This window comes from Medicago truncatula, chromosome 7 (assembly GCF_003473485.1).
Source record: "Medicago truncatula cultivar Jemalong A17 chromosome 7, MtrunA17r5.0-ANR, whole genome shotgun sequence".
In the NCBI taxonomy this organism is placed as follows: Eukaryota; Viridiplantae; Streptophyta; class Magnoliopsida; order Fabales; family Fabaceae; genus Medicago; species Medicago truncatula.
In genome coordinates, this window is record NC_053048.1 from 37,094,913 (window position 1) to 37,156,876 (window position 61,964).

Genomic DNA, 61,964 nt, shown 5'->3' on the forward strand with positions numbered 1-61,964 from the left:
AGATCTTATACAATGAAGAATTAAGCGATGATCGGTGATGATAGGGATGAAAAGAGAGAACCTTGAGGGATAGCATCGTATTCCATTGATGCGATGCGGCATATAGAAGTATCAGATTGGAATTGGAATTAGAATCATCACCGCCCTGTCTGTCACACTCACAAACTCACAGCCCCACGTTTCGTTAACTCACTCACTCTATGAAATGAAATGTAACTCCCCGAGATCAACCTCCACCCTCAACAAGAGAAAGAGAGAAAAACAATTATAATAATAATTATAATTATATTATTGAATTTATTATATTGTGATAATAAAAAGGAAAATGAGTGAGAGTGAGAGAGAAAAAGAAAGAAAAAGAAGAGAGAGAGGTGTGTGTTTTGCACTCCACAAATGAGAACAAAGAATAAAAGCCAACCAACCAACCTCATCTCATCTATCTATCCATAACTGTTTCTTTACTGTTCCTAGTGATCCCCTCGCTCGCTCGCTCGCTCGCTTTTTTCACCCGCCTTTTCCACAACACACGTTTCTTTTTTTCTTTTTCCTTTTTCCTTTTTCTTTAATCCACATATTTTGACTTTCCTTTCCTTTCCTTTGTCCCTATATATGTCAACTTGTTATAAATGCTCTTAAATCAAGTTTTACAACCAAAAATAAAATTATATATGTATCCTTCATTTTGCGATAAGACAATTGTTTTTTAATGAAATGTGCTCCAGGACACTAATGAAGAAAAACTAATATAGAAATTGTACATTGATAAATGGTAAAAAGTAAAATATTTAACTTTATAGAAGTCAACAACTTGTTGTTTTTTATGAAAAAAACTATAATTTTACTTCCTTAATTAGTGTCATGATGGCACAAGTTAACATGACATTTTTTTTATACTCACATTATATTCTTATTTTTTTCTATATTGCTTTAATTTTTGTGTCAAACATATGTCTCAAAAAATGGTTGTTCGAATAACAGTATTCTTTATAAAATAGTATACGATAAACTTTTTGAACATTACAATAAAATACTCCTTCCATATTTTATTATAAATTATTTTGTCATTTTCACATATGAAAAATTGGAGATTATTTCTAGAGTGAATAGGTTTTTTCGTCCTTCAATTTGCACGCATCGTTCAATTTCATAACTAATTTTTTTAAAATAGTCAATACGTCTATGAATTTGATGAATTTTAATCCATTTAGTTTCTCCGTCAAGTTGAATCGTTAACAGTGATGACGTGTGATGTTAAATGCTGACGTGGATTACCAACTCAAATGTCACGTACTCACTGACGAAATTGATCAAAAATTTTGGTTTTTTTTTTTTGTACTTTTTTTTTTTAAATGAAAGTCATTGCAAATTGTTACATTGTCAAATCAATTCCTAATTTATTCATTAAAAATCAAGATGGTTCCTGAATTATGTCATTCATGTCAAAATGATCTTTAAATTATTTATCTTGATCATTGATACTGTCAAATAAATGTTAAAAACTGAAAGAATGTGTTTAAATGTTATTTGTTAAATTTTGCGTGTTTCAAATAAAGTTTCATCCAAGTTAGACGTAATGTCCAAGTCTTCATACAAAAATGTTGAAAACCACTTCAAATTATCTATTTTCTACATCCACGAGCATATGATATATTGTAGACCACTTGCAACCGTGGCTGGGAGCATAAGAAGAATGAAAATAAAAAATATCAACTAAAATATATGAGTTATTGATGAAAACCTTAGTATATAGTTCACACAAAATAAAAAGGCAATGCTCACATGTAAAGGATTTAGACACTCTAATGATATTTCAAGCAACGAGATATGGCTTTGATATATGCTACGTATACCTATTCTTTTCGGTTTTCATTATTTTCTAATTCAATCCAATAATTGAGCATTGCACACTTATGAGTGAAAATATAAAATTGTCAATGTAAAGGATACATATGTAACTTAAATGAAGTCGAAAAACAACAATTTCATTAAAACAAATTGGTGATATAAGGATAGTTTAAATTTACCACGAAGAAAATAGACAATTTTGCAGCAATTGATGGATATATGAGATAAAGTCACATTTCAACCTCAGTTACTGTTTTTTTCATTAGGACCCCTTAAAAATTTAAAAGGGAAGTTAAAAAAACACTTTAGAAAACGATGTTATTGTAATTTGTTTGGATTTTCATGTAACATATTTAAGACTAGGACCCTTATAAATTATCATACACATTGCATGTAAAGTATTCGTTATTGTTGATTATATAACAATTTTATCTTATATTGTCATGCTTTTTTAAGCTTAATAGATTCATTGGTCCCCTAAATAATTTCAAGTTTTCATTTTGGTCCCACAATTAATAAAACGTATCTTTTGGTCCCTCATTTTTTTCTCCGTTTGTCAAATAAATCACAAACTGTTAAACTTAACTTTGATTTGATTTTAACAATTAGATTGCTTGTCCTTTGTATTTAACAGTGTACTGTCAGCACCTAATTTTTTTCACCTTTCATCATTTTCTCTCTTCTTCTTCCTCAAATCTTAATCGACCTTTTCCATAATTTTTTTCTTCCTTTCCAAAATACAAATCCAAAGATACACAACACAACACAAAAAGTACCAATTTTTTTCCATAATTCCTTCACTCTTCTCTCAACACAACACATTACTACCAACATTCATCACCTAAGCCACATTCTTCTTCAACAAAATCCCACAACTCACCATCTCAAACATCATCAAACCCACCTTTCCCGTCAACAACAATCAACAGCTTGTACAAATCAACTTTCTGGCCATCATCAAACATTGCAAAAACACAACAATCAAATCAAACACAACAACGAAAGTCTCAAAACAACACAAAGCAATGTTGTATTAATCTTTTTTTCAAACTTTTTTTGTTACGAATAATAGATGGAATTGAGTTCATGGGTGTGAAATTAACACTGATTAAGAAAATGGGTCAATCTTAAATTGGATTTTCACGGCAAAATCCAAAAGGGTTAAGATAGAAACTTGTTTTGAAGTAGCATATGGTTTGTTCTTGTAAGAAGAATAAGGGTATGAAGAAAAGCACGTATGAAATTGAAAACTAAGGTGGGAATCATGAAAAGGGGTTGTGAGAGAGTGAAATGGGAATGACCTAGATGAAGAAAGTGAAGAACTTTGTGATTGGAAATGCAAAAGGGTGGTTGAAAATGGAGTTTTTGAGAAAAACCTACAAATTTTGAAGAGGTTTCGAATTCTTCTCATAGGAGCAAGGTAACGAGGTTGTTGTCGAAATCGAAGGTAACCAAACCATTGAGATAACAATGGTTTTGATCCAAAATCTGTGAGGATTTGATGTTGATGAGGATTTACCTCCAAAATTACTGTTTGAATTTTTTGGATTTTTTTTTGGGTATGTTTATTAAGATGATTATGGTGTTGATTAATGTAATGATGAAGATTATGAAGAACTATAGGAAAGGAGATGAAGAAAGGGAAAATTAATTGGATGTTGTTGACTCACCGTAAAGATAAAATAGACATGGGTAATCCAAGCGTCCTCCTTAAAAAAAAAATCTAACGGTTTAAATTAAAAAATTAATAGGATCTATGGTGGACTGTTCTTAAAGTTGGTCCTCCATAGACATTTAGAGTTAGATTTAACGGTTTGGAATTTATTTGGCAAACGGAGGGATGAGGGACCAAAAGGTACGTTTTATTAATTGTGGGACTAAAATGAAAACTTGAAATTAGTTAGGGGACCAATGGATCTATTAAGCCGCTTTTTTATTACAAAGAGGGCTAAAGCCGAGGGTATTATCATGTTTTATTTGTATTTACCTATATGGGTCAAGCATTGTATTAATGCATGCCCAATCCCAAATGGTGAAGAGTTCTTTCACATTTGTATTGTGCTATCAAATCACTAATCGTCCCTCAACCACCAACACTGGAGCTTCTTTAAGGCTTTCATATGCAAAATTATGTTTATGATAACATATGCTTGTGGATGTAGAAAACAAAGAGAATTTCAAGTGGTTTTCCACACTTTTGCATCAAGAGATCATTTTGATGATTAAGCTAAGTATTTCAATGATCAATTTGATTTGGAGTGACATAATCCAGAGACCATCTTGATTTTTAATGAATAATTCAGGGATCGATTTGACAATGCAACAAATTGTAATGACTTTAATTTAAAAAAGGGTTAATGGTGTTTTACCCCCCTGTAATATAGGTCATTTTTTGTTTTCCCCCTGTAAAATATTTTTTTTTATTTACCCCCTGTAAAAAAAAAATTTGGAATACCCCCCTAATAGGGCATAAAAAAACGAAAAAATTTTGCAAAAAAAAAATAAAGTCGTTTTTTTATGACCTATTTAGGGGTGTTTTCAAAAAAAAAAATTTTTACAGGGGGAAAACCAAAAATGACCTATATTACAGGGGGTAAAGCACCATCAACCCTTTAAAAAAATCAATTTTTTTGATCAATTTCGTCTCTGAATACTTGACATTTGAGGTTGCAATCCACTTCATCACTCAAAGTTAAATGTTATCATCGTTAATGGTGAGACTTGACAGAGAGATCAATTTGATGATGTTTGTAAATTTCAGGGCTGTTTTGGTAATTTCAAATAATTTAAGGATGAAATTGAACGACTTGTGCAAAATTCAAGGATGATAATGTCTATTCACTCATTATTTATGCATAAGATTGGAGATTACTCAAAGGATTTGTACGTATGATTATTGGAGATTGTAATTCTCTTCATGCAAAAATTTTGGGTTTGTATTTCGGTTTAGAGCTAGCTTGACGTGATAGAATTTCACATTTGTGTGTGGAAAACTATTCTCAATTGCTTATTGACATGGTTTGTGGTTACTAATAATTCCAAGACTAATGGGACAACTCCTTGGTTTATTCAACGTATCATAAACATCTTGGATTGTAGTTGGCGCGGTCAAGTTCACCATACATAACGAGAAAGGAACAAAAGTGTTGATTAACTTGCTAATGTCAGTGTTACAATGAATTTTCAGAATTTTATTATTTTAGAGACCCCCTCCTGGCGAACTTAATAACCTCCTCGTCAATGATATTTATGGGGATTGTGTGCCTAAAAATATTCGTTTAGTTTCTTCTTATGGGACTTTTGTACTCTTTGCACAAAAAAATATAGTTAATTTTATATTGGAAAAAGAAATAATAAAATATTTAACTAATATTTTTTTTTTGGGCACAAAATAGTCCAAAAAGCCCATAAGAAGAAACTAAACAACTAAATGAATATTTTAGGGCACGCAATCCCCCATAAATATCATCAGCAATGAGATTATTAAATCATATGTTTATTGTGAAAAAAAAAAAAAAATACATCAGTTGAACATTTTTTTTTTGCACATTTTTGTTTAATTTTATCATGGAAGTTGTTGGACGATATGATGAATACAATGATAAATTAGAGGGGATGTAATAGATTATCCTTTTAAAACTTGTTCGAAAGCGTGGTTGTACTAACTTTGTGAAAATAAACCTATGGGAAACATTTACATTTTAATAAAACCAATTATACATGTATATATCTTCAATTTGCTTATATTTCTACATAAGACAAAAGTTTTGGTTTACTTCTCAAAATGGAAACATTTCATAAGAAAATAACAATGTCGATTAGAGTTGAAAACCAAAACATAAATTAATATTGATTAATTGATTGATTCATGGTTATAAAATTTATATAAAGTCTATAATAAGCCAATGCATCATACATGATGAAATAAAAACATGATATCAGTAACCATGCTCTGATATCATTGAAAAATTATTTCTTTTACGATTTTCGGTTATCCTAAAATTCACACCTCAAAAAATTGTTTCTTTTAAATACTTAATTTCAAATTATAATTTGTAAAATTATAAAAAATTCGTTGAAGGATAATCATGATATCGGTAAATATGGTCTGATATCACATGTAAGTATTAGTTTTCAAATTGACGTTTACATTTTAGAAAACTAACATTGTAAAGATCTTGGAACATATGATTGTCATATAATAAGACACTAAATAACATACATTCCTAAAATTTAAAAAAAAAAAAAAACCAAATAGCATACATTCATCTATGATGATAAAAAGAAATAACCAACAATCCTCTAAATTTCAATATATCTCTTTCTTGTTCATTCTTTGTCATGACCTTTTCTTGACAACTATATGGTAGCAATTTTTTTATGGAAGTGACAGAACCCTTAAACATTAATTAGTTAGGAACTTCCGTCAAGTTACATATATTTATAGAAAATTGCTCACATCCTTTCATGGATACTTGCATCAATTTACATGAACACTTGCATCCTTTCACAGGAGTCATCATAAATTAACTATAATAATTAAGTTATTCTTACATGACAGTCCAAATAGCCATTTGCATATTTAATTATGTCTTTGAATTTTCTTTCAAAAAAAAAATCATGTCTTTGAATTTCAAGGATCTTTATCGTATTCATCTTCTTTAACTTCAACCTATCATATGTAGACAAATTGTATCATTAGAATTTAGATATCTCATTTCATATGATCATTTGAATTTTAAGAGTCTCACACCATATCAACAATTTTAGAAGACCCTAAATCCATACCTCAAATCTTAGATGTGATCCCAATGAATATTGGATTACCAAAAAGCATGATTTAGATTACCAATAAGATCTATAAGAAATTTAAAGAAATTAATAACTGTAGACTCATAGATCATACCAAATAGAAAAGGAGTTTTATAGGTTTGAAACCTATTTTCAACATAAATTTTAATGGATTTGAAGAAGATGAAAACGGTGAAGGAAATAAGATGAAAATCTTAGCATTTTATATCAATCAATAAAATTAATCAAAAATATATATGTTGACTAAAATCTTGTTTGAACTTGTCACATAAGCACTCTTTTTTTTGGTGTACATCACACGAGCACTCTATATAAACCATTGTAATTTAGTATACATCTATACATAAAAAAGTAATTTAGCACTAATAGTTTGTTTTTAGAGAAAGTAATTTAGTTGTCACATTTATACATAAAGTGCAAAGACTTGAGTTAATTTAGAAAGCTATTGACAAAAAAATTAAAATTGCTAACCTTATGTTTCGAAAGTAGCAAAAACTCACAAAGCCAGAATTAAAAAAAAAAAAAACAAAAAAACGAATGATAATACAAAATGCGTAAAGTAGCAAAAACCGTGTTTGGGGATCTTGCATCGAAGGTTCTCTCTCCATCAGCTTCATTTCAATTCAAGCAATCATAAAATAACTCAGATCCGTATCAAAACCATAACCAGATCCCCACTACCGGATCTATCTCACTTTCTAATTTTCTTCTTTAATTTTTTGCTCTAAAATTAAAAATGAAAATAAAATAATAATTAATTTTCTTTTTTATCTTCAATTTTCTCTCCTCTATTTCTTCTTTCTTTCTTCCTTTTCTTCTTCTTCTTCTTCTTCTTCCCTCGCAAATTCAACCGCCACAGATTCACCATGGCACTACGATTCAACACCAATGGAGGAATCACCTTTCTCGCTCTTCTCCTCTGCTTCGTCGTTCAAACCTTCGCTCAGGTCAGCTTCATTTCCCTTCCATTCTACGCGTTTTCATGCATCAATCGCCGCCGTAATGTGTTTGTTTATATTCATAGGATTCTCTGGCTCACGACGACAGGCAAGAATCCGGTGGATCTGTGGATCTCGGTCGCCGCGCCAAAGTAAGCTTCATTAATTTTGTTCATTTGAATTGTTGAGGAAATTGAATCGGAACTGGATATGATATGAATGTGTGTGAATTTTGTTAACAGGTTGCGTTGAATGATATAGAAAATGGTTCGGTTATTTCTCTTAGCTTGGATTCTTCTGGTGTTGGACTCTTTGATGCATTCTTTGCTAGTTTATCAATGATCCTCGTTAGTGAGGTTAGTTTCACGAAACATTGCTCAATTTTAATTACCTAATTTAATTTATAGCTTGTGTCATAGTAATAATAAGTTTTGTCAAGCATTATCGCTTGATCTAACCTTGATTTTAAGAACAAGACGTGTTTGCATTTGATTTTGTTGCATTATATAAGCTAGTGAAGAAATTTTTAGCTGTAAACTGTGATAGGAGCGAGAGGAATTCCAGAGACGAGTCTTGTTAGAGGAAGCTGAAATTGGTTGAATGAGTAAAAGTGTGCGATATGAAGTCAATGTGACACATATATGGAAAGTAATCGACTAGTTGTTATCGTTGTTTGGTAAAATGTAGTGGAGAGCTGATAAAGTAGTTGATAGTAGATCAGCTTATAGCAGATAATTTAGCAGCAGATTGAATTTGTAGTGTTTGGTAAAATTATCGGTTATTATAAGTTTCTAGCTTACCTGATTCATATCTAACTATTAGTAATCAAACCGAAGTTGATTATAGAATAGCTTCTAGCTTACAAAAGTTTCTCCGTTATAAAAAAATTTGTACGAAAAAGTTCTTATGAGCTTATAAATGTTGAAATTTAACGAGATATGTTCTGAAAAAACAGAGATGCAGATGCTAATTTCTACTCAATGGTTGTTTAAAATACTAATTGTTATTGCAATTGGCAAGATTCTTTAAATACCCTCTTTCTATAAATACTTATTAGAACTTTATGCGACTAGGCTCTAGCTATGATGTAACGAGCAGTCGGATTGTTAAGAATGATTGTTGTATCTTTTCTATTCTATGTTTGCGTTATGGCTTTTAACTGAAAACCTTTTTTCATGCTAGATTGGGGATGAGACATTTATTATAGCAGCTCTTATGGCTATGCGTCATCCTAAGTCAATTGTTTTGTCTGGTGCACTAAGTGCCTTGATTATAATGACGGTAAGTGCAACAGTAATTCTTTAGCTTTAATGTTCCTGCTTTTCTGTTCCCATTAAGGGATTATTTTTTACATGGTGCTGTGATGGATTGATTTTAGCTTAATATAGAGCACCATTTCTTGGTGCTCTAACTCCTTTTATCAAAGGCATTGAGATTAAAGTTATTTGTTCGTGTCCATTAGGTACTTTCTACAGGACTAGGAAGGATTGTACCAAATTTGATTTCAAAGAAGCATACAAATAGTGCTGCTACAGGTAAACTTATCGGCGATACTTACACATTCTTGAATCATAACGGCTGAGTATTCACTCGGCACCTGTGACGAAAACTAACATGATTGACATTGTTCTTGTGTTTGGAATTCGCTGATATAATTTGCTGACATAATTAATTCCATGTACTTTTGTTATACGTTTCAATATTAATTGATTTTGTTTGTTTCATTCTATCTATGTCTTGCTTTTGGAATTCGCTGATATAATTGTTTTCAAATCTCCATTCATTATCTTGTTTTTATGGATAGTTGCTACTTTCATTTATAAGTTCAATTTTTTTGTAAGATGAAGCTAAGCCTGTCATTTTTTTTGTCATACACAGTTCTTTATCTTTTCTTCGGGTTACGACTGCTGTACATTGCTTGGAAATCAGATCCAAAATCTTCACAGAAGAAAGAAATGGAAGAAGTATGTCTTTAATGACTCTCTATAGTAAAATATCCGCCACAGTTCAATTCTCTCCATTTATACTATAGCTTTGTACTTGTACAGGCATGCAACAAATGTATTGCCTCAAGTTCCTTCATTCTAGATGGCACATTTTTTTAACAGTAACTGTATTTGTGTTGGTTATAAATTCAAACTAGCGACCTTGATTGCTGTTTAAATATGTTAATATCTTGAATCTTAATATTGATGCAACTCTTCAGGTTGCTAGTTTGTTTCTGTTATAGTTTCCTTGTTACTCCACCTGGTCACTTGCCATGGGAGCAGAGCTCAATTAAATACCTGTAATTGTGAACATGCTATAACATGAAGGGATTCAATGGTTGATGATGCATTAGTTGGTTTAGTTTAAAACAAGAGTCAGACTTGGTAATTGCTAAGAATCTGTTCTTGTTAACTAGGTTGAAGAAAAACTTGAAGGTGGACAAGGGAAAACTTCATTTCGGCGGTTCTTTTCAAGATTTTGTACACCCATATTTTTGGAGGTAGTTACAGCTCTTGCATCATTCTTTTTACTGGAAGATAATAATTTAGTAACACTTTCTTCTAATTTTTATGCAGTCTTTTGTTTTAACATTCCTTGCTGAGTGGGGTGACCGTAGCCAGATTGCGACAATTGCAGTAAGAAACCATCTCTTAACTCAACACCCTAAATATTTGATTATTTGTACATTTTATGCTTTCCTTATATATTTTATGTCTCCAGCCTTTAATTTTTGTCGGTGGTTATTGTTTGTATTCTGTATTTGTTTTGTACTTTTTTTCATGACCTTCAATTTTCTTGTGCAGCTGGCAACACACAAAAATGCAATCGGGGTAGCAGCTGGGGCCACTATAGGTCACACAATATGTACCTCAGTGGCAGTGGTGGGAGGAAGCATGTTGGCATCTAGGATTTCCCAACGTTCTGTAGCCACTGTCGGTGGTCTTCTCTTCCTAGGCTTTTCTTTGTCTTCATACTTCTACCCTCCTCTAGATTAATACAAGTGCTGGTTAATCTTGATCCTAGTGACTTGTTCGTGCTTCTTTTTACGTTATTTTTTATTTTTTTCACTTGATGGTTGTCTTTGTTATAGAATTGTTGTGTATTTACCTACTCCCTAGGAAAGCTCGATCTTAATTGGAATATAAGATTTTGTATCCCATTCATTTTTGTAAAATATTTTGAATAGACAGCCATTGTTATTGTCATTATTTTGGAAGGGAAAAAAGTATACCCTTCTCTCCATACATCGTTGAACTTTGAAGACTCCCTTACTTTTGGATTTTGGAATTTAGCACGTTGAAAGATAATGTGGACCATTTTTCAATAGATAGTCATGCATATCTTTTCAAGGTGGACGGCAAAATCCAACAAACACGATTTAAAAGATGGCTTTGACTAGGAACTCTACACAATTATTAAATTAAGCTTCAAATTGTGAATTAGCAGTCTTGCTTTTTCCTCGTCAAAAAAGAAGACTGACTTGCTTTACAAATCTTAAATTGAACATTATCATCCGTTTTAAAATACATGATCAATTTTTGCAATGTGCATTATTCACTTGATTTACTTTGACTATACTTTTTAACTAATGTATAAATACAAATATTAGTATGTAAGATGTCGTTTGATTTGTCTCGATAAATATTTTCAAAATATTAAATTTTTATAATTATTTATTTTAGATAATTAAGATATTAACGGTTAAAATTGTACATTGACATGTGTGAAGTGGTTGATTTGGACATGTATTTTGAAACGAAAAGAGTATTATTTTAAGGTATATGATCAATTAAATGATGGTATGTAGAACAATGGTTTATATAATTATGTTCTAGTGGATATAATTATATTGAGGGATACCTAGAATTAAGAAGATTCAAGTTAAGTACAGAGTAGAACAAGTGTCATGCAAAAAATAAACTGGCATATAATATATGTAATGTAACACAAACCAATTCAAGATTTAAGCCTGTGAATTAAATAACTAGATGATTAGCTACATACTATTTGACAAAATGTGACAGATTACAAAATGTTCAGGCAAGCTATCTGGTGTTGGATGAATTAAAATAACTGAGACTCAAGACTGCACAATTATCCGACTCAACAAACATACCTAATGAGTTTGCAAGAAAATTCTAGTTCTAGTGAAAACTATCTGTATCATCTTTTCATTTATTATAACTTTTCTCATCAATAAACTGGTCTTAACATTATGCTGAAATTTGTATATCTATGAATAAGCTTTGCAGAGTCGAGGTTGGGTGGCATTGGCAACACTCCTTTTTATGGGTTACCGTTACTTTGGGTCTTGTCGGAAATTCACCAAACATGTTTCAGTGACCAATTTTCACATTGTTAACTTTCCATTTCACTCTCGTTCGCGCCAACCATGTTCCTTTCTTCACTCCACCACATCCATTGGGTCACCACCATCACTTCGGGCCCTTCATGGCCACTACTTCAAGAAAGGTTCTCTCCAAATTTTGAATTCGGCTAACTATCTCTTAACCCTCTATGTTAAATCCAGTAACTTGGACCATGCCCATAAGCTGTTTGATGAAATTACCCACAAAAACACTCAAACATGGACCATCCTTATATCAGGTTTTGCAAGAGCCGCTGGCTCTTCAGAGTTGGTCTTTAGCCTTTTTAGAGAAATGCAGGCAGATGGTGCTTGTCCAAATCAGTATACATTGTCTAGTGTGTTGAAGTGTTGTTCACGTGAAAACAACATTCAGTTCGGTAAAGGAATCCATGCGTGGATTCTCAGGAATGGGGTTGGTGGAGATGTTGTGTTAGAGAATTCTATTCTCGACCTTTACTTGAAATGCAAGGAATTTGAATATGCTGAAAGTTTTTTCGAGTTGATGATTGAAAAAGATGTTGTGTCGTGGAATATAATGATTGGTGCGTATCTTCGTGAAGGAGATGTGGAGAAGTCTCTTGAGATGTTCAGGAACTTTCCTAACAAAGATGTTGTGAGTTGGAATACTATCATAGATGGGTTGATACAATGTGGTTATGAAAGATTAGCTTTGGAACAATTGTATTGTATGGTGGCACATGGGACTGAATTCTCTCCAGTCACGTTCTCGATAGCACTTATTTTGGTTTCCTCTTTGTCACTTGTAGAGGTTGGGAGACAACTTCATGGGAGGGTCTTAACATTTGGCCTCAATAGTGATGGTTATATCAGGAGTTCACTTGTGGAAATGTATGGCAAGTGTGGGAGAATGGATAAGGCATCTACAATTCTTAAAGATGTACCTCTGAATTTTTTGAGAAAAGGGAATTTTGGAGTTACTTGCAAGGAACCGAAGGCAAGGATGGTTTCATGGAGTTCAATGGTTTCTGGTTACGTTTGGAATGGAAAATATGAAGATGGTATGAAAACTTTCAGGTCAATGGTTTGTGAACTGATTGTAGTCGATATTCGAACTGTTGCAACCATTATTTCGGCCTGTGCTAATGCTGGAATTTTGGAGTTTGGTAAGCAGATTCATGCCTACATTCAAAAAATTGGGCTTAGAATAGATGCCTACGTTGGTTCGTCGTTAATTGATATGTATTCTAAATCTGGTAGCTTGGATGACGCTTTAATGATTTTCGAACAAATCAAAGAACCAAACGTTGTCTTGTGGACTTCAATGATATCTGGTTGTGCTCTACATGGTCAAGGAAAGGAAGCAATTAGTCTTTTTGAAGGAATGTTGAATCTGGGTATCATTCCAAATGAGGTTACTTTTGTAGGGGTTTTAAATGCATGCAGCCATGTAGGGCTTATTGAAGAAGGATGTAGATATTTTAGGATGATGAAAGATACTTATCACATTAACCCTGAAGTTGAACACTACACTTCTATGGTCAATCTTTATGGTAGAGCAGGTCATTTGATTGAAGCGAAGAACTTTATCTTTGAAAATAGTATATCTCACTTCACTTCTGTATGGAGATCATTTTTATCTTCATGCCGACTACATAAAAATTTTAACATGGGAAAATCGGTTTCCGAAATGCTACTTCAAAGTGCACCGTCCGATCCAGATGCGTATATTTTGCTATCAAATATGTGTTCTTCCAATCATCAATGGGACGAAGCTGCCATAGTAAGGAGTTTAATGTATCAAAGAGGTGTTAAAAAGCAGCCTGGTCAATCTTGGGTTCAGCTAAAGGATCAAATCCACAGTTTTACAGTGGGAGATAGGTCTCATCCCCAAGACAAGGAAATATATTCATATCTGGACTCTTTAATAGGAAGACTGAAGGAAATTGGATATTCTCTTGATGCAAAACTGGTCATGCAGGATGTAGAAGAAGAACAAGGGGAAGTACTCATTAGTCATCACAGTGAAAAACTTGCACTTGTCTTTAGCATCATTAACACTTCGCCGAGGACTCCAATTAGAATCATGAAGAACCTCCGTATTTGTAACGATTGCCATAACTTCTTCAAGTATGCATCTCAGCTTCTAGAACGTGAAATAATTGTCAGAGATACACATAGGTTCCATCATTTTAAGCAGAGTAGTTGCTCTTGTGGAGAATATTGGTGACAAGTATGCATCACAGTCTTGAATCTTGATGTTATGAAACCACTCATCATAACTTCTAGGTATGCATTTACATTTAACCTTGTCAGTCCATCTATCATATATTGATTTTGTTATCAGATGCTAGACTGAGCAATCATTTCAATCTTGATATCATCTATAATGTATCACTATCTGTATATTGATACCAAGTGTTGATAAAGTACATCATCAGATCGGTGAAAGTTACATTCTGAGACCGGTATGCTTACTAACATTTTTTTCTATCTGATATATTATGATTTTTTGTATTCAGCATCCAAAATGGCCTAGCTCAGTTGGGCCAGTCAAACAGGACTGGGCTAGGTTGGTCTGTTTACAGGGCCCAATAAGTTTTTTTTTTTTTTTTAACTCGGTATCCGATCTAAGAACCGACTAACCCGAGGGGACCAATCCCACCGCCAATAAGATTTTTCCTTTAATGTTGTGAACTGAAGACAACTCAGCTTATCTAGTCAACCCAACTTTTAAAAATAAATGTGTTCAGTTTATTTTAGAATACTCAATAGGTTAAAAACATTAAAGCATGGAACAATTGCATAGAGAAAAATTTGTGGATTTTTTCAAACCTTAATTACTCAACTTTGTAGCCATAAACTGACAGAAGATATCCAAAGCATCAAACTGGACTGGACCCTATTAGATTAAAAAAAAAAATTGGGTGAAGAAAGTGATTTTTTTATTGGATTCAGCTAAAAGTTTTTGTTGTTTATTTATGCCTACTTGAGGGAAAGTTGAAACGTTTAGATTAGTCTATACTGTCATACGTTTGTATATATGACACAGGAGCACATGACTCACCTAATTGTCTTGAATCTTGATGCTTAAGGGCGTGTACATCAAGGAAGCTTTGACACAAGTTTTTAATTTGTAGCACTTCTATTATTCCTCTGTACATTCTTCTAGTGCTTAGTGACTTAGTAAGCATTACTATTAGAGGAAATCAGCACTTGTACTGCACCATGCGCAGATAAATTTTCTACTTATTAGATCAACAAGTCACGTCATATCACATTTGATCTAATGATATTATAGTAAGACTTATTGATTCAATGGTTGAAACAAGCTCGTGTATGATGTAAATCTTGTCTCACTTGTGTACCATAAAATTGATGTTAAATTAGTCTCTTAAATTAGAGAACTTTGGTTATTAATTTAGTCTTTTTTTCTTAATTCAGTACCATAACTTTAAAGTTTTAATGTTTGTCTTGATAATCTTGTAAAAAAAAAAGTTTGTCTTGATAAACATGAGACTATTCAAGGCATTATCTAGTACTTTAGTGCACGGAATAAATTGACTGACACTCAAATTTTCCTTTCCCAATTGCGAGATTAATTCAAGTTCTGAAGTGTTACTATCTTGAAGTGAAAACTTGTTGGAGTTATTAAATCTAGTAAAAGTCATTTCATAATTTGTTGAGCTTAACTGCTCTTAGTCCTCTATGCTTTGTACGACTGCACTAATCATGGACTAGATGAACAAACAATTGCTGTTTAAGATAAAGACAAAATTACAATTATTTTTAGTGCTTAATTAATTGACATTACAGGAACAGCTTCACCTTTACAATTTTTATATATGTATGTATTGTCAATATGGTTTCGTTAGTTTTTTGTTTCTTAGTGAAAGAAGAGTAATCAAGTGTTAATTAATCTAAGCTTTATTAAGTCACTAAGCTTCCGTTAATCAACATACATCAGGTTAAGTATAAGTAACGCACTCAAAGGTAGACAACTCAACCTGCTTCAACAAACCCATTTTTGATTCTTACAATCAATGATGCTTCTTCATATTGAAGAAATAGTATATATCAGATTTATTTGGTCTCAATCTTCTTGAGGTGTAGATTTATTTGGACGTTTGCTTGGAATGCAATACTCCTAGATCGAGTCCAAAACAAGTAAACAAAAAGGAGCATTGGATATATAAGGGCTTTTATTCAAATAAAATATAAATTATGTATTTCATAAACTAACCAATTACAAGGAAAAGATAGATAAGAAATAATAATTAAATATTGTTGATAACTTATTGTAGAAGAGAGGCAAATATCACTTGAAGGGGAAAATTATGATGCGATCTATTATCTCAATGTGCATAGGTTTTGGTTTCACTTTATTCATTCACTACTCAACCAACTTTTTCTATGTAATGTTCGTTATAAGTGAAATGATTTGATAGAATTATACATTGCATAACAATATATGTCCGAGTAACACACTCAATTGAATAACACTCTATGTGATTGCTCCATTTTTTCAAAAAATCATCACACTCATCTTATACGTTTTGATTGTTATTTTTTAAAGCGATTTAATTTTTTATGGTATAAGTTAACTGGGTATTCTTCGCTCAAACTAAGTAGGACTATAATAAGTGGCAAAACTCTCAAGAGTTTTAACATTGTTATTTTAAGTCTAAATTCAAATCCACCACATATGATTAAGTTAGAAGAGACTCTAACTATCTTTTAGTTTTTTAAAGAAAAATATTTCATGGACATTCATACATCCCTTTAACATCTTGAGAGATGAAAAAATAGAGAAAATGATGTGATAAATGAAATATATTATTGCTATTTATGGGATACAAATATAATTGCTATTTATGAAAATATGAGATGTCCACGTATAAGTGCTTTTAAATTAACAAGTCGAAATCATGTGTATTCCACTATTGCGTAAGTGTGTATGTCCCTTTCACTCACCAAACTAATTTATTAATGATATGTAGCTTGACTATGTATACGTAATCATAGCATGCTTCACAACAAATTGAATCCTAAGGGAGTACCCCATCCCCATGTGTGTCTTACTATATTATGACTACAATATAACTTGAATAGCTATCTATCTATATCTATATATTGTAGTTGTTATATCTCCATTCAAGGGTTGCATTTTTTGGTGGATCAATTAATTCAGCTCCAAATTCCAATTGAGATATTCACCTTTCCTAAGAAATAATGAGACAGAGAATGGAAAGGCTTGTCATTCTTCCTTTCTCAGCTGGTTGTATCTCTGAGGCCAGTGTTGCTGTTGGTGTTCCACATCCAAGAAGATCAAAACCTGCAGAGACTAATTCACCACATGATGCAATAAGTCTCTTCCTATCTCTTTTACGTGCTAATCACAACATTAATTATTTGCATTACTTCCCTTAATTTTATTTAGCTAGTAAAATAAATATAATAAGAGAAACACAAACACGTTTAATTATCGATCGGTTCACACGTTTAATTGTGGATTTGAATTTAGTGCAGTCGATAAAGGGCTTTGATTCTCTCTCCCACGGTACATCGGTGCAACAAAAAATTTCTTGTGTGAAAAAGTTTTGCCATGTGGTGGTATGCTACCCTAGATTTCTAGATAAAAATAAGTTGTTGCATCATTGAATTGTGAGAGAAGATCCGAGTCCGTTTATAAACAACACCATTAGAACGGTCAATATGTAGATTTCACTTTCCGTCATTGGATAAAGTTTATTGATATTACTAGAATGTATTTTTAAATTTGATTTGGTGAAGTCAAAATATGAACGATGTATTTTCATCCAATGGTCAAATTTGTTGTATGCATCAATAATGTAGTTCTTCCATTCTTTGTGATATACATATTGTCTTCCCTTAAACAAGTATAGGTCATGAGAAAATATATCAAAAGAATGTCGTGGGAAAATAGTTGGCATTTGATATTAATTTTTCCCTAATTTCTTAGGTTATATATATTACTAGTTAATCACGATATATTTAAATTTATTTATATGTTTGTCTATGATCTGTTACTAATTATGTGATATGATAAGATTAGAAGGATCTAAAGGAGTCGAGGATTCGGAGATTTTGTCCGGTGAAAGTATGAAGAATTCTTTGAGATTGCTTGATGTTGTTCCAAAGCCTAACCTATCCTTCAACAAGCTGTTCAAAGGCTTCAAGAACTTTTCTCAATTGTTTGGTGAGTTCACATATTAATTTTGTGGTCCATATATTAATTTATACATCTCTTTTTATAAATTAATATATTTCTTTAGTATATATATGTGCTTTTATTCTATTCAATATTAAAGTTTTGATCATAAGTTTTTGTAAAAACATCCTCCCTAAATAAGCATTTTTAGAATGAAACCTTTTAGTCTCGATCATCTTAATTTATAAGGTGTCATGCATGTCAAGCAGAAATACATGTCAATGTTGGTGTATGCTTCAACTAGTCTTCATTTTTTCACCTCTAACATCTTTTATCTTCAACTCGATTTTATGAACTTAGAGCGGTGAAAAGAAAGGAAAAAGATGAATGCAAATTAAAGTCAGTTTAACATTATTGATCTTATCCGATAATACTAATATGCACTTATATTTAATTTTTATAAACATGTCATACTAAAAATAAAATTTTAGGAATTAAAATCGAATTTTTTTATTTGTTTGTAACTAAAAAATATATTTAAGTCTTAATTTTTCATGGAATTCAACTTTTTTATGTTTAATTGCAGTGGAGAAAGAAGAGGACTTAGAAGAAGCAGAAATGGACATGGAAATAGGGTGTCCAACAGATGTACAACATGTGACACACATAGGTTGGGATGGTGTTACAACCTCATGTGCTGCTCATGACCCAATGAGGGGATGGGATTCTCTCATTCCTCCTGAGCTTCTCTCTGTAGCCTCTCAATCTTTACAGACAAAACATGAAACAACATCTCCCATCAACATCATGCCTTCTATTGCTTGATTAATTGAAGATTGTATCTTTTAAATGATATATGTATGAGAAACTAGAAACATGAAAGTGTGATTAATGGTTGTGGATATATACAAATATATTATATAAGTATATATTATGGTGAGTTAATTGCATTTGTATTAATGTTAGTCATGATTAATTTTCTATTTATATAAATTTAAGATTAAACCAAGATGAGTGATAAGTTCTTAATTAATACTAGAAGGACAAATATGACCAAAATAATTTGCACCCGGTGTTTATGTATAATTTATCATTATTTATGGACTACTATGAAAATTATCTAACAGGAACTAATTTAATTCCTGTATAAAACATTTTTTTTTTAAGATTAATTATCAATCTTTTTGTCTCTCTCTATATAAATTTAAGATTAAACCAAGATGAGTGATAAGTTCTTAATTAATACTTCTTTTAAAAAAAGCTCTTTCTTTTTGACAAAAAAATAAAAATAAATAATTAATGCTAGAAGGACTAATATGACCAATATACTAAGCACCCGATGTTTATGTATAATTTATCTAACATGAACTAATTTAATTCCTGCAAAAAGAAACTAATTTAATCATTAATCTGTTTGTCTCTATCTATATAATTAATGAACCTAGATCAAAGTGATGTTTTACACTGGGACTATGTATTATTATATGTAGTGGTTATGGTTCGAACTTCAAACATTTCACTTATTCAATTTGGACAACTATATGCAGGGGTCGAAGTTTGAACCATAAACACATCACTTATTCAATTTGGACAACCATTTAATTGTTCAACAACATGTTTATATACTCTATATATAGATACAATTTCATTTTTTATTAGCTCTTTTTTTCTTATCGAATCAAATCAATAGTTATAAACGGTATATTTTTATATGATTCTTAAATACATCGTTAAGTCTTTCTTATTCAAATATCATTTCTCTAATTCTTTCAAAAAAAAATCATTTCTCTAATTAAAACGAGTTATTTTGTATTTATTCTAATATGATCTATCTACTCTATTAAATAAGAAAGATATTGATTTAAGATTTGGCCAAGAACAATTTTTATTTTTGGTATAAAGTATCAACATAATATCTGCAACTTAAGCTGAATACTATCTGAATTGCTTGTGTCACAACTTCAAACATACACTTTCAAACACACATTCTAAGTGATTCTCCAATATTGTCCTTAAAACACAAGAAATTTTTTTAGCCTATCCTATTGGAGTGAAATGACATGTAAGTTGAGTCGGAGAACTGTTGTCCCTGAAGAACGCATTGTTGCAGAGATGTGTCGTAAATTAGAAAACTGAGAGATAATAATTGAGAAAAATGTCACAAACTAAAATGCTAAAACGAGGAAGATTTGATCTTATTCTTCCGATTCTTAGGTAAAAAAAAAATAAAAAATCTGAAGTTTAATCGGAAGGTAAGTAAAATCTATAAAATTATTAGAACATCATTGTCATTATTAGAAAGGCAAGACCTACTATTGAAACTACATTGTCCAGTCACAATAGTCACTCTGGTTTACGGTGACAAGAGTGTTGTCTATTTATCCGGCAACCCAGTTCAACATTAACGCACCAAATACATCGAGATGAATATACATTTTGTGCGTGAGAAAGTCACCCGCGGCCAAGTTTGAGTCTTGTATCTCCCTTCACGTTACCAAATTGCTGACATCTTCACCAAAGGACTTATGTTGCAACTCTATGACGATTTTCGTGATAGTCTCAACATTCGTCAACCTCCCGTTTCATTATTAGAATATTGTTATTATTAGAATATCATTGTCATGAAATAGTCATGATTGTATAGCAAATATACAGATAAACAGACATTGTATATAGATCATTGAAAATCAATAGAAAGGTAAGGCCTATCGTTCCAATAAAAATATTATTCAAATACGGGGACTCTCAATTTTAAAATATTATTCTAATACGGGAGCGTATTAGAATATCATTGTCATTATTTTTTTTAATAAAAATATCATTGTCATTATTAGAATATTGTTATTATTAGAATATCATTGTCATTAAATAGTCATGATTGTATACAGACATTGTATATAGATCATTGAAAATCAATAGAAAGGTAAGGCCTATCGTTCCAATAAAAATATTATTCAAATTAAAGATCAAATTTCGATTCTTCTCATTGAAAGTTGAATTTTCAATTATTCTAAAATTGAGAGTTTTACTTTTAATGTAGAAATTCAAGTATTATGAAAATTTTGATTAAAGAAAGTATAAAACTAAATTAATATATTATTAAATTTAAATTAAAAAATCAATTCTAAATATCAAAATACAATTGTTTCTCTCTTATTCTGATGTACTCCATCCGTTTCAAAATATAAGCAAAAATAAATAAACCACATACATATTATGAACCAATTTTTAAATGAATTTTTAGGTTTATTCATTTAATTATGTATGTGGTCCATAATCTAAAAGCTAAATTTTGCTTATATCTTAAAACGTAGGGAGTAATAAATATGACTATTAAAGATATGCATGTTAATCACCAAGAACACCATGCAGGAAAAATGACTTTAAAAGACATGTATGTCATATGAAAAATGATATTTTATATGTTAGAAATGCAAAGCGATCTATCAAAAAAAAAAAAGAAAAAAAAGAAATGCAAAGCGATCGTAAAAGGTTAAAATATGGTTTTAGTCCCTGCAAATATGCCTCGTTTTGGTTTCAGTCCCTGGTAATTTTTTTTTTTGTTTTTCGTCCCTGCAAAATTTTTTGTTTTTGAAAATAGTCCCTGACTCCATTTTTGTGATGATTTGCATACGTGGCACATTATAACTGAACCAATTTTGTAGTTTTTGGTCCTTTCAAAATATTTTGTTTTTAAAAAAGGTCCCTGCAAAAATTTTTGTTTTTGAAAATAGTCCCTGACAAAAATTTTTGCAGGGACCAAAAACTTTTTTTTTTTACCAGGGACTAAAATCAAAACGAGGCATATTTGCAGGGACTAAAACTATATTTTAGCCATCGTAAAATGTAACACCTATTATAATATCTTTATCAAATAACTTGTGCTGTCCATTCATTCAATATATGTTAGAAATATGAAGCTACTTACAAAAAAAAATCTCGGGTGGACTAAATGATTTTTATACCGTATTCTTTTTAAAGAAATATTCAAATGAGAAATTGGTTTGAATGGTGTATCATAAAAAGTCATTTTATCGTTTTGGTACGACTTTTTTGGATGTTAAAATTTCAAAAAATGCTTAAAATGAGAAGCTATTTTGAATATAAATATAATTTTTGAGAGATATTTTTTTTTGAAATATGTGATTTTATAATGTTTTTTTTTTGAAAGAATGTGATTTTATAATGTTAAATCTCTAACAATGAATATCTTCTTATATATCAAAGTTAACCTGTAAGCCCTAATTTTAACTTAAACCTTATTGCATAATTTTACTGTTTTAACCCTAATGTTCACATCTAATCTCCTATTTTCATGAACAACTCTAATGCTCACACCTAATCTTCTTATCTTCTTATATATTAAAGTTAACCCGTAAGCCCTAATTTTAACCTAAACCCTATTGCATAATTTTACTGTTTTAACCATAATGCTCACACATAATCTCCTATTTTCATGAACAACCATAATCCTCGCACATAATCTTCTAATCTTCTTATCTTCTTATATATATTAAAGTTAACTTGTAAGCCCTAATTTTAACCTAAACTCTATTGCATAATTTTACTATTTTAACCCTAATGCTCACACCCAATCTCCTATTTTCATGAACAACCCTAATGCTCACACCTAATCTTCTTATCTTATATATTAAAGTTAACCTGTAAGCTCTAATTTTAACCTAAACCATATTGCATAATTTTACTGTTTTAACCCTAATGCTCACACCTAATCTTCTTATATATTAAAGTTAACTCGTAAGCCGTAATTTTAACTTAAACCTTATTGCATAATTTTACTGTTTTAACCCTAATGCTCACACCTAATCTCCTATTTTCATGAACAACCCTTATTGCATTTCATGAATGTAATGGTTTTTAATGTCTTATTGTTTTGGATTTTTTTATGTTTTATTTTCGTGTCGCCCACATTTTGTTTGACATTATGGTACTTAGAATAAAATCACATTTGGAATAATTTCGATTAAAGTCACGTTTTGAATAATTGCGTATTCGAATAAAAACTAATTAAATTTAATGTGAATTCAACTAATTAAAATTGCGTAATGAATAAATAAATTCGAAAAGTGAATAAATAAGATAATTATTGTTCCATTCAAAACAAAATATATGTTATCACATTACATTGCATTCCGGAATGTACCTTCCAACTGCAACAATTTTCTTACCACTGAATGAGGCAAATTCAAACTTGCTAAACAGGAGGACTCCGACATTCGATGAGCATCTGCAACGATGGTATTCAAGTGTCAAAAGAATGAGGTGCATTCCTTGACACTTGAATACCATTGTTCAAGATGCACATCACATGTTGGATTCCTGCTGTTTAATAAGTTTGAATTGCCCCATTCAGAGAAAGACAATTGTTGCAGTTGGACGTTTGTACCTCCCAACTACAACAACTGTGTTACCTTTGAATGAGGTAAATTCAAACTTGCCAAGCAGCAGGACTCCAATATTCGACCGACATTCCCAATGTTCTATTCAAAAGATTAAATTTTTGTTAGGTTGGGATTAAATGACGGTATTCAAATGTCAAAAGAATGAGGTCCATTCGTTGACACTTCAATACCTTCATTTAAACCAGCCTAACAAGAATTTAATCTTTTGACAGGAACAGTGGAAATGCCGGTCGAATATTGGAGACCTGCCGTTTGGCAAGTTTGAATTACCTCATTCAAAGGAAGACAATTGTTGTAGCTAAAAGGTGCATTCATTCCGTACCTAATGACGATCTTTTGGCAGAATCAAACTTTTGATGATATCTTCAGCTGATCTCAGCAACGTCATCCACATATCGATCCACTGGAACATGTTGTGCTCCCAAAACATGCTCGTCACGTTTTCGTCGTTCGTTAATTCCACCCAAGTGAATGATACGCTCCCCTCGTCGAACGTTGGACGTTTATACCGAACGTGTTCCTACTCAAAAACTAAAAAATAATAAATCTACTCAAAAACTAACAAATAAAAACATTTATAACAACTAAAATGTAAGTTAATAACATTATAATTACTTACTTGTGATTTTGTTGAATAAATTTGGTTGCATTTGATTGGGTTTTTTAGAGAGATTTGGTAAAAAAAAAATTGAAGATAAGATGAATAATGGATGAGAGAGCTTCTGCCAGATTTGTAGCAGAAGATCCTCGGCAGTTAACTACCGAGGTTTTCCTCGGCAGTTAACTGCAGCCGATTTTTGAATTCTTCAGCAATTAACTGCCGAGGGGGCAAAAGCGTATTTTACTCGTGTTTCTCAGTCATATGAAATGTGTCAACAACAATTCTCTATTGGTATTGAGACAAAGTACAGGTTCATTCACTTTACTGTTCTAAATCTCATGTCCAAGCATTTAGGTTAGTTCAGTGTGTGCATTGATCAAACTGCCATGTTAGCAAATGTAGTGAATTCCATTCATTAAACACTTTTCACAACTTAATAAATTATTATCTACTCACAAGTTGACCATGCTTAATATATCCAAGTGCTAAAAATGCATACAAAACACAAGTATCCACACAAACATAACTAAGTCGTCATTAAATTTCACATAATTCAACACAAAAGGTTTTAGCTCATAGTGAGCAAAGAAGAAAACATCAACAAGGGTCTTAGATACATTAGAATTTAGAACATAATATGAGAAAATGTTAAGTATTCCAAGAGAACATTAAAAAGAAAAAATGATCTTTCAACCACCAGTGTTACGAGGTGACAGTGACACGATTCCTTGCTTCGGTCTTCATTGGGCAGTAATGGAGGAAATTGTTACAAATCAAGGTGGCTATATAAGAAAGTATTGAAGCAATACACTCACAAATAAGAATAAAAGCACATAGGCAATATAACCTAATAAAGTAAAAAGTGAATATGACAATTGGATGAAAGGGAAAAAGAAGTAGGAATACCCAAACGATCAAAGAGAGATAAAAAAAACACAAGAATAATGGGAAGAAAGAACCTTAGAGCTATGCTTGATCTATTCACAAGCAGTCACAATATAGAAACTGCACATTTTCAATGGAAAAGATAGGAACAACAAAAATAGTTTTCTCAAATTGATAGTCTATTCCACTTGTTTGTCTTCAATGTGATTGAATTTGTACGTTATATTTTTTTTGTGTACAAATTTGTATGTTATAAATGAGTTTAAAGTGCCCCTTGTACAAAGTCAAGTAAATCACCACCTTTTGTAAAAAATCAGACAGCCTGTGCCATATACTTGGCAAACCAATTTCAACTATCAATCAAATTAATGTCGATGTCAATATCATGCTATAGTCACATTTTTACTGCAGAGAATTCAATGATTCTAATAAAAGTTGAAAAACATAAAAGAGAGTATTGAATTTAAAATTGTAGTAATAAAGTGAGATTCATAAAGTACAGCATGTAATTACATCCATCATCTCATTAGCACACACATAAGCAAATAGAAACTAACAGAGTAATTAATTTGTTTACTTAACAAAGTATGGAAGATCCAAAACATAAAGAAGGAAGTAAGCCCAAGTAACACCAGAAATTCCTCCAAAGAAAAACCCACCAGTGAACTTGGACCAACCATCAGCTGTTTGGAGTGGATCGGGCTGCTTCTTACGGCCCGTTAAGGTCAAAGATGGAGCAATTGATGGATCACCTTCATTGAATGATGAAACTCCATAGATTGTAAGGCAAATGCTGAGGATAACAATTAGCCCAGCAGCTGCAAGAGAGCCTGCTGATCCGGCGTATTCGGTGTTCCTTAGAGGCCCGGCTTTAACGAACGGGCCTACGAGGAAGAATCCGTGGGCTAAGCCAACTTCAATTCCCCTAAGTAGTGGGTTCACTGCAGTTCTGTAGCCTGGTAGGTTGGAGAGGTACCATGCAACAAGTGGGCTTGATGTAACTGGAGTTTCAAGGCTTCCAATGAATGGATCACCATTGATTGGTTGAATCACTTGGTAGTTTGGCTGCAACAATGGAAGTTTCCAATTGAAATAAATGACTCAATTTCAGGACTAAGCTTTTGTCAAAGTTGTTAATAATAGGACTAAACTGAAATTTAAAACTAGTTAAGATATGTTAACTAAAATTAGTTTGGCCAAATATCAATCATCAGTGGCTTCTTATTGAACGTTAATGCCTTATTACTCAAACAAACCTACATAATGAACATGTATATATATAAACGTGACAACATATATACCAATTGAAATCTTAATCTATAAGCAAAGAGAATATACATAAGTAATAGGAGGAAGTGGCTTACCTTTTCAGATTGGATGGCCTTAACAGTGAAGTTAAATTGCCTTCTAGAAGGTAATTGATGGAGTGGGGAAGAGCCACAAAGTCCTCTAGGTGTGACCAAAGGTCTAGTGAAGCTGGACTTGAGTTGGCTTGCCATAGGAGAAGCAGCTGCCATGACTTAAAGTTCTGTTGATTCCACAAGTGATTGAAATGAGGGACCAGAGTGGCTAAGTACTTCCATAGTTCAATGCAAATTCAAGGTTTGTGGCTGTTGAAGTCCCTCACTTCTCATTGGCTGATATGCATTTCAAAATCTTATCGCTTTATCCAAAACAAAATCCATCCTTTCATATTTGACTGATATTTATATGTTTTTATGGACCATTTTGGGTTGAGTAAAAAAAGGCCATCTTTGAAAGCCCACATATCAAGCCTTGAAAGTCGTGTAAGCTTCTGAAAATTACTTTTCTCCCTTTCAAAATTGTTTATTCCCTCGACTCAAGTTAACTCACGCTCGACATTTTTCAGCGGTAGTTAACTCACATTGATATTTTTAAGATCAGTTGACCTGACATAAAAAGTGAGTGAATCAATCTAAAAAGTGTCGGTGTGAATTAGCTACCGATGAAAAATGCCGAACGTGAATTAACCCCCGTTGGATTAAGGGAATGAAAAATTTTAAAAGGGAGAAGAACAATTTTCTAAACCCTAAGGCTTGTTGGTTAGGAAATTAAGAGCCCTCACATATATACCTATAAAATAGTCATTTTTAAGTATAGTTATGTTTTTTTTCATTAACTTTTTCTAATAGTGTTATAGGTAGAAAATATATGTATCTTTGTATACTGGACATATATGATGAGTTCGTTCTTCCCAACAAAAAAGTAAAATAGTTTTTTTTTATGTTAAAATAATATATTTAAAAAAAAAAATTGAAATATTATTAAAGGAGGATAGGAGACGTGAAGTAAAATTTAAAGTTTATACATTTGTAAATGTATTAGAATGATGTGCGTAATAAGTGACATATAATAACATGGGTGGCTTAACAGGATTTAGAAAAGACATTATTCTTTAGGTCTTGTCCTTTTCTCTTCAACAGCCTTTTTAGAATTTAGAAAAGAGATTACTCTCCATGTTCGCAAGCTTCCGCTGAAATGAAATACATACATCTTTTTTTTTTTTTTTTTTACTTATATTTCATTTTGTATGATTATTTTATAGATAAATAAATAAAATTATATACATGCAGATATAAATTTGATTTGTATTAGATTGAATTGAAATTTATGGATATTTTACAAATAAAAAAAATTATACAAATGCTTATATAAGTTTTATTTCTATCAGATTAAATTTAATATTAGATAAGAATCTATTTCAAGATAATAAAAAATTAATTTTTTCTACTAAAAAAAATTAAATTTTTCACTTTTCAATTTTGGGTGTGTTCTTATATCTATATTGGACAGAATGGATTCATGAGCACAATTCCTTATAATTTTAAAATCACCCAAACGTGATTCCTCTATCCTTTTGACTGATTCACATTATTGAAACTAATTTATCAGCATGTAAGGTGTAGAAAAAAGTGAATTGTTAAACAAAGGGGCTGCCAAAACCAAATAGTGCTAAAAAAGAAAGATGAGCTAATTAGTCAGCAGAAAAAGCTTTGACGATATTTGTCGTATAATTCTAATACTTGGTCCATACTCCACGTTTGCCCAATACAACACAATAAAAAATAAAAAATAAAACTTCTTTTTTTGAGGAAAAAAAAAAACTTTTCTTTATTAGTTTTGGAACGTCTTTTTGAATACTTCTTAAGAATTTGTTTGACTTTACTTTCTTTTTTATGGATATTTTTTATTCATTTGGTTGCTTCATTAGGGGAAAGATGACAATTTTAGTGACATCAGAAGTTTGTTTGCCATATTAACTTGACCGTCCAAAATAATTAATTTGACCATAAAGTTTTGTAGATAAGCAATTAGACCACTCTCAGCTGCCCGCCATCTTCTTTCCTTTGTTTTTAAAATTCTTTTAGGAGAAAAACACTTCCATATTATTTTTCCCAATATCTTTTGTGACGAGGCTGTAAAAAAATATTTTGTCATATTTAAACTGTTAAAATCATTCAAAAAAATTTGTCAGATGCAATTAAAAATCTGTAAAATCCTTTTTATATTATTAGTACACATAAATTAAAAGAAAAAAATATATTGTTCAACTCCTCTCTGTATTTTAAAAGTAATTAATTCACAATGATATTTTAGTTAGGATTATATATCCAACAAGTAGCCCATGAAATGGCCAAAAGTGCAATAAAAAAATAAAAAAAAGATGGGTTTTGGATAAAAGAAATTCTTGCCAATGATATTCTTTGAATTCTGCTCTTTACCCAACGTTCCGCTCATTCCCAAAGTAAAAGTCCAAAACGTCCCTATGCTTGTTAACTTACGTAGCGTGGGTTTAACATGCGCTAGTTATAAGAGAAACGTAACTTAAGTCACGCTACATGCTGTAATTAGCTCAAGCAGAACCTCATTCTGCCTCATTTTCAAACAACACACACACAAATCTCAATTTTCTCTCAAATTACCCAACTCCAAAATTCCTTGAACTTCAAATCAAACAACACTCCAACAACAAGAATAAGTAAGCTTTCACTTAAATTATGTTGGTATGAAAGATTTTTTTCACTTAATCTATAATTTTTTAGGTTTATTGTTTTGTTAAAATTTTATTTTATTTTTGCAAGAAATGAGAGAATGTTACATGCAAATGACTTATAGTGCTTAATTGTTATGATGTTTAGATACTATGTTAGATTTGTTTAGATTTAGGGTTTGTTTTAAAATAAAATAAAATTGCAAGATATGATACAATGTTACATGCAAATGAGTAATATTACTTAATTATTTAGATGTTTGCATGTTTATGTTGTAGTTATCATTTTTAGGGTTTATGTATAATTTGCACTCCAAGTGTTTGATAAAATGTTGGAATGAGTTTTTCATTGATTGTGTTTAATTTCTTATTGTATAGATTTGAAGCAATGGCCGGGTGGATCGACGTTCATGCAGAATTCAACAGTGGAGAACCTCAGAGGTTGAAGGTTCGATGCCTTGATGTAACGTTAAGAGGTCTCAAGGATCAACTGAATGAATTCAACCAAGGAGTCAACCCCATAGACACAAGGAGGGTGGAATACGTTCGGTATAAATGTACAACGCTCGACGAGGGGAGAGTATCATTCACTTGGGTGGAATTAAAAAACGACGAAAACGTAACGAGCATGTTTTGGGAGCACAACATGTTCTAGTGGATTGATATGCGGGTGCGTTGCTGAGATCAACTGAAGATATCATAAAAAGTTTGATTCCGCCAGAAGATCGTCATTAGTTAGGGTAATGTGCATTCCAACTATAACTATTGTCTTACATCTGAAATTGGGTAATTCAAACTTGCCAAACGACAAGTCCTCAACATTCGCCCAACATTCATGTTTTTCCTTTGAAAAGATTAAATTCTTGTTAGGCTGGTTTAGATGAAGGTATTGAAGTGTAAAGGAATGAACCTCATTTCGTTGGCACTTGAATACCATCATCTAAAGCAAGCATAACAAAAATTTATTCTTTTCATAGGAAAAACATGAATGTCGGGCGAAATGCTTGAGTCCTGTTGTTTGGCGAATTTGAATTTACCCAATTCAAAGGTAAGACAATTGTTGTAGTTGGAATGCCCATTCCAAGAACAACAATTGTCTTACTCTGGATGGGGCAATTCAAACTTGTTAATCGGTAGGACTCCAATATTTAATAAGCATCTTGAACGATGGTATTCAAGTGTCAAGGAATGCACCTCATTCTTTTGACACTTGAATACCATCATTCAAGATGTTGATCGTATGTTGGAGTCTTGCTGTTTAGCAAGTTTGAATTTGCCCCATTCAGGGGCAAGACAATTGTTGTAGTTGGAAGGTGCATGTAATGTAATGTAATCGTTGACATACATGTCGTTTATGTAATGTAACGAAACTTTAGTTAGAATTTTTATTCAAATTCATGCTCTCGCAATTTTTTTCGAATTCACGCTGAATTTATTCTAATTTATTTATTGACTTTATTCGAATTTTTTATTCAATACGCAATCAAAAAATATATGCAAAAAATTAACAACGTGTAAAAACCATTTACAATGCATTAAAATGCATGAAGAACAGGCCACAGTAGTGTGGCTTAACACACACAAGGTTTAACACTAGCATGAGTTAACTCACGCCCAGGTTAACACTAGCTTGAGTTAACTCACGCCTGTTTGGCAGGTGGTCACAAGTCAAGAACACGTTTTTTGAACTTTGGTCGGTTATTAAACCTTGATTTTATTGAGTTTTACACTTTTTTTTTACTACATTTACTGACTTTGGTCGGTTATTAAACCTATGTACTAAATTATTTTCAATTAGTCCTTTTTTCAATCTTTTTTATTCTAATTTATTTTATTTACTTTATTCTAAATTATGTTATTAACTTTAGTCTAATTTTTTTATTTGCTTTATTCTAAATTATTTTGTTTACTGTATTCTAATTTATTTATGCACTTGAAATAAATTCGAAATTATAAAATAAATTTGATTTTATACTAATTCAATTTTTATTCTAATTTATTTATTCATTCAATACAAAATTAGAAAATATATTCGATTTTTTTTTTTGTTTTGTAAACTGATGCAAATGCATCATACCATTAGATTAAAACCAAAAAAGAGTACAAAAAAAGAAATGCAAAAATAAATACAAATAAAAAACAAAATTAATAAATAAAACTATCATTTTATTAATATCATTCAAAGATTACAATAAGCAATACATTTATTTTATTCCAACTCACTAATCTACTTAATATCTTTTTACCTTCTTGAGGTAAAAAGTTATTTTTACCCTCTTCGGTATATGCCAATAGCTCTTGGAGAAAATAGTGATCCGCCCTGTTGGGGAAAACGACATCAGGATCCATTGAGTTAAATTTAAATTCAGTTCCTTTTATACCCCCATGATGATTCTTTTTACCCACGGTAAAAATATTTTGGGAGTAAAAGGAACCAAACCTAATTTTACCTCAAGGGATGATGTCTTTTTCCCCAACCTAACGGACCACTATTTCCGCCAAAAGCTACTAGTATTTACCTTAAGGGGTATAAAAAAGCCTATAAACTAAAGAAACAAAGAAGAAGAAGAGTAAGAGGGGGAGAGAGTGCGAGGAGATAATGTGAGGAATATAGGAAGTATGTGAGGGTATTTATAGGTAGAAATGAGAACCTAGGTTGTATCTAACATTAATGTGGTAAAAAAAAAAGTGTGAAAGTGGTTAAAAACGTATAAATTGAATGTTGAAAACCTGACCAAAGTTGGAAAAACGTTTGTTCTTCACCGACCAACTAGCGCGAGTTAACTCGCGCTAAGGCTCAGTGGTGCGTGACTTAAGTCACGCTCATAATACACTAGCGCATCTTAAGTCACGTAACGTGACTTAACATAAGTACATAATACACTAGCACATGTTAAGTTGCGCATGAGCATTTTGAACTTTTACTTTAAGAATGAGCGAAACGATTTAAATAAAGAGCAGAATTCATATTCTTTTGTAGGTGACTTGTCTCTGTTTTGTTTCTTAATAATGGATGAGGTATCCCCCCTTAATAATATTAAGAAGGGAAGATGCTCTGGAAAATCAAATTTTACCACATGCTTGTTGTCGCGTCATTTTTTGGAGATCAAGGCTATTTGATTAGCTTTTGACTCGCTAAATATTTCACGACTGAACATTTAATTTTTAAGGAAAAGGGGAAAAAAGTTCAAAACACCCCATATTGAAAAGATTTAGGGTTCGGGGGTTAGTTACACAAAGGGAAGGTATTAGCACCCTTTATGTTCGTAGTACTCTACGAGAACCTCTTGATTTTATTTAATTCAATGTGCTATAACTTGCTTGCTTTTGAAAAGAAAGAAGTAATGTGATGAAAAAGAAAATAAAGTGAGACCTAATTTATCTACATTTTTTATTGTTTGGAAGGACGAGTGTCCTCTGCCTACGTACCCGTGAAGGATCAAAACCTCGTAGTTCGGGGTAGAAAACAACGTTTGATTGGTTTTGTGTTTTTTATTAGTTTTGAAAAAAGGTTTTAAAAGGAAAAGCCAAGTGGCAAAATAAGCTTGTTTGTATTTTTTAGATTAAAAGAAAAATGACTTAAAGTAGATTTAAAGTTGATTGCAATTTTGATTTATGAAAGAAATAAAATAAAGACGATTACTTGATTTGGATCAAGGTTTGCTTATGAAAATGTTTTTGTGATTTTTGTTATTTGCATGTTTTTGTTGTTTTTGAATAATTGGACTAAAAAAAATTAAACTAACGGAGCATAAAAATAAAAAGCGCGGCTACCCTAAGTTAGAAATATAAAATCTATGACTATTACATAAAATCCTATTTACATTCTAAGGTCTGCAATAAAATTAAAACGCTAAGAAAAATAAATAAATACGAAAAAGAATAAAAAAAGGTCCAAACACATGGTGGGGTGCAGTGGTAAACAGGGGTGTGCAGAAAGCAGAAAAAAGAATTGGGCTTAAGGAAACGAACCGGGTCGCGGGTCATGGGTCATGGGTTGACCCGTTTGGGGGATATAAAAGGGTTGTAGGGTTTTCTTTCTCTCATTTTTCATTTTCTTTCTCTCTCTTATCCCTCAAATCCTCTCTTCTCTCTCTACTTCTTCTTCTCCGGTGGAGGTGAGGGGGTTCCGGCGGTGGTTGGCCGGCCAGCGCGGCGGCGCCACCGCGCCGGAACCCTAACAGCTTATTTTTTTGATTTTTTTTGCTCTTTCTCTTCTACTTCCCTCCCTCTGCTCACTTCTAACCTTCAAATTCCCAAAACCTTTACCCAAACGTCTAGATCTAAAAAAGAAAGAAATTTATACCTTTTTGTTTTTTTTGGTGGATCCGGGTTTGTTATGATGTTGGCTTGCGCTGCTGTGTGCTTGGGGTTGTGTCGCTCCTGTGTGTGTGTGCGTGTGTCGTGTTGCCGTGCCGGTTCTGTGCGATGCGTTTGTTGTGTTGGTTGCGCGCTTCTGTGGGTGTGTGCGTGTGTGTTGCCGTACCGGTTCTGCTTTTCTGTGGGATGTGTTTGTTGCTTGCCGTGCCGGTCTCTGCTTTTCTGTTGTTCTCTGTTTTTTCTTGTGTTTTTTATTGTTGTGCAGGTCTCTATTTATAGAGTGAGTTTGAGGCTAGAATTTGTTACTGATGAGCACAAAATCAGTGGCTTGTGGAGGAGAAAAAAGGAAATGCGTCTGTTTTTTACTGGATTTGTTTCAGAGAAAGCGTGAATCCGGATTTGGATTAGAACAGCGTATGCGTGATGTTGTTATCTTGAACCTGGACACTTTTGGATTTTTTGGACTTTTTGGGACTTAAAAAGAAAAATTAATAATAAAAGGATAATGTCTACATTTTTGGTTTTAAATAAAATAAATAAAAAAAGAAAAATTTAATCTAATCTTGGACTAAAATTAAAATTAGAATTCTAAACTAAAAATTTAAAAGATGGAAATAAATAATTAAAGACTGAGAGAAGAGGGCCCGATTCGGAATTTTATGAGGTATTTCAAAATACCTCCCTGCCGAATTTTTCACTGAAATGCGAGTCTGGTCCGAGTTCGGAGACGTGTGTCAGTGGGATCTTAGGTCAAAATTTGGGGTATGACAGATGCCCCTATTTAAGTTTCTTCGCTCAGAGATTCGAAGGTAAAATCTTCGACTCGACGAGCCGAAGAGACTTAAATACAAAAATGCACCAATTTTGACCTAAGAGGTTTATGAATGCTCATGATTTAATTATGAATGCATGATGACAGTGACGGCTCGACTGGAATGAAAAGACACTAGGATACCCAAATTCTTCGAAGAAAGGGATCCGACTTTACTGGGGAATCTGGTTTCACTGGGGAAGATGGTTGTTCCTCATTGTCTCGACATCTCGAAACAAAGTGCAATGGTTCAGACTTCAATGTCCATTTGTGGACTTGGTTTTGAAAAATGAAATAATAGAAGGATACAAGCTATTTGTTGGTTGAAATTGGCCACTTGTTACAGGCTGTTCGTTGGTTGGAACTGGTCGCTGAGTATAAAGATAAAAGATCGACATGAGTTGTTCGTTTGTTGGAACTAGTTGCTCGGAAGGTAAAAAACATTGGCATAGGCTATTCGTTTGTTGGAATCGGTCGCTGGGCATAAAGATAAAAGATTGTCATGAGTTGTTCGTTTGTTGGAACTAGTTGCTCGGAAGGTAAAAAACATTGGCATAGGCTATTCGTTTGTTGGAATCGGTCGCTGGGCATAAAGATAAAAGATTGTCATGAGTTGTTCGTTTGTTGGAACTAGTTGCTCGAAAGGAAAAAAAAACTGGCATAGGCTATTCGTTTGTTGGAATCGGTCGCTTGAAAAGTTTGGAGTTTGAAGTTGACATCGAGATTAACTAGCGTCGTGACTAGTACGGCTTTCCGCCGGGGATGACACTTCGAAACTAAAGTTGAAATTGACATTGATTAGTGACATGACTTAGCACGACTTTTTCGCCGAGGATGACACTTTTTGAATTTGAAATTGAAATTGATTAGTGACATAACTAGCACGGCTTTTTCGCCGGGGATGACACTTTTGAATTTGAAATTGAAATTGACATCGATTAGTGACATAACTAGCACGACTTTACGCCGGGGATGACACTTTTGAAATTGAAGTTGAAATGGAAAACGCTCATTTGTAGAAACTTGCGGCTTGACACAACGGTAAGCTTTGACTGATGCAATTACGTGTGAATTGATGTTATGCATATGTCGTGTACGCATAAACGTGTGATTATGTGAAAATATTGGTGAATGCATGATTGCATGAATGTATGGATATATGAATGTACATGACACGTGAGTCGATGAACCGAGACAAGACAGGTAAGATGGGAGTCGGACCGACATTGCATTACAAACACTCGGCAACCTTCCTTGGAGATGATATTATTGTGAGCAAATCGAGCCGTTGATGGTGTAAGAACCTGGCACTAGGTAGCCACTGGTGCCTCCTGGGGGGTGAGCCCATTGTCGATGAAAGAAGTCTGAAGAAGTCGCCATTTGTAAACCGGTACAGAGTGTCCTTCCATTGGTATGCTTCCGCAGTCATACCTTTTGTTTTATTAAAAGAAAATCCCTAATTTTTGCCTGGACCGCCCTTTCGGGTTTTCAGTCCACCGGGATGCCCTCTGTTGCCTAAGTCGCCTTTTCAGGTTTTCAACTTAGCGAGCTTTTTGTATTATTTTTGTATTTGTTTATTCAGAGACTTTCCTTAGTGTCGAGCCACGCTTTTAGCAGGATCTAACCTCTCTTGAGTCGATATATGCCTTTCTTACTCCCGAGTGCCAAGTTGTATCTATTTGTTTATGCTTTTTATTATATAAACCCTTTTTAGAAATCTATTTCAAAGTATTATCATCAGTAAAAGAGGAAAAAATCGAGAAACAAAACAAGTAGGAGTCAAAAGAGAGGTAAAGGCTCAAAGTTTATTAATCGAATGACGCTATGCCAATGGCATGACTTCATGGAGTTATTTACAAAGTTTGAAAAGAAATGGTAATTTAAAATGGAAAGGTACGTTGAACTTCATAACCCTATCGTTCTCTAGCAACTTTGAAATCCGTTATCTTGTGGCTCGAATGTTTTTGATATCAGGTATGCCCCAAGTGTATCTGTGTTCGACTGGATGCAGTTACTTTGTCTCTTTTCTTTTTTTTTTTTTTATTTTTTTTATTTTTTTTTATTTTTTTATTTTTAAATCCTTAATTTTTGCATAGACTGCCCTTTCGGGTTTTCACTCTATCAGGATAATGATCTCTGTTTATTGTCTCTAATTTTTGCCTGGACCGCCCTTTTCGGGTTTTCAGTCCACCGAGACGCTCATTTTTGCCTAAGTCGCCCTTTTCGGGTTTTCGACTTACCGAGCTGTTCTTTTAAAAATTTTAGACAAAGTATTTCTTGACTGCATCTGTGTTTACAGGTCGTGGAAGTTCTTCACCGTCCATGGTTTGTAGAGTCATGGCACCACCTGAGAAGGCTCTTTTAACAACATACGGACCTTCATAATTAGGAGCCCACTTGCCTCGGGAGTCTGGTTGGAAAGAGAAAATCTTTTTGAGCACGAGATCACCTTCTTTAAACTCACGGGGACGAACTTTCTTGTCAAAGGCCTGCTTCATCCTTTTTTGATATAATTGTCCGTGACATAGGGCTGTCATGCGCTTTTCTTCAATTAGATTCAACTGGTCGTATCTATTCTGAACCCATTCAGCTTCCGATAAGTCAGCCTCCATTAGGACTCTCAATGATGGAATTTCGACTTCTACAGGAAGTACTGCCTCCATGCCATATACCAGGGAGAAGGGAGTTGCCCCTGTTGATGTGCGTACAGAAGTACGATATCCATGTAATGCAAAGGGAAGCATTTCATGCCAATCTTTATAAGTCACCACCATCTTCTGGACAATCCTCTTTATATTCTTATTTGCAGCTTCGACAGCACCATTCATTTGGGGTCTGTAAGGTGAAGAGTTATGGTGCTCGATCTTGAAATCATCACACAATTCTTTCATCATCTTGTTGTTTAGATTTGTTCCGTTGTCGGTGATGATCCGGTTGGGGATGCCATAACGACAAATGATATGATTCTTGATAAATTTGACCACCACTTGTTTGGTCACATTGGCATATGATGCGGCCTCAACCCACTTAGTGAAGTAGTCAATAGCCACTAAGATGAAACGGTGTCCATTCGAAGCTTTGGGCTCAATCCTTCCGATCATGTCAATGCCCCACATAGAGAAAGGCCACGGAGAGGAAAGTAAATTGAGTGTAGTTGGCGGCATATGAATCTTGTCGGCGTATATCTGACACTTGTGACACTTTCTGGTATGCTTGTAGCAATCTGATTCCATTGTCATCCAGTAGTAGCCTGCTCGCAATATCTTTTTAGCCATTGTGTGCCCATTAGGATGAATTCCGAAGGATCCTTCGTGTATTTCATGTATCAATAAATCAGCTTCATATTTGTCTACACATCTGAGCAAGACCGTGTCAAAATTTCTTTTGTACAAGATATCCCCATTCAGGAAGAAATTACTAGATAATCTTCTGAGAGTCTTCTTATCTTTGTTGGATGCTCCAGGAGGATACTCTCGAGTTTGGAGAAACACTTTAATATCATGAAACCACGGTTTATCGTCGAAAACTACTTCAGCGGCAAACACATAGGCGGGTCTATCAAGGAATTTGACACTGATTAGTGGCACGTCATTGTGATGATTCACCTTGATCATTGAAGACAAAGTAGCCAAGGCATCCGCCATCTGATTCTCATCCCGAGGAATATGATGTAATTCCACTTTGTTGAAGAAGGTCAATAAACGTCTTGCATAGTCTCGATAAGGTATTAGTCCTGCGTGAAGAGTTTCCCATTTTCCTTTGATCTGGTTGATTACAAGAGCTGAATCTCCATATATTTCGATGTTCTTGATTCTTAGATCAATGGCTTCTTCAATACCCATGATGCAGGCTTCATATTCAGCGATGTTGTTCGTGCAGTCAAACCGGAGTCTTGCTGTGAAAGGGATGTGAGCACCTTTAGGAGTAAGGAGTACTGCCCCTATGCCGTTGCCGTATACATTGACAGCCCCATCAAATATCAAACCCCACACTGAATCCGGATCAGGACCTTCTCCGAATAGTGGCTCGTCACAATCTTTCATCTTTAGATACATAATCTCTTCATCAGGAAAGTCAAACTTGATAGGTCGATAGTCTTCAAGTGGTTGGTGAGCCAAGTGATCAGCAAGGATACTGCCTTTGATTGCCTTCTGGGAACGGCACTCGATATCATATTCAGATAGTAGCATCTGCCACCGTGCAATCCTTCCTGTCAAAGCGGGCTTCTCAAATATGTACTTGATTGGATCCATTTTAGATACCAGCCAAGTAGTGTGATTAATCATATAATGACGGAGGCGTTTGGCAGCCCAGGCTAGAGCACAACACGTCTTCTCGAGCATGGAGTAGCGAGATTCACATTCAGTAAACTTCTTGCTTAAATAATAAATGGCGTGCTCTTTTCTTCCGGTTTCATCTTGTTGTCCGAGCACACAACCCATGGAATTTTCTAACACTGTTAGGTACATGATCAAAGGTCTTCCTTCAACTGGAGGGATGAGAATCGGTGGTTCTAGCAAGTACTTCTTTATGCTGTCAAAAGCCTTCTGGCAATCTTCGGTCCACACAATACCTTGTTCTTTGCGGAGTAGTTTGAATATCGGCCCACAAGTTGCAGTCATATGAGAAATGAACCGGGAGATGTAATTTAGTCGTCCAAGAAAACCCCTTACTTCTTTTTCTGTTCTCGGAGCAGGCATCTCTCTGATGGCTTTGACTTTGTCAGGATCTACTTCGATGCCTTTCTGGCTGACAATGAAACCTAGAAGCTTTCCGGATCTGACACCAAAAGTGCATTTGTTGGGATTTAGACGAAGTTTGTACTTCCTCAGGCGCTGGAACATCTTCTGTAGATACTTGACATGGTCTTCTTCAGTAACCGACTTGACTATCATATCATCCACATAGACCTCAATCTCTTTATGTATCATATCGTGGAAAAGAGTAGTCATCCCCCTCTGATAAGTAGCTCCGGCATTGATTAAACCGAACGGCATTACTTTGTAACAGAAAGTGCCCCAAGGTGTAATAAATGATGTTTTCTCTCTATCTTCGGGTGCCATCTTGATTTGATTATAACCGGAGAATCCATCCATGAATGAGAAGACTTTAGACTTTGCAGTACTGTCAACCAACACGTCAATATGAGGTAAAGGAAAGTCGTCTTTCGGGCTAGCTTTGTTTAAATCACGGTAGTCGACACACATTCTGACCTTACCATCTTTCTTTGGAACAGGAACTATGTTAGCTAACCATTGGGGGTAATTTGATGTGATGAGGAAACCAGCGTCGATCTGTTTCTGTACCTCTTCTTTGATTTTGAGAGCCATGTCAGGACGTGTTCTTCTCAATTTTTGTTTGACTGGCGGACATTCAGGTTTCAAAGGTAGGTGATGTACCACAATATCAGTGTCTAGACCCGGCATATCTTGGTAGGACCAGGCAAACACATCAACATATTCTTTGAGGAGCTCTATCACTTGCTTTTTAACACTTGTTTCGAGCGATGCCCCAACCTTGATTTCTTTTTTGTCCTCTTTGGTGCCCAAATTAATCACTTCTAGTTCGTCCCCATAAGGCTGAATGGTCTTCTTCTCTTGTTCGAGTAGTCGAGAGATTTCGTCAGGGATCTCTTCATTCTCTTCTTCCTCCGCTTCATACACATGGAACTCAAAGTTGGGAGAGATCATGGGGTTATGTTGTTCAACGGGTTCGTCGATTTCTAATCTGCACATGTGATGGATGATTTTTTAGAAAAAAGATACATGCAGATTTTTTTGAAAATTCATGTTGGGTTTTTTGTATTACCACTTTTCAGAAAAGCATAAAAGAAAATGAGACAAAACATCGGGAAAAAAAAACGACATTTTTATTTTATTGATGATAATTTCTTGAAATAAAAAGCCCTAGATAAGTTCACTTTCGCTTGGGGCGGGGCGAAAGGATTTTTTTTGAAAAGAAAAGCATAAACTAGACAAATGCATTACTTGGACAAGTGAGCAACAAAAGGAACATCTATGGCAACCCAATTGTGGCTGGATACTCCTGGTGTTATAAAACCTCGTGGCACACTTTCAGGATCATCTCCAATGATTGCATGGATAAAGCCCGAACTGTGGAAAGTGCCCTTCTTGGCTGTGGACAAACCAGTAGATGGGAAGAAACCCAAACCTTCTCGGTGCTTGTTTTCTGGAAGCTCTATCAGCTTTCCCCAGCTTGTGGACCCTCCTGCTTGTATGACCTTCTGAGCATCTTTCAGAGACGAGATAGAGGCTTCGTTCCTCTTGGTATTCTTATCTTCTATAGTAAACCCTTGAAAAGGTGTCCCTTCGACATTGTCTGCCCCAATGAAAGAGAAAGATGACAAATGACTCACCAATAAAGCCTCTTCACCGTTTACAGTTACTAGCTTCCCATTCTTCACAAACTTCAGCTTTTGATGCAGCGTGGATGTGACAGCCCCTGCCTCGTGAATCCAGGGTCGACCCAGTAAGCAACTATATGAAGCTTGAATGTCCATGACTTGAAAATTAACTTGAAAAACTTGTGGCCCAACTGTGATAGGTAGAACCACCTCACCAAGGACATCCTTCCTCGAGCCATCAAAAGCTTTCACCATTACCCCACTTCGTCTTAAAGGTGCGCCTTGGTAAGCGAGTTGGGTATAAGTTGTTTTGGACAACACGTTCAAAGATGATCCAGTATCCACCAGTACATTTGACAAAGCATCGGTTTTACAGTTCACAGATATATGCAGCGCCCGATTGTGGTTCCTCCCTTCTGCTGGGAGCTCTTCATCACTGAAACTCAAGTTGTTGCATGCAGTGATGTTCCCTACTATTCCGCCAAACTGTCCCACTGTTACATCATAATCCACAAAAGCTTGTTCTAAGACCTTCATTAATGCATCCTTATGGGCCTCAGAATTTAGTAATAAAGACATTATGGATATTTTGGATGGAGTCTGCATCAGTTGGTCAACAACCTTGTACTCGCTCTTCTTTATTAACTTGAGAATCTCGTCAAACTCTGCACTTGTACCAGCCCCATTGGGTTGATCCACTTCTTTGGCGATACCAGCATCTTTAGTCCGAACCTCCTTGTTTATTATAGCATCAATCTTCTTTGGGAACACTATGGGAACAACGCGCCCATTTCTCAGAACTCTACTGTCTTCAACAACATTATCCACACTAGACAAAGGCGGTATTGGAACCTCACGACCCTCTTCAATCATGGTGGCATTGTATTTGTATGGAATGGCTTTTTCAGAAGCATATGGCAGTGGACCCGGTAAGCAGATCACCAGAGGGGTGATAGTTGACTTTCGACTGTCATAAAATACTTCCAAAGGTCCTTCGGGAGTTATTACACACACATCATCACACTTCCTTTCGACCACAAGCTCTCCTCGGTCTAGAAGCCCTTGAATATCATTTCTTACTTTCTGACATCCTCCGGAGTTCATAAGGCATATTTCACAGAGATCATGATCATGCTCAAAAAGGTCGACTTTGCATAACTTGGCATGTAACGGGACCAAGGGTGTTCTGATACGTTGAACATTCAGAATGGGACGAGTCTTTTGACAATCTTCGATCATGTTGACTGTTGCGGCACCATGATTCGGCAATGGGTTTGTTTGAACATTTGGCGCCGAGTCTGTGAAAGTTATTTTTCCATCATTGATCAACTTCTGCACTGTGCTTTTAAAGGCATAACAAGTTTCAATGTTATGGCCACGGCCCCCTTCATGGAAGTCACAAGTCTGGTCAAGTCTATACCAAGATGGTAGTTTTTCTGGGATAGGAGGAGCTGTTCTAGTTTGGACAAGGTTTTTCTTGAGTAAGCCGGGAAGTAATTCTGCATAGGTGACTGGTATTGGGTTAATCGGCATTCTTGGTGGTCGAGGTTGTTGTGGGCGTTGTTGATAAGGTTGTTGTTGGAAATTTTGTTGAGGGTATTGTTGATATGGGTATTGTTGGTATGGTTGCTGTTGGTATGGTTGCTGTTGGTATGGTTGTTGTTGGAAATTTTGTTGTTGGACACTTTGTGGTTGGACATTTTGTGGTGAAGGATTTTGTGGGAATTGAGGATATTGTGGTATTTGAGGATATTGTGGTATTTGAGGATGGTTATTCGTTTGTTGAAAAGGGTGAGAGGTGGGTGTGATGGCAGCAATGTGTTGATAGGCTGGATAAGTTTGTTGAGGCCCTCCATGAGTCACCATACCGACTTCTTGTTCTTTCTTCCTCGGGAAATGGTTCCCGGTCTTCTTGGTCCCACTGACAGGAGTTGTATTCTTTACTAAGCGTCCTTCTCGGACTCCTTCTTCTAACTGTACTCCCATACCAACCATCTCCGCGAAGCTCTTTGGTGTACTTCCGACCATCTTTTTGTAATAAAAATGATTCAAAGTTTTTAGGAAGAGCTTGGTCATCTCTTTCTCCTCAATCCGTGGGCTGACTTGGGCAGCGGTGTCTCTCCACCGTTGGGCATATTCTTTGAACGTCTCTTTATCTCCCTGAGTCATGGCTTGGAGATCACTTCGGTCCGGAGTCATGTCTACATTGTAACTGTACTGTTCCACGAAAGCTTCGCAAAGGTCACGGAAAGTTTGAATCCTTGTTTTGTCTAGGTTTGTGTACCACTTTGAAGCAGGGCCGGTCAAGCTTTCTTGGAAGTAGTAAATAAGAATCTGATCATCTTGGGCATACGCAGGCATCCTTCTCACATACATTTTTAGATGTTCCTCAGGGCAAGAACTCCCTTTGTATTTCTCGAAGTCTGGAATCTTGAATTTGTGAGGTACCTGCACACTCGGTACCAAACAGAGATCGTACGCAGTCTTCCCAAATTTCCCTTTTTCACGGAGGGCTTTCATGTCTCGGCGTAGTTCATCATACTTTTCTCGTAGGTCGTTTACTTCCTCGTAAGCCTCTACATTCCCTGAATGAAAGATAGGTTCTTCGGTTTGCGGGACTGTATGTATCACAGGTGCTGAGTAGGTCATGGTGGCTGGAGTGACCCTCATGGCAGGTAGGGGTACTTGAGCCGTGTACTGGTGAGTGGGCATCTGAGCTTCACAAGTGATAGGACGAAATATCTCCCCAGCAGTGAAAGGTGGAAACCAAGGCGCGGAACGTTGCGGAGCGGACTGCGTTGGAGTGTCAGCACATAGTGTCCAAGAAGAAGACGCCTCGGCCTGAGTTCTGATGGGAGGAGGGGGTGGAGGTGCTTGTGATCGGGCCTGTGCTTCTGTTACGGCCTGAGCTTGAGTTTGCGCTTGTGCCAATGCTTGCGCTTGTGCTTGAATCTGTGCTTGAGCTTGAGTCTGAGTTTCTGCCATTGTTTTTATTAATTCAGCCATCTCGTCCATCCTAGTCTGCATGACTGTCATTTCTTCACGAAGTACCCGATTTTCCTGCTCAAGATAATCCATCTTCTTCTTTACGTTTGCTCGAGTGTAGTGAGTACGGGTTGACTTGTAGATGATACGTGGGGCCACCGTATGAAACGAGTTGACCCTTTTTCTGGAAAAGGAAGTTTGTGTGAGACTTTGATTTGAGACTATGAAATGCCGGATGATGCATGATGTTTATGCAAAAATAGACGTATATTCTTTTATCGAAGGACTTATGAAAGTATTTTTGTAAATATCATAGTTGAGAGTTCCATTGAATGATTCGCATACTATAAGATGATTCCCTTTCTAAACAACGAAGCCAAGGGATAGACTTTGCAAAAAAATAAGATAAATATCTAACTTAAAGCTAAAAACAAAAATAAAAGAAAACTGGGAACTCTCAAGCTCTTTGAAGTAGACTATTCATCAGAATCTGAATGTGCATCTTTGAAGAACTCCCAACGCTCCCCTGCGCTGATAAATTGTGATAGCCTTGTGCTCTGAGCTCGGATCTGAACATTCTTTTTTACTATTTGTCGTCTCAGCTTGTGAACCTCATGCTCTTGTTGCTCTATCTTACCACTTATAGTTTCCACCTTGAGCATAGCTTCATCATACTTCCTTTTCCAGGTAGCACTCACACATTCCGATCGGGCCAACTTCTCTTGACATTCCTCCACAGTTGCGGGGGCCAAGGGTAAAGCCGGAGCTGGGGTTGTTGAAGATAGGTACCTCGGCAAATGATATGGTAAGACCAGATCGGAAGCTCTATTGACGACCCATTGCGTGTAAGACCCCTGTAAAGAGTCTAATCTTCTCGCCAATTGGCTTCTATTGAGTGTGCGAATGGCATGCCATGCTTGGACAAATCTCCCTCTTTTGTTTGAGGGATCTTCATGGTTGAAGTAGAATTCACCCTGTAGGTAGATGTTATCTGGCTTAGCTTCCATTGGACATCCGAACTGACGTTTGGCAAGGATAGGATTGTAGCTGATTCCTCCTTGCGTACCGAGAAGGGGTACATTTGAGTATTCTCCACAACTAACAATGATGTTCGTGAAGTTACAAGTGGCACGGTACCAGGTTATGTCGGATGGGGTAAGGGACATGATTCTTTTGGGCCAGGAGAGATTTTCTGGGTTGGCTTGAAAGGAGTGGGTCTGAGGTAAGTGAGAGGTAAACCATTTGTATAGTAAGGGTGCGCAACCAAGGATAGCTCCACGACCTACTTGGGTTCGATCGTGAATGGAATGATATATATCAGCTAACAATGTGGGGACTGGGTTCTTTGTGAGGAAAATTTGGATGGCATGGATGTCAACATAGTTGTCAATATTTGGGAACAATACTAGGCCATAGATGAGTAAAGCTAGGATAGAGTAAAAGGCCTCAACATTGTTTGTTTTGGAAAACTCGGAGGCTTGTTGGTAAAGAAATTTAGTAGGTAAGCTTGGGAGATTCCCTTTTAGGGTGAGTTTTTCTTTTATGAGGGAGGTCTTGAGATGGAGGGCATTTGCAATAGTGGCGGCTTTGGGAAAAGGTTCTAAACCAGTAAAAGGTACCTTATCAAGTACGGGTAGGCCAATTAAGTGAGAGTATTCTTCGAGGGTAGGCATAAGCTGGTAGTCAGGAAAAGTGAAACAGTGGTAAGCAGGGTCATAGAACTGGACCAAGGTCTCCAAGCACCCCTTCTCGATATTTGTCCAGAGGACACCAAGTAAATTCCCATGACGATCACGAAAGTTCTCCAAGCTAGTTACTTCAAATGCAAGCTTCTTTAAATTCTCTAGATCCAGTTTCCTGAATGTAAACTTCCTAGTATTTCTTCTTTCCATGCCTATGATATTTACAAAAACAAGTATAAGCCCTTCGATATTTTTGATGAGAAAAGATAAAATTATGAATGAATGCATGCATGCATGATTATGCGTAGGTTAAGCTCATCATGTTGGAGTTTAAAGGTAATAACCCCCATTTGGTAAGGACTATGGTTTCATTTGTACCTGTATCACGGGTTCTATCCAGTTCCCAAAGTCATCAACTACCTCCGAATGTTATCAGGTTACAAGACTACTCTTGATCCAATAAGATTCGTATAAAAGTTTCGTTTGAGTGTAGTATCGCGTATCAACTAATTCAAGACTACTCTTGATTAGCCACCGCACTACGTCCTAAAAAGGCTAAGATGGGTTAAGGGTAACTAAAGGTCCTCAACTTCGACGGTCACTTGAAAATATAATGCCAACACGACTATTCATGCCAACATAGATTACTTTCAAGATTCCTCCATTGAGTGGGGTTGTACCACATGAACCTAAACACGAGACTTGACTCTCGGAAAGGCACTTTGGTTATACCACCGTCCTATCTTATGTTTCTCTCAAGCCCGGGTGTAGGGCTTTATCTCACCACTCATATTTAAAAAGAAAGGAAGAAGATAAAAGATATATACAATTATTTCCATCTTTATTTTGTTTTTGTTTTAAGCAAGTTATAGCACAAAGAATTAAATAAAGCCAAGTTAGGCTCAACCCTCTTAGGGGGGGTCCCCAGTGAAGTCGCCATTTCTGTCGCGTCATTTTTTGGAGATCAAGGCTATTTGATTAGCTTTTGACTCGCTAAATATTTCACGACTGAACATTTAATTTTTAAGGAAAAGGGGAAAAAAGTTCAAAACACCCCATATTGAAAAGATTTAGGGTTCGGGGGTTAGTTACACAAAGGGAAGGTATTAGCACCCTTTATGTTCGTAGTACTCTACGAGAACCTCTTGATTTTATTTAATTCAATGTGCTATAACTTGCTTGCTTTTGAAAAGAAAGAAGTAATGTGATGAAAAAGAAAATAAAGTGAGACCTAATTTATCTACATTTTTTATTGTTTGGAAGGACGAGTGTCCTCTGCCTACGTACCCGTGAAGGATCAAAACCTCGTAGTTCGGGGTAGAAAACAACGTTTGATTGGTTTTGTGTTTTTTATTAGTTTTGAAAAAAGGTTTTAAAAGGAAAAGCCAAGTGGCAAAATAAGCTTGTTTGTATTTTTTAGATTAAAAGAAAAATGACTTAAAGTAGATTTAAAGTTGATTGCAATTTTGATTTATGAAAGAAATAAAATAAAGACGATTACTTGATTTGGATCAAGGTTTGCTTATGAAAATGTTTTTGTGATTTTTGTTATTTGCATGTTTTTGTTGTTTTTGAATAATTGGACTAAAAAAAATTAAACTAACGGAGCATAAAAATAAAAAGCGCGGCTACCCTAAGTTAGAAATATAAAATCTATGACTATTACATAAAATCCTATTTACATTCTAAGGTCTGCAATAAAATTAAAACGCTAAGAAAAATAAATAAATACGAAAAAGAATAAAAAAAGGTCCAAACACATGGTGGGGTGCAGTGGTAAACAGGGGTGTGCAGAAAGCAGAAAAAAGAATTGGGCTTAAGGAAACGAACCGGGTCGCGGGTCATGGGTCATGGGTTGACCCGTTTGGGGGATATAAAAGGGTTGTAGGGTTTTCTTTCTCTCATTTTTCATTTTCTTTCTCTCTCTTATCCCTCAAATCCTCTCTTCTCTCTCTACTTCTTCTTCTCCGGTGGAGGTGAGGGGGTTCCGGCGGTGGTTGGCCGGCCAGCGCGGCGGCGCCACCGCGCCGGAACCCTAACAGCTTATTTTTTTGATTTTTTTTGCTCTTTCTCTTCTACTTCCCTCCCTCTGCTCACTTCTAACCTTCAAATTCCCAAAACCTTTACCCAAACGTCTAGATCTAAAAAAGAAAGAAATTTATACCTTTTTGTTTTTTTTGTGGATCCGGGTTTGTTATGATGTTGGCTTGCGCTGCTGTGTGCTTGGGGTTGTGTCGCTCCTGTGTGTGTGTGCGTGTGTCGTGTTGCCGTGCCGGTTCTGTGCGATGCGTTTGTTGTGTTGGTTGCGCGCTTCTGTGGGTGTGTGCGTGTGTGTTGCCGTACCGGTTCTGCTTTTCTGTGGGATGTGTTTGTTGCTTGCCGTGCCGGTCTCTGCTTTTCTGTTGTTCTCTGTTTTTTCTTGTGTTTTTTATTGTTGTGCAGGTCTCTATTTATAGAGTGAGTTTGAGGCTAGAATTTGTTACTGATGAGCACAAAATCAGTGGCTTGTGGAGGAGAAAAAAGGAAATGCGTCTGTTTTTTACTGGATTTGTTTCAGAGAAAGCGTGAATCCGGATTTGGATTAGAACAGCGTATGCGTGATGTTGTTATCTTGAACCTGGACACTTTTGGATTTTTTGGACTTTTTGGGACTTAAAAAGAAAAATTAATAATAAAAGGATAATGTCTACATTTTTGGTTTTAAATAAAATAAATAAAAAAAGAAAAATTTAATCTAATCTTGGACTAAAATTAAAATTAGAATTCTAAACTAAAAATTTAAAAGATGGAAATAAATAATTAAAGACTGAGAGAAGAGGGCCCGATTCGGAATTTTATGAGGTATTTCAAAATACCTCCCTGCCGAATTTTTCACTGAAATGCGAGTCTGGTCCGAGTTCGGAGACGTGTGTCAGTGGGATCTTAGGTCAAAATTTGGGGTATGACACTTGTTGTTTGTGCCAAATCACATTTTTGGGGTAAAACAAGTCACAAATTTATTTTATTGAACTAAATTAATGACCACACTTAACTATGGTAATGTCATGTAACTCCTACCAACATCTGATTTTGTAAATTGCATATCAAAAACAAAAGTGACATTACATCCTAACTTGACACGATGTCATCATCAACCAACATTACCTGCTTCTGATTCAGATACAAACAATCTTTTGCAATTTCAACTGAAAAATGTTGCCAAACACGTTTAGAAAAAAAATTATGCTTCGTTTACAATATATAAATTACATTTATGCATGTTCATAACAAATGTCAAACTTTACCAAAACATTATTTGGTTCCAAAGTTGTCTTGGTTACAATTTACTCCCATGTATACTTATGTATGTTCTCAATCAACCTTCCTTTATATTTATTACCATCTGGATTCAACACATCAAAATTTTCCTCAAATCCTTCAGGGTCATAAATGGCAAGGTAATTGACATAATAAGGATCTATGGTGTCACTACATATATAAAACGAAGACAATTTAATTTAGTTTTATAATTTTTACAAAAATAAGTCAATTTTCCCTTAAATCATATATTACATCTATGGTAATGCATCAGCAAAAGTACATTGGTGAATTAATGCTGGAGAAATTTGAAATGAAAGATTGCAATTCAATCTCTAATCCATCAGAAACAAACTCGAAGCTTGTTGAATGCAGTGAAGAAGAAAAGTGGAATCAACTATGTTTAGACAAATTGTTGGTTCACTAAGGTACCTATGCAATAGTAGGCCAGACATTTGCTATTCAGTTAGTGTAATAAGCAAGTTTATGCATGATCCAAAGAAATCTCATTTGATAGCTGCAAAGAGACTCCTTAGATACATTAAGGGTACCATGGATCTTGGTCTGCTATTTCCTTATGGAGCTCAAAGTGAATTAAATGAGCTCATGGGTTTCTCAGATAGTGATTGGTGTGGAGATCTAACTGATAGAAGAAGCACATCGGACTACGTATTCAAATTCAATGATGCTGCAATCTCCTGGTGTACCAAAAGCAACTAGTCACTGCACTCGCATCATGTGAAGTTGAATACATTGAAGGAACTTTTGCTACTTGTCAAGCTCTATGATTGGATTCAGTGATGAAAGAGCTCAAGTGTGAAGTGATGAAACCTCTAACACTGGAGATTGACAACAAATCAGCCATAAGTCTTGCTTAGAATCCAATCTCACATGGCAAAAGTAAACACATTGAGACCAGATTCCATTTCATTAGAGAGCAGGTGACTAATGGAATGATTGAGCTACACTACTATACAACAGAACTGCAACTTGCATATGGTTTACAAAAGCAGTGAAGCTTGACATATTTTAATTTTTGAGGAAAAAACTTGGTGTTTTTGATGTTCAACAGTTATGATTAAGGGAAAGTATTAGAATATTAATCAATAATTGCCATGTAACTAATAGTTAGTTAAGTTTGTTTCAAAATCTATTAGTTAGTTAGATTACTTGTTCCACAAGTGAGTGACTTTTTTGTGCCTATATAAGGCTTTGTATTGTGAAACTCATTACTAATGAATAAGATTCACATTGCAATTATATTCTCCATTATTTTCTCTTTAGTTTTACAACTTTATGCTATTTTCTCATCTTGCACAAAACAACTTATTTTCATAAGCACTTATGCTGCATAGAACACAACGTCTGTTCTAACAAATATAAGTTTGATCTCTACCAAAAAAAATATAAGTTTGATCTTAAATTTTAAAAACAATTGAATTGTTATGGATACAAATACGTTTTTTTTAAGGGGTTGTAAGGGCACATATACATATTTATAGCAACCAAATTATAAATAAATGACAAACTTTTTTTTGAAAGGGAATAAATGATAAACTTAAAAGTAAAAACCCTAAAAAATTAAATTTAAAAGTAAAACTGTCTCAAAAAATAATTTATCCACATCAGCCTTGTAACAATATTAGTTGTTTTTTCAGTTTTTTGTTGGTTAAGCATTGGTTGTTTTTTCTATTAAAATAAAAAGAAACTACCATGTAACAAACTTATCCAATCTCCATCACACAATTGGAGTTTGTTCCGATATATCAGAATTTGGTGAAATGTTAAAAAAGATATTGATGACAAATATCATTGCTGGCATTACCATTTACCTTTATCTTCTCAATTTAATTTATTTACAACAAACAATACAATAATATTTTTTTAGCCAAAAAAAATAAACAATAATCTTTTTTACTCACATATCCAACAAAATTACGCTATTTTAAAAAAAAATAATTGAAGAACCAATAAAAGAGGAGTTCTAGAATCCCATAAATAAATAAATAAAATACAAAAAAACAGAATCGAAAATTAGTTAATAAATGAATTAAAAGATTGTCAATATTCGGTGCGGTTTCCTCGGACCCCGCCAATAGTAATCTAGTTGTAATCCGTTTCAAGATTCAGAAAACCTCGCTTCATTCAAAACGACACCGCATCATAAATCCTTATTCTTCCTTCTTCTTATATAAGAACTAAAGAAAGAAGAAGATGGAACATTCATTCAACAATTTATAGCATTAGCATTAGAAGATTCTCTCTGAATCGGAATCTGAATCCTCGTTTACACGCACACAAACACTACATACACATTCAATTGAATAATAATGGGGATGATAGTTGAAGTTGAGAACATTGATGAAGACGACGACGTTTTGATTCCTCCACCTAATTTCTCCATGGTTGAAGATTGCATTTATCGATCTAGTCTTCCTAAACCTTCCAGTTTTCCCTTTCTTCAAACCCTCAACCTTCGCTCTATCATGTTAGTTTTTTTTTTTTTTTCCTTTTCAAGAATCGTTCTTTTTTTTTTTTTTTGTTTATTATTGATATTGATGTTATTTATTCTTGAATTTATACAGATACTTGTGTCCTGAACCCTACCCTGAAGAGAATTTGGACTTCTTAAAGGAACAGAATATTCGTCTTTTTCAATTTGGAATTGAGGGCAAAACGGTATATATATTTTTTATATTCATATCGTCACATATGCTATTTGAATGTTATTTAAGGCTTGTGATTAATTGAAATAGGATTAAACATGATATGATACTATGATTAGTCTTGTTAACATATCAGTTTTTTACTTTTAATTTTGGTAAAAAATTGTTTGTTTGGAGTCCTTGAAAGTATATACCACTTTATTCTTTTGGTGATTAGACTTTTTAAGAAAAATTTCATTGAGATGTATATTAACTAAAGTTTAAATTTTGCTTTCTGTGATTGTTTATTTGAAGGTAATTAGATTATGGGTTTATGTTTGGCTGGCTATTTAGGGTTAGGGATGGGGAATGCTAAAAAATGCGCCTGAGTCACTAGTTAAGAAAACTAATCGAGGAATATTTACGAAGTGGTGAAAAGTGGTATATTCAACTTTTTGAAAGTTGAAAAACTGTTCCTTTCATCGGTTTCTATTTTCTTAACTAGTGCCCCGGTGAAGGAAAGGGGAATTTGGGGTTTATCATAAATATGGGTTGGTTTTAGTTATTGTCATGTTTGTGGAGGATTATGAAGTTTGAAGCATGTGGATTGTTGACTGATATTTGGTTTTGTCTGCCTTTATTGTTTGAGTTAATGACTCTGTATTTATTTGCAATTTGCAGGAAGTTTCCTTACCTGCTCTGAGGGATTCTATTATGGAGGCTTTGAAAGTTTTAGTTGGTAATGAATTTGACTCAAGCTTATTCGACGTTGAGATGCAAAGTTTTTGTTTATATATATATATATATATATATATATATATATATATATATATATATTTTAGTTTGGTGCTTCTTGTGCTTATTAGATAACTAATTCCTTAATTATGTGTGCTTTCAGATGTGAGAAATCACCCTATTTTGGTTCATTGCAAACAAGGAAAGGTATAGATTGACTTGCAAATTTATCATCTCATTGGTTTTATTCCTTCTAATTTAATGTTTTTATATCCTATAATTCTATAATTCTAATGATGATTTTTCATCTTTATGCAGCATAGGACAGGTTGCCTTGTTGGCTGCTTCAGAAAGTTGCAGAATTGGTGTTTGTCTTCCGCGTTTGAGGAGTATCAGCGATTTGCTGGTGTTAAATCCAGGGCAGCGGATTTAACATTTATAGAGAGGTTTGACCTCGTAAGTCTTAGGCAGTGTCTTTACAGCATCATCTACCAGTACCAAGGTGCTTCAAAGAAGCGCAGGTTGATGTACCAAGATGAGAATATACAGAAACCCCGGCTGACATCATTTTAGCTGCACCGGGTTTCAACTCCATTCTTTGATTGGGTAGAATTTATACTTCAAAGTAGTTGCTTGGAGTGACTTAACATTGTTATCCTTAGGCTTTTCAAAGATCTTTTGAGTGCTGCTATTGCATGCATACTTTTGTCTTTGGGTTCCAAATTTAATTGTTTTAAACATATCATACAGATTCAATGGTGCAAATACATTTTTTTTTCCTTCTTTCAGCGGCTGAGTTATGAGATTAATTGTAGGCTTCTGAAGCCACATATATTGAACCTCTGTGTATAAGAAATTTTATTCTTTTGTTCCAAGGATTGGATACACATCCTTTATTCATTCATTCATTTTTTATTTTTATTTTTGTATAAAAAGAATGAAAGAAGTACATTGATGACTCTGCAAAATGGAGGTTGAAACTCACCTATGATTTTTTAGAGGTTGCAGTCTAAATAGTGTCATACTTAACTGTTAATTTTTAAGGAAAGCAAGTTAATAATGATTTAACCAAAGTATTACCACGACTTGTACCAAAGAAGATTCACATTATTTTAGAACTGAAAGAACAGAGTAGACTAAGCTACCCTGAGCTGTAGATTGCAACTACAAGCATCTTCCTGGAGAATCAAATCCACCTGAGGAGGCACATGTTCCACCGAAGTACACAAGCAATTAGCAATTATTAGCTATCAGTGTTTTTGATTCGTGCAACTTGCAATGCATGAGTGAAGCTTCAGGGTCCGATGATAGATGTATGTACCTTAAAGAACCTATACAAAAGCACTTCAATGACTTCATTATAACCAATATAAAAGGATGTAAAAAAATTAAACTCTCCGTGACTTAGTTGCTTAAAAGGAGTTGAGTTTATTGGGGAGAACAACACACAACTCGACTCTCGCAAACACATTCTTAGAGCATCTAATGGGAGCAACTAAAATGGGTAAACTAAATTACTCTCTGTGGGATCAAAGTGTCGTGTAAGATTTAATCAATCCATAGTTGATTTAAGTAATTTTTACTTCAATGTTAGTTGTTTATTGAATCAAAACTTGACCACACGTGTTTTTAATGGATTAAAGAATTGTTTTTAATGGATTTATTAAAATGGCTGATGCATTGCATGGGTAATTGACTAAAAATTGTTTTTTTATAGGTGAGAAAGAGTCAGTGTATGTGTGTTGTGGCGTGAACGTTAATTAACATTAGTGCATCCACTATTCTCTTGACACATTCCACACATCTTCAAAATACATCTACTATACTACTCTCCTCTATTGCTACCCCACATCGGTTATGTTCTTCCATTTAGATATTCATTACAACTGAAATTCACCCCTTAATTGCTGCTCATTGTTATCTGTAATTCCCACTAAGATGGTAATATATGTAGCCTGTACATATTCTCATTATTATCTTCTTCAATTTGTTGTTCCACAGGAAAGAACATGCTTTGTATGAAGTAGTGATCAATGTCATATTCAGACCAATATACATATTTTTGTGTAATTTTTTTTTTATAGGGATGCTTCTTTTATGTATACTAGATGTTGACCTATGGACCAATTGCTTCATGCCTTGTATTTTTTTTCCCTCATATGTTGAAGTACAGAATGAAAATTTATGTATTCATCAAAGGTGATTCAAATTTTATATTCTTCAACCTTTTGGCTTAATCCTCTCAAAAAAAACTTGGCTTAATTTTCGCGCAATATTTCAGAGAGAAATTTTGTCAGATAGAAATTTGATTATATGGGTAGAAGGTAAAATATCTTGAGTATACGATACAAATTTAAGTATGAAGCCGAAATTTTTTTAGTTCATATATACATATAATAACTTCAATGCTTTTTGTCAAAAAATAAAAAACTTCGATGCCTTTTGTAATATAACATTCAACAACTACTATTGTCTCTACTAATTTTTATTTGGTGAACCATTGTCTACTAATTCTATTTTCTTATAAATAAATTCAAATAGCAATGTATGAAACTTTTTGTTAACATTTGGGGTCTAACTAAGGCGAGGGATTGCCACCACTTATAAATTATTATCAAGAATCTTATCTCTTTGATGTAAGACTTCAATTTTTCTCAATATTTTTTGACAAATTAACCTTAGTTTAATATATCAAATGTTACCGCTGAAAGCTTTGATATGTTTACAATTCACACACGCACACTAGTTTCAGCCACCGACATTTTTTAATTAATAATTTTTTTTTGAACAAGCCAAAATGGAATTATATATGAAATAGGGTAGTCCCAAACGCACAAGGTGTGCCTTAGAGACTACATCAGAAACCAAGAGTTACAACGGTTACAAACAAGACACACCAGAAAAACATTAGCCAATACCCAAACAAACAAGAGGGTTTGACCGCCCCTGCTGAATCCCAAAAACAAATGTAGCATTTTTAGCTTTCAACCAACCTAGAGACAACAACTTAATCTTGTCTAGTAAACAAGGGATGGGGGTAACAACATGATTAAACATACGGTTATTACGTTCATTCCAAACAACCCAGACACATAGAAGCCATATAAGTTGCATAAAGAATGTCTAGCAACACCACCACCTGTCAAATGAGTGAACTGTAAAACATGATCTGAAATATTATTGGGTTGTCCTGTTCCTCTGTTCCATAAGTTCTCTATTTTAAACTCTTGTACCCAAGGCATGCTTTTCACGAAGGTGTCTAATACTGGGTTTCTTTGAAAATAGTAATTATGATAACTATTAATTAGAGACTAGTGCTAAAATCTTCAGAAATTGGAGTTCGATAAAGAATTGGTTGTTCTTACCCATTCTCTCTCTAAACAAGAGTTCTTCTGTATATTTTTTCTTCTTCTGGATGAGCATGTTTTGGTTTGAGATGCACATAATTGAGATGCAATAATTTGTTTCTTCATTTACAATTCTTTTCTTTTTGAGAGATCAGATCCACCCTCTATTTGTATCACGCTTGCTTTCGAACAATTTGAGTATTCTTCTTGAGGCTGAAATCCCACCTTATGGTCTGCACTCTACTTTCCTGCCATCTTCCTTTCTTTCAAATAAATGTTTGGAGTTAGGATGGATCATAATATATAAAGGAATTTGTCACGGCTCAACGGTAGTTAACTGCTGTCGGATGCTCAATGGTAGTTGCTGGAGGTATTTTAGACATTTCTACGTGTTTTTAGGAACTTATTGAAGTCAGAAAAACTATTTTCTATATTTTGACCTTTTGCTCATAAAACCCAAGTTTGGGAAAATTTACCCTGCTCCCCCTCTATTTTTACCTTCACCCCTACAAACTATTTAAAATGTCAATTTTACCTCTTTTTTCATTTAACTTTTTACATCACTTTTTCATTTTCATTTTCAACTTTTCCGGATTTAGCATAAGTTCACCCCATGTGAGTTTTCCAGTACGCAAAAGTTTTCTGAAAAACTTCACTTCAACATTCCGGTTTGAATAAAATTTTCAAAAAACTTATTATATAGTTTTCCGGTTTGAAAAAATAAAAACAGAAAAATAAAAGAAACAAACTAGAAAACTTTATATAAGCTTTCAGAAAATGTTTTACAAAAAGAAAATCTTTATCTAAGTTTTTCGGAAACGGTCGAGATAAACAACTAGTATATGAAACTGTGTGCATTTATCACAACACAAAATCTGGGTCCTTAGGAAATATGGTGGCTGTACTCATTTTGATGTTGATGAATGGTTTAACTGAATTCCGTTTATTATCATTTTTTTTTTTTTTGTATTATATAAAATGAAATGTATAGAGTTGTACAAAAAAAATGAAACCAGAGTTTAGAGTTTATCAACATAGAGCCAAAAGTTCACGCGATAGGGGTCAAAATCGAAATATAGTGTGAACAAATAATAAAACATAATGAAATAAAGCAAAATCATAAAAGAAAAAGATAAAATAATGTTTGTACAAAAAAAAAAGATAAAATAATGATTGTAGTATCTACCAAAAAAATAATAATAATAATGATGGTAGTCTCTCATCTGTTTGACTGAATTAAATTTATTTGACAACTTTAAATGAGTTTTTTCTTTGATAAAAACTTTAAATTATAGTATAAATAATATATTATAATACCTATACACATATATTTAAAAAGTTAAGAAAATGGGTAGACCATGTCATGGTTTAAAAATAAAAAATAATTTGACAAAAATCATAAAAAATTAAATAACCAAGTTAATAATAACAAGAATATTTAATCATGATTTTATTATATTGTTGTTGACCTATTGACTAATACATACTAAAAATAAACACACAAGAAGGAGTATGGAGACCTAAAATCGAACTCAGGATTCAACATAAAATTGTTATAGTCAAACCATTGGGTTATAACAATGGGGACAATAATGAAAATATAAAAATGAACCAAAATTATAAAACAAAAAAGATAAAATAATGATGACAATTTCTCATTTGTTTGATTGGTTTGGTTTTATTTGACAATTTTAAATGAGTTAAATAATATTTCTAATACATACATATTAAAAATTTAAGAAAATTGGGTAGACCATAGATCCTTCCGCTTTATATCAATATAATTTTCTCGATGTAAATGGGCATTTTCCCTCTTTTGCACAAAAAAAAAAATCTCGATGTTACATTGATATTTATGTGCGCCTAAGACTTTACATTGATATATTTATTTGGTGCGCCTTCATTTTTTCTATATTATATCATAAATTTTAAAAACAAAGTTACAAACACAAAGCGCGCCTTCATTTTTCTATATTATATCATAAATTAGAATTACGTTCTCGAAGAGTCAAACCAACCTACTGATTACGTTCTCGGAGAGACAAACCAACCTAGTGATTTACTACTAGCTAATTTTGGTTATTCCTCGAAAGTTTACTTTATAATCGTGAAATGTTATTCTGATTTTCTTTTGAGGCCAAAATCGTATCCGACTCTCGAGAGATTGCTAGTTTTTCTTTTGCAGCCAAATTCCTTTACATTTTAACAAAAGAATTTTTTTTTTTTGGTCAAGTAGCCACCTAGTGGCTAGAGCTCACACAATTTAATTGTGGAGAAGTGGAGTGTCTGGGGTTCGAACCCCGGCCCCTGCATATAATATGCAATATCCCTACCAACTGAGCTAAGCTCACGAGAATTAAAAAAAAAGAATATTAATCTAACTAAATATACAGTTAAGCGCAATAGAAAAACAGACGAACAAAAGAAAGAAACGTTGATATATAATTATTGGAGAATGCTAACCATTGTTAGTATTGAAAAATGGTGAAAAATGATAAATTTAACTTTTTAAAAGTCAAAATATTATTGAAATCAATATAAACATACTACTTTTGACTTCTTTAACCATTACCAGAGGGCAATGGTTAACGAGACCCATAATTATTCTAAGGAGCTACTTTGCAGATAGGGGATGTCCTTTTTTTTTTTTGTTGAAAGAAATTAGGGGATGTCCTTATCTCTTTATCCCTGCCAATTTTCCTATTTATAAATAAATATCGAGTTTATCGCTCTCCACCTCAAACGCTTTCTTTCTTGTTCTTGGTTTAGGGTTTTCTTCACCCATTAGGGTTAGGGTTCAATTTTCCCCTTTTCAATCCCCAAATCAAAATTCAATCAAAACCTCAAATTTCTCACCTTTTCTCACTCAATCATCAATCAAGATGACGGGAAAAGCGAAGCCAAAGAAGCACACGGCGAAGGAGATCCAAGCCAAGGTTGACGCGGCGCTAACGAATCGCGGCGGAGGAAAAGCCGGTTTGCTTGATCGGATCGGCGTTGAAAAGGGTGGACACGCCAAGTGGGAGTGCCCTCACTGCAAAATCACAGCACCTGATGTGAAATCGATGCAGATTCATCATGATGCTAAGCATCCAAAGATCCCTTTTGAAGAAGAAAAGCTTGTTAACAAACATGCTTCTACCGCTGCTCCTGCTGAATCCTCCAAGCCTCGCCCTGGTGTTCGTGGTAGCCTCAAAAAGTGATCTTTATCATCATCAACATCATCGTGTGACTTTAATCGACCCTTCATTCATGGCTTTTACTATATGTTCTATTTTGTAATCTTTTTCTTTTCAAGTTGTCTTTTTTTAGAGGGTTTTTGAATAATTTGTCAAATGGGTATGCTTAGGTACTTTTATGTCTTTTTAATATCAAAATGATGCATTTTGGATATGAATGTTGTTATGATGCTGTCTATGAAGTGGTGCTGAAAAGGGTTGTTGATGGGAATTGGATTCAGTTGTGCTGTTATTGATTTGGCCCTTCTTAAAACCTTGAATGTAATATATTGTTCCCTGGATGGAGGTTAATATGATGGTGCTACTAGTTACTACTATATCTTGTTCTGTGCTCTGATTTGTTGTTCTGTGATCAAATAACTTGTTTAATCCTTTGATCATAAGCTGGCTTGAGTTGTTGGTTTAGTTTATTTTTTGGTATGTTTGGTTTTGCGGCAATTTTTCCGCGATAGCTCAAAACCTATGCTAGTTTTTCACGTCTATATAGACACGCAACAACACAACTGAATGTGAGTTCAGGCTCAAACACCAAACAGAACATATGCTCCGTGATTGTCAGTATTAAATCTGGGGCAATGAGGTTTTGTAAAATTTCTATCCGGTGGCGGTTAAGTTCAGTATTTTAGTTTTTGAAAGTATATATTGAAATCTGGATTGTCCGAATGTAACAGTCACCAGTGTAGCTCACAGTGTAACCTTAGATGATTGTGACCCACAAGGCCACAATCCAAATTTGTTGGTTTTATGATGGATGTGTAATAATGCAACTTTTGCCCTGCATTTGGTTTTTATACTAAATTAGTTTAGAAGGATAACCAAAAGCTACTAGGCAGTGATACAATCTAGACATACGGATGTTATTGATGATATATTTTACATTCTGGATTTTATATAATCTGAATCTCTATTCTGGAGAAATTTAGCCATAAAGCATTTTGAGTGATCCTCTGTTCCTTTTCCTTAGATATATAATGTAAGGTGGTAGAAAAGGCAGGGTTGGTAGTGAAGGTGGTGGAGCAACCTGGTGGAAATTGGTGTGGGGGCGTGATACTTCTTATGGGTTAGAAGAAAATTGGAAGATGGACAAAGTGTTTCATTTTGGCTTGATCGGTGAGTTGGTAGATTGCCTTGGAAGGTTGTCTTTCCTAGATTGTTTTCTGGTAGTGTTGTTAAAGAGGCAAGAGTGGTGAATATGGGTAGTTGGACTAGTGGTCATTGGGTGTGGAATTGGCGGTGGAGGAAGCCATTTCCATGGGAAGAAGTTGTCGAGAAATTGAAGCTATTGTTGGCGGTCTTGGGCCAAATTTAGAGGGTAGTGATGAGTGGATTTTGTTGTTGATTAATGTGGAGAGGTTCTCGTTTGGTTCTTGTTATAAACACTTAGTCTGATCTATAATTGTTCAATATAGTGATTTGGTTAAAGGCTTTAGAAAAGGTGTGGAATGTTGATGTTCTGATTAAGGGAGACTAGCAATTAGAGATGCTTTGGCTAGAAGAGGGGTAATGTCTATCTATCATTCATGATATGTTGTGTTTTTTGATCAAGTGATATTGAGTCTAGTAACCATCTCTTCTTCTCTTGTCATTTCTCTTATAATGTACCGGGCGTCATACATAATTGGACGGATATTCAAGTTGTAAACCATAATGAACATGTTCAACATCTCTTTATTCATGAGAACTTGGTTTTGGTTAAGAGAAATGATATTTGTATAACTATTTTATTACAACTTTTTCTCTTATACTCACATTATATTCTTATTCTCTCTCTTCCTTTTTCTCTCTATTGTTTTGGACCAATGAGAAGAGAGTAAATAAAAGTTGTCATCAAAGTTGTACCAAATGATTGTACATATATCACTACTCATTTATTATTTGGGAGACTGTTGTTTGGTGTCTTTCGTTTGCTCAAAATAAAATTATTTTTCAAGGGGTTCTACATTGCAATTTGATAATCTCTCAAATCATAATGGTGTCTCAGGGTTGGTTTTTTAGTAGTCTAGGGATGGCAATGGGTATCCAATGGGCAGGGTACCATCCTCATACCCACATTTGTAAAAAATGTTTGTGCACGTATCCTCGTGGGCAACAACTTTAGTGCCCTTTCCCTTCCCTATGGGCACTTAAGTGCCCATACCCGCATCCATTATCCGCACTTTAACCATGAAAAGACAATAAAAAACAGCACAATTGAAATAAAACCATGATCCAAAAAATTTCAAATCAACTCATAAAATAGTATGAATCGTAGTATTTAGTCAAAAAAAACATCTAAAATATCCTTAGAAAGAAAGAAAAAATAGATACACTACATCAGTTATACGTTAAAAAGTTACACTTGGATGTTAAAGTCATAATAAATTGTTACTAAAAATTTTATTAAGTTGTTTTAGGTTTAGGGTTAGACTTAAGTCGTTAAATAAATAAATTAATTGTACAATTAAAATAAATAAATTATTTATCATATTATATAAATACATATATGCGGGTTGCGGGGTTGGGTAGTACAGTGCCCATCCCCGTGCCCATACTCATTCAAATTTGCAGGTAATTACCCATACCCATGTCCGTATCCAAGAAAACGGGGTTTTACCCTACCCGTAGCGGGTATTTTTTGCGAGTGCCTATTGAGTTTGGGTCCAATTGCCATCCCTATTAGTAGAGCCGGTAGAAAATCTAATTTGTTATGCTTTGATTGATTTAATTATCATTTGAGATGTCTATCTAGGTGCTGGTTTGAACTTCTAGATAAAATTGAAGTACGCACTTTCAGGTGTACTTTGAGGTGTGTATCCAATGTTTTCTTTTGTTTATTAAAAATAAAAAAAAGTTAACCTCGTCATTTTGATGAGTTAAGGTTTTTTTTTTTGTTTTTTTTTGCGGTAAGGTTATACATTGGATTTAAGAGAACTTTTCTTATTCAACCGTCGAAATCATTGAATGAAGATCGGACGATTAATTTATTGAGTTGCTTTTAAAAATACAATTTATCGAATTTTGAAACACCAATTTCAATCTTTTATTCAATGGTTTTATGAAGATTGAATGACTAATATTCTGAGTTGCCTTTAAATTTCAACTTATCATGTTTAAAGCACCCCGTATTCCATCTTTATTCAATGTTTTGACTAATATTCCTAGTTGCTTTCAAATCTAATCTATGGAGCTTAGAGCTTCCCTGATGCTAGAATAAAAGTTAGGTTCTTAACTTTTTTTTTCCCAGGTCCATAAAGTGTCAAGAATTTAAATTTGTTTTCATCTTTCCACTCTAATGCAAAGAACTTTATTTTTGTTCTTCAACATACCTTAAGTGGACCTCACAATCCACCCACAATAACTACGAAATGTTATTGCCAGTGAATCGTTCTCTACCGTGGCCACCACATCATGCTCCTCAAGTAGCACAAAAAGTAAAAGAGTTTGTGAGTTCGTGTGTTCTGGTTTCACTAAAATAGATTTGTTATTAAAGTTGCATATGATGCTTTAGATGAAAATAATTATTACTACATTGAAAAGTGAGAATGACATTTATTTTT

At 34.2% G+C, this 61,964-nt stretch overlaps 6 protein-coding genes and 1 pseudogene across 8 annotated transcripts in view; 4 read left to right on the forward strand and 3 right to left on the reverse strand.

The window, feature by feature from the left end:
• Positions 1-379, reverse strand: part of LOC11410286 (zinc finger CCCH domain-containing protein ZFN-like) — a 6,885-nt gene extending 6,506 nt beyond the window's left edge. The window contains exon 1 of one of the 2 annotated variants that reach the window (XM_003624109.4): positions 62-379. In XM_003624109.4, coding sequence (XP_003624157.1) covers positions 62-86 — 25 coding nt within the window. In that variant the 5' untranslated portion in view covers positions 87-379. Of the gene's footprint in view, positions 40-61 lie in introns of those variants that run through there. The other variant, XM_013593911.3, reaches the window with a different exon arrangement.
• Positions 380-7,166: 6,787 nt separating this feature from the next.
• Positions 7,167-14,370, forward strand: LOC11415813 (putative pentatricopeptide repeat-containing protein At3g23330; annotated as a pseudogene).
• Positions 14,371-16,948: 2,578 nt separating this feature from the next.
• On the forward strand, positions 16,949-19,022 carry LOC11408158 (CRIB domain-containing protein RIC4). 2 transcript variants are annotated; one of them, XM_003624112.4, is made up of 3 exons: positions 16,949-17,278; positions 17,987-18,130; positions 18,669-19,022. In XM_003624112.4, the coding sequence occupies exons 1-3, from the start codon at positions 17,143-17,145 to the stop codon at positions 18,905-18,907; spliced, it is 519 nt and encodes a 172-aa protein (XP_003624160.1). In that variant the 5' UTR covers positions 16,949-17,142; the 3' UTR covers positions 18,908-19,022. The 2 variants fall into 2 exon arrangements, with proteins under 2 accessions (XP_003624160.1, XP_024627067.1); XM_024771299.2 differs by having other exon boundaries at positions 17,990-18,130.
• A 6,424-nt stretch (positions 19,023-25,446) lies between these two features.
• Positions 25,447-26,662, reverse strand: LOC11408159 (photosystem I reaction center subunit XI, chloroplastic). The gene is made up of 2 exons (XM_003624114.4): positions 26,356-26,662; positions 25,447-26,056 (listed from the first exon to the last, which is right to left on the reverse strand). Exons 1-2 carry the CDS (start codon positions 26,506-26,508, stop codon positions 25,565-25,567), a joined length of 645 nt encoding a protein of 214 aa, XP_003624162.1. The 5' UTR covers positions 26,509-26,662; the 3' UTR covers positions 25,447-25,564.
• A 13,455-nt stretch (positions 26,663-40,117) lies between these two features.
• LOC112416686 (uncharacterized) lies at positions 40,118-43,576 on the reverse strand. The gene has a single exon (XM_024771008.2). It carries the CDS (start codon positions 43,574-43,576, stop codon positions 40,118-40,120), a length of 3,459 nt encoding a protein of 1,152 aa, XP_024626776.2.
• Positions 43,577-50,539: 6,963 nt separating this feature from the next.
• LOC11406089 (tyrosine-protein phosphatase DSP3) lies at positions 50,540-52,742 on the forward strand. The gene is made up of 5 exons (XM_003624119.4): positions 50,540-50,950; positions 51,048-51,141; positions 51,789-51,846; positions 52,006-52,049; positions 52,161-52,742. Exons 1-5 carry the CDS (start codon positions 50,793-50,795, stop codon positions 52,413-52,415), a joined length of 609 nt encoding a protein of 202 aa, XP_003624167.1. The 5' UTR covers positions 50,540-50,792; the 3' UTR covers positions 52,416-52,742.
• A 5,158-nt stretch (positions 52,743-57,900) lies between these two features.
• Positions 57,901-58,745, forward strand: LOC11408160 (protein METHYLENE BLUE SENSITIVITY 2). The gene has a single exon (XM_003624123.3). It carries the CDS (start codon positions 58,072-58,074, stop codon positions 58,390-58,392), a length of 321 nt encoding a protein of 106 aa, XP_003624171.2. The 5' UTR covers positions 57,901-58,071; the 3' UTR covers positions 58,393-58,745.
• The last annotated feature ends 3,219 nt before the right edge of the window (positions 58,746-61,964 follow it).

Coding starts and splice junctions, on each gene's coding strand:
- LOC112416686 (XM_024771008.2), bottom strand. CDS start 43,576: ATGGATTATCTTGAGCAGGAAAATCGGGTACTTCGTGAAGAAATGACA.
- LOC11408159 (XM_003624114.4), bottom strand. CDS start 26,508: ATGGCAGCTGCTTCTCCTATGGCAAGCCAACTCAAGTCCAGCTTCACT. Junction 26,057..26,355: donor AGGCCATCCAATCTGAAAAG/GTAAGCCACTTC, acceptor CCATTGTTGCAG/CCAAACTACCAAGTGATTCA.
- LOC11406089 (XM_003624119.4), top strand. CDS start 50,793: ATGGGGATGATAGTTGAAGTTGAGAACATTGATGAAGACGACGACGTT. Junction 51,142..51,788: donor TTGGAATTGAGGGCAAAACG/GTATATATATTT, acceptor TGCAATTTGCAG/GAAGTTTCCTTACCTGCTCT. Junction 51,847..52,005: donor GGCTTTGAAAGTTTTAGTTG/GTAATGAATTTG, acceptor GTGTGCTTTCAG/ATGTGAGAAATCACCCTATT.
- LOC11408158 (XM_003624112.4), top strand. CDS start 17,143: ATGAGACAGAGAATGGAAAGGCTTGTCATTCTTCCTTTCTCAGCTGGT. Junction 17,279..17,986: donor TTCACCACATGATGCAATAA/GTCTCTTCCTAT, acceptor TGATAAGATTAG/AAGGATCTAAAGGAGTCGAG. Junction 18,131..18,668: donor GAACTTTTCTCAATTGTTTG/GTGAGTTCACAT, acceptor GTTTAATTGCAG/TGGAGAAAGAAGAGGACTTA.
- LOC11408160 (XM_003624123.3), top strand. CDS start 58,072: ATGACGGGAAAAGCGAAGCCAAAGAAGCACACGGCGAAGGAGATCCAA.